This window comes from Euphorbia lathyris, chromosome 9 (assembly GCF_963576675.1).
Source record: "Euphorbia lathyris chromosome 9, ddEupLath1.1, whole genome shotgun sequence".
Lineage (NCBI taxonomy): Eukaryota > Viridiplantae > Streptophyta > Magnoliopsida > Malpighiales > Euphorbiaceae > Euphorbia > Euphorbia lathyris.
The window spans coordinates 29309563-29381651 of record NC_088918.1 but is presented as its reverse complement, the minus strand read 5'-3'; the positions used below and the strand labels follow the sequence as shown (position 1 = coordinate 29381651).

Below are 72089 nucleotides of genomic sequence, written 5' to 3'. Positions count from 1 at the left end.
ATGGAGTAGGTGGCCAGCCATACTCCGTTGTGCGAACCTTTGTGAAGGTTTGAAGCTGTTCTATTCCTTCTAGAGGAAGTAAAGCTGCCTAGGGGATCAACTTGCTACCTATCTTTGAGGTGAAGCGATCCGCTCGTAGGACTTGTGAATCCTTCTTTGGGAAGGGAGTGAGAGAGTGTAAAGTCCTTGCATCCAAGGAATGTTTTAACTCTTTCTCGAATGGTGATCATCTAAAGATGGATCCGCCCATGAGAGTGTTCTCCTATCTTTGAGGAGAAAGTTGAGGGTGTAATGATCTCATATTTGAGACGATTTTAACCCGCTTTTGATGGTGGTCAATCCTTTTCCTGTCTTTGAGGAGAGAGTTGAGCTCATTTGAAAGCCCTTGAGGGTATGTGTTTCTTATCTTTGTGGAAAGGGGATCCGCCCGTGATGGGGATCAATTGTCCTATCTTTGAGGTAATTGATCCGCCTGTGGAACTTTTCATTCGCCAGCCACTGGGCGTATATCACCTCTTTGGTTACATCTGCCTTCTTCAGCTTTGCTATTTCTTCTTTGATTTTTAGACCCATGGTTCCGTCTTTGCTGAGCAACTGCATTTGCATCTTCCATGATGTTTAACTTATGAGTAATCACATCTGGGCTTACTCTTGTGAGGATCTCATTCTTCCATGCAAACACGCTTTCAGACTCAATGAGAACTTTCGTAACATCCTCCTTGATCTCAGGTTTTAATCCTTTGGCGATCCGCACCCGCTTTCCATCAGCAATAAGGAACATTTCCGTGTCGCCCAAAGTTGTAGTGACAAGTTCATCTTCCTCACCTTGGTCATCTTTGGATTGTGGCCGGATTGATAGTGACGCCGAGTATAAGTCTCTTTAGCCACCTTTTGGTTCCCGCTAATCATTACTCCTCCTTTGCTGGTGGGAATGTACATTGTCAGACGACGGATGGAAATTAGGGCTGCAACCTCTGGCCCTTGGTCTGGATAGTGTGACTCGTCACTCCAATGATGTCAACAATGGTTGTTTCTATTTGGATCGGATCAACCTTTAGTTTGGCGAATGCATCTTTGGTGATGACATTGTGAGAACTGCCCGTGTCTTTACTCGCTTTATTTTATCTCCCATCCTTGAATCGCCATTGTTACTACCAATGCATCTGCATGTGGAGAGATTACTGGACCTGTTTCTGCAAAAGGAGCAATGGAGGGATGTTTTATCCAGAGCGGATATTTTTGCTTTTTCCACGGGTGGCTGATACACTGGTCCATCTGCTATGACATTAATGACACTTTTGAATTTATTGTTGGGATCTGTCTTCTGCTTGTCATCTTGTTAGTTGTTATTCTGGACAAAGCTATCTAGTTTGCCAGCTCCCAGCAAGCTTCAGTGTGGTGGCCAACCTGTAGTACGCTTTGGCGTTTCTTCCAACGGTTACATGCTCCCCTCCTTTTGGTTCGGGATATGTAATGTCCCGCTTATATTGAATCTTTTCTTTTATATTGTGGCAAGTTGGAAGCTTTAAACATTCTGTCCGCTTCATACCCTAGGATCCGTGCTGTGAATGGCGAATTCATGTTAACTTGATGGCGTACCTTTCTACATTGTTCTCTTGTCTATATAGAGTGGTATGCCCTCGTCTTTCAATCTCATCATCCGTGTGTTCAATGTTGAATCATGATGGTGAAGCCGGCTCTTGATCTTGATCTCGATCATGTTAAGGTTATGCTTGGAGCTATGGTTTAACGCGGATGGATGTTGTCACAACCGTGGGAGCCATTTTATCTAGCTTCGAATATATTGTCTCCGCATCCTTCAACATTTTGCTAACATAATAGATGGAGAACTGCTGACCTTCTTTTTCTTGAATAACCACGGTGCATATAGCTTTATCCATGACAGATTGATACAAATGCAGGTCTCCCCTTCAGATTGGTCTGCTCATCAAGGGTGGTTCTGCTAGGAATTGTTTTATACCTTGATATGCTTGTTGACAATCTTTCTAGTATGATGATCCGCCCGTTCAACCTCTGGATCTTTCTCACCCATTGTGGGGTTTTTATTTAGGCGCTCTTTTCACCTTTTTCCTCGCAAGGCTTTTATTTTATCTGGATTTGCTCTAACTCCTTTTTGGCTGATGACATAGTCAAGGAATTTTTCCGAAGTGACTCTGCATATACACTTCTTTGGATTGAGCTTTATTTTTCATATCAGTGTTTGCACTGGTTGTAGTATTAGCAACTCCCTTGTACCTGTGGGTTAGCACTGAAAGAACTCGAGAAGTGGGGCATACTCTGTCCATTATTAAAAGATTGTGGTAAGGCATAAAAGCTATATTCACTTACCTTGGGGATCAATGGCTTGATCCATGGAACATACTTCATAGCAAAAGAATGTTTGCATTGGCCTTGTTGGCAAATATCATGTATGATGCAATTCTCTTTATGGAATTTTTAGTTCATCTTGGAATCAACTTAATAATTCCTTCACGTTGGTCACTGCCTCTAGAATGAACTTAGTCAAAGGATAAAACCGAGTAAATATTATATGTCAAACAAATTCATAATAGAATTTTAATCGTGCTTGTTTTAGTAATAATATCACGTATAACGGTCATAACCATAAAGATTGCTACTGCACATGAATATCATAATGAATTTCTTAATAAATAACCATAATGAGAATGGTTTAAGAATAATGTCCTTTTGTATTTCAATGCGCATTAATATCCAAGATAGCATATTTATTTTAAACGTCATAAAAGTTATGACATTCTATATTGGGTAAGATATCTTACATAGTTGCTATTTACTTGCAATTAATATTGTGCATCCGTACATTAATGGCATTCAGAGATCATTAATGCCTCGTTTGGATGAAATATAATTAAAGTAAGGTAAGTGATGGTTTAATAATGTAGTTATATATGAAATTACTCTTATATCATTTCATTTGTATAAATAAAATAAATACAAAGGGTAATTTTGGAAGAAAAAATACATGTACCATGATTCTCCTCCAATTCGAGGTGTATGGAAAATTACCCAAAATTCATCCTCACATACCTTCATATACCATCATCCAAACAATCTCTAAGGAATTACCATGCATATCCTAAGAATTTTACATAAATTAATGTTCTGATCCAAAACTGACACTTGCACTATTTAGTAGTTAGCTCAGGGTATGAAAGTTTTGTTTATCCAATTTGGTAATTCATCAGCTCATAATGGCCTTAATAGTTAGGGACAATTACAGGATAATTACAAATAGACTCAATATTTTCAAGTCTCTTGTGTTGGTAACAGAAATTCTAACAATGTCAAATAAACAGTTTTTATATGAATAGACACATCCTTGTAAAAAAGGGAATGAAATAACTGTTTGACAAAACAATATTCAAAAATATGAATTTCTGATATTAAAAGTACTATATAGGAGAAAAGCCATATATAGATGGTGAATTGTACAAAGAAAAACCAAATATAATTTTTTTTGTAATTTCTTCTAATAGTTATATGCATGTTCATCCAAAAGACCAACCAGATCTAAATCATTTGTAATTACATGAGCCATTTTATGATATTTTAATGTCAAATGACAAAATCATATTGAATGGATGAATTTTTTGTAAATCTCAAGACTATGGGTCTTATACATGCATCTTGTACTAATTCAATGATAATGGCATATTACACTTGTCATTCAAAAAAATATGAGGGCGTAGTAAGCATGCAGGATTTAATGAAAGATTTGTGTCTACTACTTTATCTTTCACAATTTATTAGATTTATCATAATAACATGTAATGATATTCATAGCACTTTATAAGAGTGAGGGATCTCAATTTTCTTTAATTAAAAATGGAATAAGAAAGGGGAGGAAACTTATCTTTTTCATCATAAAATTCCAGATTTAATGTAGAAAACTCTTTCCCACCAATATATGGAGAACTGTATCTTTGGATAGATTTGTTGCACTGATTGAACCAAAGTTTGAGATTGTGATTTCTATTCTGTTGACACCATTGTTTTGTTCTTTGTGAAACTCTATACAATCAAGATTTTGTGATCTTCTGTTTGTTAGAGATCCACGTTCACCACACCAATTGATAACTTGTGGAAAAATCCTTGATCGGAGCACTTCCTTGTGAGGCGCCGTTGGGATCGGCCGGGGACACTCTGATGCCAAAGTTAGTAAGGAAGAACAAGAGAGCAAACTGAATTGACAAAGGGTAAGTAAAAGTGTACCTTGATAGCCTAGGGATGTAGGCTATATATAGCTAGGAAGTCGTAACCTTCAGCAACTAGAAGGTCTCCATTAATGCTCCATTAATGGCGGTTACTGGTTACCTTTAAGCTGGCGGTTACTGGTTGATAGCTCATTAATGGTCTTTATGGCCGAGTCGGCGGTTAGCCGTTACTGTGATGAATCAGGTGAAAGAGGAGATTCGCCTCATAGGTTCGTCAGCGGATCTCACTGAGCTGAACTGTGGAGATCCGCCATCCGGTTCTTCTTGCGGCGTTCTCAAGGTGAATATCCATTTTGGTCCTTGGGATAATATTCTGTCAGTAAGATGAATATCCCTTTTCGTATTCTTTGATCCATCAAGGCGTATGTACGCTCTCCTTGAGAGCTATGGCGGGTCTCCGCTACTCGCTCTCATCGGGCGTATCTCGTTATGGCGTATCTCGCCATGCTCCACGTGGTATGGCATAATGCTAGAAACTCCTTCCTTTTCTCCATTATTTGTATATTCACCCCTGCATTAATTATCATTAATTCCACATTAATCATGCATAAATATCTCTTTTAGAAAGAATAATGGTTTGCCATTATTTCTATTAATTTTCCCTTATTCCTTATTCAAGAATAATTTGGGTTGTTATCAAGTATAAATACACGTTTGTACAAACGAATATAAACAGGCGTAAGTATAAACACGTATGACTATTATAAACAAGTATATATGAACAAGTATATGAAAACAAGTATAAACGATATAGATACGTATAAACAAGTATCATGATTATAAACAAGTATATAGACAGACAATGATATGAACAAGTATAAGTATGAATAAGTATAGTTATTATTGACAAGTATATGTTATAGGCAAGTATGAATGATATAAACAAAGATATTCACAATGAATGCCTAAACTAACAAATCGACCTTTGGTTCGATATTGCAGAAGAAATAAATCCCCGGCAACGGCGCCAAAAACTTGATGCGCCTTCACCTAAGTTGGGATGAAGACTCACTAAGGGATAAGTGTACCCCGTCGTTATCAAGTAATAAATTTCTGGTTAAGTCCAGGTTATTGTCCACAGGATTTATTTCTGCAAGTATCGAGCTACTTGGTTTCAGGAGTTATCTAGGCTTAGGGGGTTTTGAGTTTGTTTGATTAAGTTAATCTACTCCTAGGTTGAATTATACTAATCCTAACTAAGTTATCTGATTCTAACTAAGTTATTCTATGCCTAATTAAGCTACTCTACCCCTAATTAAGTTAAACTACTCCTAATTGATCTTTCACTAGATGCAATTACCCGAAGGAACATAGTATGAACGATAATAATGAAGATAGATTGTTAGGTCTATTGAGAAAAAACCTAATCTGAATCACTTGTATTCAAGGTGATTAACCCTACTTACCCTCCTGAGGTTCCTAGCGCGTGATTCCCTAAGGCCGAAACTAGGTCTAAGGCTCAGTAAATTGGCGCTTAATCAACTAAGAGGTTGTCAATCTCCTAGGCTCTGACTAGGTCAGATTCAGCTCGCAATATGTGCCTACTAGATTTTGGGGCTTTTGAATGAGTTAAACCAATTGAATAAAGCGTAAGACAGAGATTAGACAAATAATCATAGAACAAAATAAGAGCTAAATTATTATTAAAGGCGAAGAACAATGTCACAATATACAATAAGCTAGGTTTGGCAACTGTATCAAAGAGTACAAATAAGGAAAGATAAAAGGAGATACAAAAATCCCTTTCAGGGAACCTGTTTACTCTGCAGCCGACGACCTACTCTTAAGGACGAACCTTGATAATTCCTCGAGAAAAGCTTTGAAGGAGCTTCAATGGAGGTTTGAAGGATATGGAGGAGATGGAGAGGAATTACAAGGGGAAAGCTAAAGTAATTTACAAATAAATGAAAGATACTAATTTACATTGGAAAAACTCTATTTATAGGGCTCGGCCCTCTTTTTGACCTATTTTCGTGTCCTTATGCAGGTAGGAAGTCGTGGGGTCCGTCGTGGCATCGTGGGGGCGGAATTGGTCTTTTTTACCAATTCCCGCAGGTCTGCTCGCCGAGCAGGGCGAGCTGCTCGGCGAGCAGGCGCTACTGGTGGCCTGCTCGGCGAGCAGGCATGGCCTACAGAGGCCCGCTCGGCGAGCATTCTTGCCCGGTATGCCCCCGCGTGCTTGCCGACTGCCGTCGATGCCTTTTTCATCCGAACTTATACCTGCGCATGTACAGAAACTCCAGATAACATTAGTCCAAGGGCTAAATTGACCCGCCAATCGCCTATTTTGAGCAAACGCTTCGTTTGGTGCGATTTTTGGCGGACCAATTAGCTTCAAAAGATAACGGAATTATCCTATGCATGTTATTTTGGCCGTAATTGCCTAAATTGGTCATAAAACGAGCCTAAACAACGAAAAATAAATAAAACGTTTCCAATTCCTAACTAACTCACACAAAAGCATTTAAATGCGAGAAATGCTCGCTTATTAACTAAATAATGCTAAAACCCGTCCTAAAACCGTACCCAAAGATAGGGGTTTTTGATCCCTATCAATGAGCAGACCAATTTGAAGGGGAGACCTGCATTTGTATCTATCTGTCATGGATAAAGCTATGTGCACCGTGATTATTCAAGAAGAAGAAGGTCAACAGTTCCCCATCTATTATGTTAGCAAAATGTTGAAGGATGCGGAGACAAGATATTCGAAGCTAGATAAAATGGCTCCAGCGGTTGTGACAACATCCATCCGCGTCAAATCGTAGTTCCAAGCATAACCTCAACATGATCGAGATCAAAATCAAGAGCTGACTTCGCCACCACGATTCAACATTGAACACATGGATGATGAGATTGAAAGGCGAGTGCATGCCACTCTAGATAGATGAGAGAACAATGCAGAAAGGTACGCCCATCTAGTTAACAGGAATTCGCCATTCACAGCACGAATCATGTGGTATAAGGCGGACAGAAGGTTTAAAGCTTCCAACTTGCCACAATATAAAGGAGAAGAGGGAAATATAAATGGGAAATTACATATCCCGAACCCAAAGGAGGGGCGCATGTAACCGTTGGAAGAAACGCCAAAGCGTACTACAGGTTCCATAGAAGAAATGGCCACCACACTGAAGCTTGCTGGGAGCTAGCAAACTAGATAGATTTGTCCAGAATAACAAATAACAAGACGACAAGCAGAAGATAGATCCCAGAAAGAAATTCAAAAGTGCCATTAATGTCATAACAGATGGACCGGTGTATCAGCCACCCGTGAAAAAAGCAAAAATATCCACTTTGGATAAACATCCCTCAATTGCCCCTTTTGCAGAAACAGGTCCAGTAATCTCTCCACATACAGATGCGTTGGTAGTAACAATGACGATTGAAGGATGTGAGATGAAATGAAGCAAGTAATGGTAGACACGGGTAGTTCTTGCAATGTCATCACCAGAGGTGCATTCGCCAAACTAAAGGTTGATCCGATCCAAATAGAAACAACCATTATTGACATCATGGGAGTGACAGGTCACACTATCCGGACTAAGGGCCAGGTAACTTTGGAATGCAAGCTGGCGGATGATGATCAAGCATGGATTGCTGATCTGGAGTTCTCTATTATGGATGGACAATTACCTTATAACATCATTATTGGGCGACCGTTCATCTTAGAGGTTGCAGGCCTAATTTCCATCCGTCGTCTGGCAATGTACATTCCCACCAGTAAAGGAGGAGTAATGATTAGCGAGAACCAAAAGGTGGTTCAAGAGACCTACTCGGCGTCACTATCGATCCGCCCACAATCCAAAGATGACGAAGGTGAGGAAAATGAACTTGTCACTATAGCTTTGGGCGACACATAAATGTTCCTTATTGCTGATGGAAAGCGGGTGCGGATCGCCAAAGGATTAAAACCTAAGATCAACGAGGATGTTATGAAAGTTCTCATTGAGTCTGAAAGCGTGTTTGCATGGAAGAATGAGATCCCCACAGGAGTAAGCCAGATGTGATTACTCATAAGTTAAACATCATTGAGGATGCGGTTCTAGTTGCTCAGAAAAGACGGAACCATGGGCCTAAAAATCAGTATTTTTACATATTCTTATATGTGCATTAAACTGTTATAGTATCCTATATTTTATAATTTATTCTTTCTTGTCATACTTCTTATATATTCATTTGCCTAGTTTTGTTCTATATCTTTCCAAATTCTATAGAAGAAGAAATAGCAAAGCTGAAGAAGGCGAATGTAATCAATGAGGTGATATATGCCCAGTGGCTGGCGAATGAAAAGTTACACAGGCGGATCAATTACCTCAAAGATAGGATAATTGATCCCCATCATGGGCGGATCCCCTTTCCACAAAGATAAGAAACACAGACCCTCAAAAGCTTTCAAATGAGCTCAACTCTCTCCTCAAAGACAGGAAAAATATTGGTCACCATCAAAAGCGGGTTAAAATTATCTCAAACATGAGAAAATTACACCCTAAACTTTCTCCTCAAAGATAGGAGAACAATAATCTCAGCGGCGGATCGATCTACCTCAAAGATAGAAAACGATTGATTGCCGTCAGGGACGGGTTAAAAATTTCTCAGACGTGAGATCTTTACACCCTCAAGTATTCTTCTCAAAAGGAGAGTATTAAAACCCGCTGGCGGATCGATTTACCTCAAAGATAGGAAACAATCGATCACCTGGGGCAGCTTAACTTCCTCACCAGGAATAAAAGCTTCTAGCCTTAAAAAAGGTTCACACATTGGGGTACGGCTGGCCACCTGCCCTACACAATCAAACAAATCCTAAACCAGATTCTAGAAAATTACTTGCTAAAAGATATAATGCATAAGTAAAAATAGTTCTGGAAAGAAAAGGGTTCATCCAAACAATGAAGCCTCGTTTTCATCAAAATAATGAAACCTCGTCTTCATCCAAATAATGAAGCCTCGTCTTCATCCAAATAATGAAGCCTCGTCTTCATCTCCAAATAATGAAGCCTCGTCTTCATCTCCAAATAATGAAGCCTCGTCTTCATCCAAATAATGAAGCCTCGTCTTCATCTCCAAATAATGAAGCCTCGTCTTCATCCAAATAATGAAGCCTCGTCTTCATCCAAACAATGAAGCCTCGTCTTCATCAAAGTAATGAATCCTCGTCTTCATCATAGAAATAACGAAGTCTCGCCTTCACAAATGCAAAGTAAACACACTTTGGAAAATGGATAAAGGCTAAAAAGGCAAGTTCCTAGAGTGCCAAAACCCTCCACAAAATGCGCAAAAGTCCGTAAATGGCTGATCATTCTTATTGATCCCTAAGGGCGGGTCATTCTCCTCAATATGGCAGAACTGAAGAAAAGAAGTCCCTAAGGCGAATCATAATCCTATACGGTAGGAACAAATGGTCCCATAAAGGGCGGGTTATTCCATTTCTAAAAGAAATATAACTCTCGAGAAGCCTCTAGAGGCTAACAATGGATACAGCTGACCACCTATCCACGAAGAAGAAAAACCCCCTAAAAGTGCATCATATCCATATATGATCCCATCTAGGGCGGGTCCACTTTCCTCTAAGATAGAAAAATAAAACATCATTTAGACAGCCCTAAAGAGCTTTTTATACCTTTAGGGGGGCTTGTTAAGCCCAAAATATACCTAATATATCATCAATAATTACATCAATATTGCTACGAATTTATGCTATTTATAACTGTTTAGAAAGCTTTTACTCTCGAATATGTTTCTTTCTTGTAAGGTACACAAATATTTGGTAAAATCCAAATAGGAACGAAAAGAGCTCAAAAACAGAAGAAAAACCCTACAAAAGGAATTGAAGACGACAGAAATTAATAACGCCAAATCGAGGACGCGAACGAAAGCAGAAGAACTGAAAAACGTTCCGTGTCGCGACCGCAACCCCCACATTCACGGTCGCGACATGCGTTCCTCAGTTTCCCCTTCCTTCCGTTTGAAGACCAATTGATGCTCCCCCATTATCGGTAGAGAATTTAATATTCTCGGTACGAGCAGGAGTTTGTAGAGGCCTAGTTGCACACTTTCGTTTTCGACGAAACGCGATCGTTCGGGTGGATAAAGACGTTCTTTCGCAACAGATACGATCCTTCACAACGGACACGACACTTCAATCAAGGCTCTTCAACATCTATAAATAAAGAGTTGATGGAGAGTTAAAGATATGTAGAAAAAAAGAGATTAGTATAGAATTTATGCAGAAATTCCGAGTCAAGTGATTCAGAGTTTAGATTTCGATTCTGTAAAAAGCAATATGCTGTACACACATTGTTTATTCAATAATAACAAGTTTAGTAGCGTTTAGACATTGTTCCAGTTTAGTTTTCATTTTGGTAGTCGACCGACCCAGTCTCTATTACGAAGATTCAACGAGAAGATTGAGTAGAGGATCCGCCCCGGAGCCTGACAAACTCTAACGAAACCCAAGGAAAGGATTGACAACCCGTTCACTTGCAAGCCGTTGAATGTTTCCATGCTCCATGTTCTCTGTAAACTTGTATCAATTTATATTTCATCTAATAAAGTCCGTTCTATTCGATAGATTTTTATGCAGCACTTATGGTAACCAATCCACTAGAGTGACTGCTGGTGTTTTCATTAAAACGTATTTAATTCAAAATCTTTACAAGGAAACTTTGTTGAACACTTAGGCAAATTATTATCTCGAAAGAGTTTTAATTTGATTAAGGGCAATTATCCCGGATAGGGTTTTGTCATGTTCAAAGCCAATTAATTAGAGGTTCCGTCATTTATTTCATCTTTATAATTCGTACAAAGTTTAAAGTTGTTTTCTTTGCTTAATGCAAACAAATACATCTGTTTACTTTTCTAAAAGTACTAAACGTTCCTATCTTGCAAATTCATTCTTAAATCAGAGTATTTTCTAACGTCTTCATACTCTAGTCTAATTCTCATTCTAGCAATTTCAAAACCAAAACCGATTAAACGATTTTCCATATTATAAACCTAAAAGTAAATTTAACCGATTATAAATAAGTTTTGTTCGAAAACGTTCCCTGTGGGATCAATATCTTTTATTACTACAAGCGTATACCGTGCACTTGCGGAAATCGCTCAACAAGTTTTTGGCGCCGTTGCCGGGGAACGCCAAAATTTTTGACAAAATTTTAAATTTTTCGTGTTTTATTACGAATCTAGGTTTATTCATACTTATTCAAACTTTTATATTTTATTTATTTTCAATTACTAACATATTTATTTTTCAAATTCTGTTTTGTAGGTAGTTTCGGTTCGTGCGAAATTTTAAGTTCATGCGCAGTTCTCGAAGTTCAGGCACGTCACCAGATCCTATTGACCCAGAAATTGAAAGAACTCTTAAAAAGAACAAGAAAGAAAAGAAAAAGAAAAACAAAACCCCAATAAAAACTAGAATTACTGAGCCTGAAGTTATGGCCACACTTATGGATTACGCTAGGCCAGGAGTGGCCGGTGTAACAAACAGTATAGTTAGGCCCCACATTAATGCAAACCAATTTGAAATTAAGCCAGCGTTGCTTAATATGTTGCAAAATAACGTAACATTTTACGGGTTACCTAACGAAAATCCTAATACCCATTTGACAAATTTCTTAGAAATTTGTGACACTTTTAAAATTACTGATGTAACTGCAGAAGCAATCAAACTTCGCCTTTTTCCTTTTACTTTGAAGGATCGAGCCAAAGAATGGTTAACTTCTATGCCAGCCGCATCATTTGCCACTTGGGAACAATTAGCCCAAGCGTTTTTATCAAAAAAATTTCCTTTACCAAAACCGCAAGAGTCATTAAAGAGTTAACATCTTTTTCTCAAAATGATAATGAAACTCTTTATGAGGCTTGGGAACGTTTTAAAGAACTTCAACGTTTATGCCCACACCACCAATTGCCCGCTGAACTTTTAATGCAAACATTTTATAATGGACTAAATCCTACAACTAGAGGTTCATTGGACGCTATGTCTGGAGGGTTATTTATGAAGAAAACATCTGCCCAAGCAAGGGAACTTTTGGAGGAAATGGCAATCAACAGCAGTATGTGGCCTGCGGAACGTGGACACGTACCATTAACGAAACCATCATCCTCAACAACATCATCAGTTAAAGGTATAGTGAATCTTGATCCAGTAGCGATGTTACAAGCCCAATTTTCTGCCTTATCGCACAAAATTGATAGATTTATGGCACCGCGTGATCCTAATGGTAACTCAATCCAAACGGATGTGGATTACGAAGGTATGAGTGAAATTGAACAGGTAAATTTTGTCCAAGGGCAAAACCAAAATAATAACCCTTACTCCAATACATATAATCCTGGGTGGAGAAATCATCCTAACTTTAACTGGAGAGATAATAATAATGCTAATGCTAATCAAAATCGTACTGCTAATTATCAAAATCAATCAAGAGATACGATTAGCACTTTATCTTCTAAAATCGACAAATTTATTGATGCTATGAGCGGAAAAATAAGTAATCACGACGATGGTTTTAAACGGATCGAGAATAAATTCAATCAGCTTATTAAAAACCAATCATCTAGCATCCATAATTTGGAGATTCAAATTGGACAACTCGTTAAATCAATTCCATCCCGTAAAGAGGGAAGTCTTCCAAGCCATACGGAAGAAAATCTGAAAGAGCATGTTAAGGCTATCACTCTTCGTTCAGGGAAAAATTACTTAGGCCCGGAAATGCCCGGAAATTCGACCTTACCTGGAACTGATTTACCGACGCCCAAAGAAGATACATTAAAACAAAAAGATGCACCAATTGACTCTAGTACAAAAACTTTTGTACCCAAACCACCTTTTCCACACAAAGTCCGCAATAAGGACTATGACAAACAACTTTTAACATTTTTAGATAAACTTAAGAATTTGCATATTAATTTAACATTTATGGATGCGATTACGCAAATTCCCAATTATGGTAAATTCCTCAAAGATTTAATTTCAAAGAAAATCAGTTGGGAAGGAATTTCATCCATTTCACTAACTGAAGATTGTAGTTCAATTGTGTCAAGTAATTTGCCCACAAAACTCAAGGATCCCGGATGTTTTACCATTCCGTGTAAATTGGGAGATATTGAATTTCCTAGTTGTCTCTGTGATTTAGGAGCAAGCATTAACTTGATGCCATTATCTATTTTTAATAAGTTAGGCTTAGAAGAAGACATCAAACGTACCAATATGGTTTTGCAATTAGCGGATCAAACCACTAAAAGACCATACGGTATAATTGAGGATGTTTTAGTTAAAGTTGACAAATTTATTTTTCCTACCGATTTTGTTATTTTAGATTTTGCTTATGACGTTAATTGTCCGCTAATCTTTGGTAGACCGTTCATGAACACGGGACGTGCTCTAGTTGATGTGTCGGAAGGGAAAGTAGTTTTAAGAATAGGCGATGATAAGATTGAGTTTGATATGAATCAAGCGATGAAATATCCTATGGAGGATTTCGCTTGTATGAAACTTGATTTAATTGAAGAATGTGTAAATGACATTGTTCAAAAAGAAGAAATAATAGAACCTATAATGAGTGAGGAACTAGAAGATAAGGACCCAGAACCTTTGATTCGAGAAGATGGACCAGTTCCGCCTTCAATTATAGTTCCACCTAAATTAGAAATTAAAGAATTACCAAGTCATTTGAGGTACGCTTTCTTAGGGGAAGGCGATTCTCTACCTATAATTATCTCTAACAAATTAACACAAGTTCAAGAAGAAAAATTGAAAGAAGTTGTTAGAAATAGGATAGGAAGTATGGGTTGGCAAATTTCAGACTTAAAAGGTATCAATTCGAGCATCGTAATGCACAGAATTCACTTAGAAGAAGATAAGCCACCTAAAGCGGATAGGCAAAGACGCCTAAATCCGAATATGAAGGAAGTAGTAAAAAATGAGATTACTAAACTTCTGGATAATGGAATCATCTACCCTATCTCGGATAGTGAATGGGTTAGTCCGATCCATTGTGTACCTAAAAAGGGAGGCATAACAGTTGTAAGGAATGAAGAAGGTGAATTAATACCTACACGAACCACCACTGGTTGGAGGGTTTGTATAGATTATAGAAATCTAAATAAAGAAACTAGGAAAGATCATTTTCCTCTACCTTTCATTGATCAAGTGATCGAAAGGAATCTACTGATTCTGGATGTGCCATAAACACATGTGTAATCACGCCAGAATAAGGATCAGCTTGCGTATAATGAGCATACTTGTTCTCGAGAGCAATATGATAGAACTGACTACCTTCGAACCCATCCTTCCTCATCTTATCCCTATAGTTGTAGGCGTGTTTAATTATTGGGTTGTCTTCAGAATGCTTTTCTTTAACGGCTGCTAAAATAGCACAAGGCTTTGCTTGAGCCGAACTTATATCACGAATAATTAATTTAGATGCGGTACTGAGTCCGCTCATCTACCGACTTCCCTCTAGATACACACGTAACGAATGATTATGCTGACTGGTTAATCCAGCCTTAGCCTTTATCCCCCAACCAGTAAGGTCTGACCGTTGATAGGCTTTAATCTCAAATTTACACCTGCACGCTTTAGTTTTAGTTTTTCGTATTAACCCTGCATCATCTGTTCTCCCTCTGTAGCATTCACCCCGTGAACATCTCAATTGCTTTTGCTTTCCACCATGTTTATGCGAAGATATTATAATCTCAAACCCAATTCGAATAGCTACCTGCTTTGCCCAATTAACAGCATCTTCACACGAAGGGAAAACAGTGTCCGTTTTAAAACGGGAACTGTAATCAATGACTTCGAGTTGCCAATCTTCTAACGGTACCTGAATATATAAAAAAAATGCATAATAAGTATTACCAATACGCGCAAAATTTTTAAAAAATGGCATTCGGGTGCATAATAGGTATTAACAATACGCGTAAAAATTAAAAAATATAAATTTGAGGCTTATTCGGGCAGCCTGCCCGTTAAAAATTAAAATTTCGAGCTTGTTCGGGCCTTGTATAGGCTAAACGGGCAGGCTGCCCGTTAAAAAGCAAAAAACGGGCCAAAATTAGCCTAAACGGACAGCCTGCCCGTTCCACCGTCGGTTGGAACGGGTAGATCACTCTGCCCGTCCCACAGTGAAACGAGTGCATCGTGCGGCCCGTTCCGCAGGTGGAACGGGCGGCGCGCGCTGCTCGTTCCGCAGGTGGCACGAGCGGTGCATGCCGCTCGTCCGTAGGCCGAACGGTTAGTTCATCCATTCGGCCTACGGACGAGCGGCATGCGCCGCCCGTTTAGGTTATTCCCTAAAAAAAATCAAAAATTAAAAAACAAATTTTTAATTTAAATTTAGATCGTAAGATTACCTCGTGTTTGAAATCATGGTCTTCGGGAAGGCTCGGGTCCATTTTCGTCAAATTCGGGTTTTTAGGCTTGGGAGAGAAAAAAATTTGAGTTTTAGAAAAAAATAAATGAGGAGGGCATAAATGTCAAAAGGGTGCGGTGGAACGAAAAAAGTTGCGGTATATAGCAATATCCAAAATTAATTACACTCTAAATATTAATTACAAACAAGGCAATGATTACTTTGAGTTGGTTATCTCGAATGATGCTAGTAAAGGAGATATATCAAATCAAATATATGGATCCAATTGATATAGTTTAAACTATTTAAATGGATACACACAGCTCTTTTATATAGCTCATTCCACTTGGCAATTTGGCCAGCCATTCATTGCCAAATTTCATGTTTTTCTTTTCTCAACTTTTCAATTTACTTTATTTTCCTTAAAAAAATTACAACTTAATTGATTGAGGTTTATCATTAGAAATTAGGAGCCAAAATGGTCTAATAGATCTTCCATATATTGAGTCAGATTGGGTTCGAGTCAGACTTAATCGGATTTTACATTACACTATCTTTTTCAAGTCCAAATTGTTCTCTTTGTCTAATATAAGGAAGAACAACATCAAGACGAGCCTCTCCAAATCTAGCCTCTGTAAGTTATGTAAATATTTCCAATAGGGGCTTTCAGCTGCTACTAGAAGTCTAGTCTCTTTCAGATCCAGCTTTAATCTCAAACTAATTTACTTTACGGCCGGAAGAGAGATTCTTTAGAAAAACCTGACTCAAAAGTGAAAAGAGAGATCACTTTCTACGATTAGATACCGCACTTCCAGATTGGAACTGCATTTCAACGGTTTTGGATAACTTGATATTGACTAACTTGTGCTGGAGTCGATGTAAAAGAGGGAGATGTTAGAATGTCGAAGGTGAAGCTCAGTTGGAGAGAGAGAGAGTCGATGAAAGAGATACAAAGGAGTCCCGTCGAAAATGGGAGAGATAAGTCCCAACCAGGAAGAGAAGGTAACCGGTTAAACTAATTGAATCAAAGTTTTAAATAATTGAATGGTTTAGATTAACTTTAACTATAATGGATGGTAAATTATGCAAAGTAACTTTCACTTTGTTTTTCAACAAAGTGACAATAGCATGCACCTTAACTTTAAATATTAATCTAAAAATGAAATATTAATATCCAAATAGAAATCTTGATCAAGTTAAATACTTAAATTAAAATTAAAATTAAAATTTAATAAAATCCTAATAAAAACTAATTGCCAAACAATGCATCAACATCAAAAGAATCATCATCATCATCATCATCTTCGTTCATAACCGAGCTTTCCAATTCATTTTCTCCTCCATCTTCTTCATTATTATCCACCGTTAAAACTTCAATCTCCTCATCCGGAAGAGTATGCTCCTTCTCCTTGTCCTTTCTACCATACCTCAAATTTCTCGGTCCTACTCAATATGAACAATAATTAATACGCTTTTGATTGGTAGTATTTTAAAAAAAAAATCTAAAATCTAAAATATATCTCGCTTTCTTTTGTTACTCGTTCCAACTGAATCATTATCCTCAAAACATTCATGCATATCCATCCATGAATTGTCTAAGGGAAGACAAGGTTGTTCAATTTCCATGATCCATTCATCATCCGACTCCATATCACTTAAACAAATAGGATCATATGTCTCACCATTTGCTTGCCTCTTAGATTGTCTTAAGTCAAGTTGAATATTATATTTTACAAATACTAAAGCACTCAATCGTTGTTGCTCCAAACGATTCCTCTTTTTGGAATGGATATGTTCAAATGTACTCCATTTTTTCTCACATTCCGTCGCACTACATGTTAGACTTAAAACTCTTATTGCAAGGTTTTCTAGCTCCTTACATTCTTCTCCAAAACTTTCCCACTATAAAGCTAAGATACATAAAAAAAAACAATATAGAATAAAAATTAAACTACTCCCTCCATTTTCAAATAAGTGTCATTTTAGAATTTTCACACAAATTAAGAAACACAATTAATATGCACTTAAATTAATAAATTTACATAGATTAGCTAAATAAAAGTTCTCTCTCCTATAATGATTGGAGAAGAAACTTTGAAAGCTTAAAAAACACATAAATCAAGACAAAATTTAAATGCTTAGACCAAAAAACTATACTAAATTTTATTGAAAAACGAAAACGACACTTAAAAAAGAATAAAAACAATTATCTAAAACGACACTTATTTGAGAATGGATATTTAGTAGACTACTAACATAAATTATTAAAATTAACAAAAGATAAGAATACCTGGTTGTTGTTTTTATCTCTTGTCAAAGTGACCATACTCATGCCAAACATTCCTTCCGATTTCTTGAACTTTTCTATTTGTTGATCAATTTCATTCTTGTTTCAACTTCAAGGCACATTCTTTCTATTGTCTTATAGAGTCCAATTTTTACTTCCACATCCGCCGAAATAGAATCAGAATATTGAAACCTATAAATAAACATAAATGAATTACAAAACATTTATAACATTTTATTTGAAGAATCAAAAGATTTAAATTTAACATACTTACTAAGGATTTAGAAAATATCTTGTAGCATGTAATGGTCTATGAAGTTGCAAATCCCACCTCTTGTCAATAACATCCTAAATTCGTTGATATTTCAACTTATCACCCTTAAAGTTAGTTGCAATTTGCTCCTTTGCTCTATCCATGGCTTCATATATATAACCCACTGTCGGTAGCATCTCCATCCACAAGTCTTAAAACTCTAACAAGTGGACTCACACACTTCATAAAATACATGATTGCTTTCCAAAAATCATCATCAGAAACTATTGTACTAGCCACTTTTTTTGCTTCTAACTTGGATGCATACTGACTCTTTGCCAATTCTTCTGATGCAAACATAGCTCTAAGAGAAATCTTGTTTTCTGAAAAGCTACTCAATGTAAGAAATGACGTAGCAAATCTTTTTACCCCAGCTCTCTTCAACTCTCTTTTATTTGAAAACTGTCTAAATAAACTTAGAACTTAAGCATGTCGCGATAGATGTAAACACATGCTTCTTTGGCCTTTTTAATTGTATTCTTGAAGATAGGAAATTCACCTATATCTTCTAAGATATTGTCTATGCAATGTGCCGCATAAGACCAAAACAACTTTTTTCTTTTTTGCATCAACAACTCACTGGATGCTACATAAGCTGAAGCACTATCTGTCACCACTTGAAATACATTTTCTTCTCCTATTTCATCCACCATTGAGTCAAGTAACTCAAATAACTTCTATGCATCCTTAATAACATCTGAGGTGTCAATTGATTTGATAAAAATAGTGCCACTTGGACTATTCACCAAGAAATTTGTAAGAGATCGATTTTTCGTATCTGTCCAACCATCGGACATCAAAGCGCATCCATTTTTTCCATTCTTTTTTGTATTTCTCAAGCATCAAGTTGACATTATCAACTTCTTTTTTCAAAAAAGTAACCCTTGCTTCATGATAAGAAGGAGGTTTCAACCCTCTTCCAAATTCACCAACTTTTTGAAGCATAGTAACAAACAATGGACTTTTCACCAAATTAAAAGGTAATGCATTACCATACAAAAATCTACAAATACTTTCAACAATAGGTTCTCTATCTTTTACCATTGCATTCATAGATAATTGTTTTTTCCCTTTCCCCTTTGTCACAAATGCATCCATACCAGTTTTCCTTTGATCTTTAATTACTGGAGAATCAACACCTATTTTTAAAGACTTTTGTTGTGTATCAAATTTTTCCAAAAGTTCAATGCAAATGTTTCTTACATCTTCAGGACATTTAGTACAAGGAGAAACATTATCATGGTCACCTGCTAAATGATGTTTCATTCTATTAATCCCTCCCCAATATTCAACTCCACAATATTTACACTTCAAATGCAATTGATTATCTTCCTTAACTCGAGTACAATGATCCCAAGTAGGATCATTCTTTGGAACTGATTTTTTAAGAGGCATATCTGTTCAAGGAAGTTGAAAAAAAAAATTCTAAATATCTATTGTAATTTGTAAATAACAATAGTTTTAATTTCAACTAAACAAATGCAAAAAAAATTGATAAATTAACCTCAATTGAGTGTCTTCTGTCAAATGGATATCTCTGCCTTTGATATATGTTGATAGTATACACTTGATATTGTGTAATGTAAGAGAGTAGGAGGATTTTTGGTAATGGAAAATCAAAAGAAAATAGAGAGACAGAAAGTAGAAAATTGAAAGAATAGAGAGAAGAAGAAATTAAGTTAATAACAAATAAATAGAAGAGAGGTTTTGAAATATATAACATTTCTCATAAAAGTTGAAGAGTCATCTTTCAATTTAATAACTTCAATTGAAGAGTCCTAATTATTTGAATTTGAAGCATCTCTTACGTTAAACATAAAAAATCAAATAAAAGGAATAAGTGAAGGAAATTGTAGACCTGTACGTTTTCCAGATTGTAGACATGTACGTTTTCCAAATTGTAGACCTAACAATAACAAATGAATTTCATAGACCTGTACGTTTTCCACTAAATGGATTACAATCGTTAATATCATTTATTTCCAGCACAACATTCAATAGACTTACAACACAATAATTATTCCACTAAATGCATATTACAATCCAGTACCTGTCTTTACGTTTTCCACTTTCCATTTAATTTTTTTTAAGCCAATGCCATGACTCGACCGTCTCGGGTGGCTCGGCCGATACGTCTGAGTCACCGACGATTCGGTCGAGTCATGGCCAATTCAGGTGGATTTCGAGTCAGACCATAGAGTCGACTCAAAATCCACCTGAATCGTAGAAACTCGTACGAGTCGACTCGCGACTCATATGAGTCTAATAACTATGCATCCCTATTTATATAGCCGTATGGAATAAAAAAGACAAATATACATCAATCTTGGTGAACTTCCGACCTAATTCATCATCACAAGCCAACCAGACGCAATAAAAGGTTCTATCTCATAATTCTCTATTTATTTATGGATCTTTATAAGTCTAGGTTATCTTTCAAGATGAAATAAATTACCAGGTTTAATGGCCGCATATTTGTTAGGATTAGGCTTTCTAACAGGGTTTATTTATAACACCTCCATTAGGAGGCATGCGCTTGTTTATCAAAATCAAATCAAAGCTTTGAATTTCAGTTTTTGGTAATTATTTATCTGTAATTGTAATGTTTTTCAATGACTTAATTATGGGTTTTGACCAATGAAAGTTGTAAATTAAGAGTAATGAGCATGTTTGACTCTTTCGTCAAAAGTAGATCTTACATTTTTTTGACAATCATAGTGTCATAAATTTTAATTATTAAATTATATAATTTTTTAATATTTATATGACAAGATGAATCTGTGTATCGCACGGGCCAAAAACAAGTTGATATTTAATAATATTATTGCGACTCAAGCGCCGAACCCTATATTTGGCTTCTCCGTCTTCCTTGGCCAACAACGTCGTTGCTGCAGCCTCAAGCCAACCAGCGACGTTGCTCATTAGTCCTTCAAGAGCGGTTTGGGGAACATTGAACGACCGTTGCGACCTTATCGTTTCATTCTTTGTGCATGCCTCCTCTCATCCGCCAGTATATCTTGTGCTCTTGTGGATGTGCAACCGATAGAACCTCCTAACACCGACATCGGCCCACCTCCCTAACCAGATGACTCCGCCATAGGTGATGTCTCACCACCACCAGATTCTGTGTCTGTGGCGATTCTATCAACGCCACCTGAACCTTTGAAACCTGCGTACCCTAACATCTCCTTCAAGGAGAAGCTCCTGAACCATAACAATTTGGGGAATAAGTGCTGCACTGATAAGGCTGAGTGGGAAATTCTTGGGGCAGATGTTAGAATTGATAAAAGCTCCTCAATCCCTAAGATCCATTTCTCTGATAGAGTCCAGAACTTGATTGCACATGATATGAAGCAAGTAGCATTCATAAGAGTTCTTGGACGAACTATGGGGTATAAGAGTTTATACCTTCAAATAATTAAACTATAGTGTCCAACAAGAACTTTTCAAATGCTGGATTTTGGAAGTGGAACCTTTATGTTTAAATTCTTAGAAGTCGGGGACTAGCTTAAGGCTCTAACTGAAGGACCATGGATGATTTTTGGGCATTATCTCATTATTCAACCTTGGAGCCCTATGTTCTCTCTAGAGATTAACAAAATTGCCTCGGTTGTTGCTTGGAGTCGTCTCCCTAACCTTCCTATTCACCTGTATCATAAGGGGATCCTCAAGTCTCTAAGGAATGTTATTGGACGGGTCCACAAATTGGACTACAAAATAGCTTCACGAGAAAGAGGCAAATATGCACGAATTGCAGTTACAGTCAACCTAATGTCCCATTTGGTTTCATAAATTGAAGTTGATGGGTGTATCTAGAAGATTGAATATGAGGGTCTTCCCACCATATGCTCCAAGTATGGGAGATATGGACATGCTTAATTAAGAGTATTGAAAAATCTAAGCAAAAATCAAAATAGCATTTTACAATTTTTTTCCATTTTGATGATTAGGAAACACACACACAGACACACACACACACACACACACATATATATATATATATATAATTTTTTGAAGGTCCATAATTATTAAGCTTTTAGGGGTTTATCTCGTATCTACTGTATTCTTTAGTTCATGGATAAACATATTCTCTACGTTCATTTACATGGTTAATATACATATAAGAACAGGTTCCCAATTCTTCCACCTCAAAGAACTGGAAATCTACGTTATAAAAGGTAATAACTTTTTTATTATATTTTAGATTTACATATAGATTTAATACATGTTGTAAAAGATGTATTTTTTTTAACAACCATAAGGAAGTGTTTGGTTGGACAAAACCAAGTTAGGAAATAGAAATGAGAATGGTTTATTCCATTTCTTAATGTTTGATTGAATAATATTAGTTTGGTAATGGGAATCTCATTCCCTTAATTATAGGAATCATCATTCCCCCATCTATTCACATCAATCAATTTTTTTTATTCCTTTTACTGCATAGTATCTCATCTCACGTTTTCTATACATGATCGAAACAATCAAATATTTAGAATACTACCTACTTGTTCTAGTGAATAACATGCATAATAAAATATTGAGTTTTTGGTAGAATAATAAAATATTGATGAAGGAAACATACACACAACCTCTTTGTACATAATTTCAAAGTTTTCTAATGAAATAATTCTTCTTATGTCTCTAATTTCTAGAAATGACCATCCTGAAATAAAATATATGTATATACCTTATAATTGAGAATTATTGTAACTTATTTTATATTATATGATTTTTGAATTATTATATACGAAAATTAAAACATAAAAATAATTATATTTATATTAATGAATTTGTATCTTATGCAATTTGTTTAGTTAACATTCTTAAAAATAAATAAAGTAGTTGATTCAGATTTCGAATCAAACCAAACAGAATTATTAATGGTGATTCTGATATCGAGTATTCCATATCATTCCAATTCCGAACTTTAAACCAAACACTCCCTAAATTAAAGAAATAGCATGAAAAATCTAAACAAAATTATATTTATGATGATTAAGATATATATATATATATATATATATATATATATATTAAGGCCAACTTTTGAATTTTATAATATTTTATTTTAAATTGTTTTGGTTTGAAAATGAAAATCATTGGTAAACAAAACAAAGAATGAGGCATGGGTGGGGAGAGTTACCGCGGAAACAGCCAAGTTGGATACCAAAAGCCATTACTAGGTCGGATCGTGCGTACTTGCGTAATTTTGGAAACTCCCAAATAGAAATTCACAATTGCTAGAAAACCCACCTAATGCAATATATTTCACAACTAGTACAAAATTCAGATTCAATTTTCAATTATTTTCTCTCTCTCATAAATATACCAAACTGTAACGATTAGGGATTCCTGGTAGTAGTAATTAGGACAAAATTGAAATAAGGAAGAGAACAGATAGAAGAAAAGAGAAAAACAGGGATTAGAAGAAGGAATCACAGGGTTTAGAGAAGAGATGAATAAGGAAAGAGAAAGTAAGATTTCATTAATTTTCATCTTATATCCATACACTGCTAAGGAAGAGACTAAATAGGACAAACTGGTGCTGATGTGGCAGCAGTTACAAATCACACAGCTATGCTATTTACAGCTGTTGTAACAAACTTTTGGGAAGAGCTACAGAATTCTTACTAACCATCCCACTTGGATAGCGGTCTAGATGCCTTTATTACATTGCATCCATACCCATCGGGAACGGGGAAGCTAGGATCGGTTCCCATATAGACATTTTTACTTTTACTCACATTGCTTTAGGCAATATTCTTCTTACTAAAGAAGAAGACTTACTAAAAGAGGGAGAAAATCCGTCACTGGGCGAAGAAGATCCGTATAAGAAAGTAGATTAGAAAGCGTTAACAAGACTATCCCAGACCAAGAATAGAACTGTTGTAGGAACAACTACCTAAGGCTTAAAATGACATAGAATAAGTGGAATTAATGAAATCTTACTTTCTCTTTCCTTATTCATCTCTTCTCTAAACCCTGCGATTCCTTCTTTTAATCCATGTTCTTCCCTTTTCTTCTATCCTTCTCTTCCTTACTTCAATTTTTCCCTAATTACTACTACCAGGAATCCCTAATCATTACATTGGTATCAGAGATATTCTTTCCTCCGGCCATGGAAGATTTTAAACAGCAATAAAACAAGACAAGTAACTATCTAAATAATATCTCATTAACCCCCCTTTAATTCCTACTCTACATCATGACACAAACTACAAATAATTTTTCTCTTAATTTCTCCCTCCCCCTAAAGCGCAGATTCTAACTGCCCTAGGTTCAAAGGTAAGTCACCAACCTCACCTCCATTTCGATGGCTATTTATCGATTTACCCATGTCATTCTTACATTTCCGTATAATTTGATGGCTTGAAGCTAACTCGGACACACATGGGTGAATGACATCACACGGCCACACTCGAACAATCGATAGCCATCTAGCCAAACTCAACTGTCGTATAATATCACACCTCGACTCATCGAGCGAATGGCAAGTAGAAGAACACTAACGACTCACATCAAATGGTTCGTCCTATTCTTCGGGAAGGGACTATTTGATAAGGATTATGGGCTAGGATAGACGAGCCCACTAAGGCACTCAACTAACACCTCATGGACCAGGGCCCGTTGGCCCACGGTGGCACCATTGAGCTATATAAAAAGACCCCCAATACCTAATTACAAGGTCTGCCGCTTTTTTTCCTGTTTTAATACTCTATCTTTCTTTCTCACTCTCCGATTACTAACTTAACCATCCGATTGATCCTAGGGACCGCTCCCAGCACAGGGACACGAGAAGCTTCAGATATCATCTGCTACCCCACATCTCCATTAACACGTATTTCATACTACGTACGCATGTCGACTGTGAGATGAGTTGGATACGATGTCGACTTTCCCTAGTGTGACACTCACATTATAAAATCAGAGTCTTCAATTTTTTTGCTCTTAAGACCTTAACATATTCTTGAAGTGTGATATAGTGTGGTTATACACTGCAAGAAAATAACAGTTTACCAATGACATTTTACCTACGACGTATATGTCGTTGTTATTAGACACAACATACAGACGACTTACTTACAAAATAGTTCAATCAAAACTATATACAAAGATACCCATAAAATAACATCGACTTACCAAGGACAAACATTACTGAAGACATATGTCGTTTGCAATTGTAAGAACAACATATGTTTTAAGGAATGGCATCCTAGTTACCAACAACACAAAAACGACTTACCTATAAAATTGTAAAATTAAAATTATGCACAAAAATATCCATAAAATAGAGTCGACTTGCCGACGACCAAAAGTACAACGTCATATGTATGTTGTAAGTATGAAAACACCAATGACATATGTGGTTTGTAATTTTGAAGACAATTAATTTCATATGTTAATTTTAGCAAAAACAAGATCTTATCATTTTCTCTCCCACTTACATTTCGACTAATTACCCGCTCCTTTTTCAACTTTCCCAAATTTCCCTCTCCCTTTTCAACATTCCCTAATTTCCCTCTCATATTTTCGCTGTTTCCATCTCCAATTTCTCACTCCCCTGTTCTAATGCTTCATGTTTCTCACTCTCCCACTGTTGTGATGCTTTTAATTAATCACTTTCCCTTATTTCCCTCTTTTACTTTCTCAGATTCAAATGATTGCATGCTAACTCTGAAATGCAGTAGACTTCCAATTTTATAGATCTGCCTGTAAGACATGCTCGTAAGAATCTCCCTTTGGTGCAATCGTAGAAGATTTTGGGTGCTTGCACAGTTTAGGTTTGTATGTTTGACGGTTTAGGTTTATAGGTCTCTTCCATTCTTTTATATATTTTTAGGTTTAACCTTTGTGAATGAAATCTATTTGCTTAGGCTTAAGCTTCGCTAAATATTCAGAATTGAAAATGCTAAGCATATTAGTTAGTTGCGTGAATAGCATTTACCAAGTTGCAGGACATTAATTTTCTATTTTAATGTGACTCAAGTTCAACTTTTCTTTACTTCACTCGGGTTAGTTTTTTGCTTTACTTTTGTTTCCCTCTCTAATTATATCTTCCCCTTTTGATTGCAAGTATTTATGCCAAAGGAAAATGTTAGGGAAGTCTAGAGTTGGATGTGTTTACCTGTGGAAATTTACCATTCAGAGTATTGCAATATTTAAAGCAATGTTACTTTTAAAACTTTGAGAAGGTTATAAAAGTTTCTGATTAATTGTTGATTTAAATTTATGTAGTTGCCTGGTAGAGCTAAGGTGTTTTCTAGTAAAATGACATTAGCCTTGACATGGATTCACTAGTTGTTGATCTCTTTGATGGAAGATACTGATTTCCTTTTATCATGATTCTCTTTTCCTTCTTATTGTAACATTTTGTTCCATGCTTATTTGATCTAGTAAAGTTTATTAAGATGGAGTGGAAAATGAAATAGAGACTAGACATTCATTCTCATTCTGCCTGCTGTTTTACCCTATTGGATTTGTTACTCATGTAATCACCTAAGCACTAACGAAAGTGCTTGAAGTACTAGATATGACATTTAATCAACACACGTGTTACTTTTATCTTCATCCAGTTTATGAAACCATGTTCCAAGAAATGATTCATTTTTTCCCTCAATCTCTTTATCTTCTTATTTACTTGAATTGATTTGTTATACTATTGATGAGTTAAAGCTTCACCGATCTCTTATCTTTTGAAAGTTTATTATGTTTATAGTCAATACTAAATATGCTACGTTATTATACACTTTTGTGGTTAAAGGTTGATATCTATGTTTGATTAAGTTTAAAAAAAAATAAAATCATTTAAATTTTGATTCTATGATTAAAACCTGTGTTTTTCTACTAAATTGAAATGTTTTCTATGTTTACGAACCATTTTGTGCTTATAACAATACTTTGATTGCTAATAATTTGCCTTTCAAGTGGAATATGAATGAGCCCTCACTATTCTCTCTCATGTGATAATTTATGTTCTCCTACTATCTAGTCTAGTGCATGTTCTATTAGTAGCTAATTACATACACTTGATACATTGATGTTGCTAGTGATTAGTTATGTCAAAACTTATTGGAGAAGTCGTAAGAATAGATGTGCATCCTGAAAAGGAAGTTACAATGAAGAAGAACATTGTTACGAAGCAAATATGAGTTGTTGTGACATGGATGGGTGTTTTGACACCCAATGGTTATGATCCTGGTGTCTTTTATAACAATCTGCTCGAGGAGTTAGTGGTATAAGTCAGATAGAGGCTTTTGACTGTGTCGAATTTCCAATGGTAAATTATAATCAAGTTACCTTTTCTTCTATTGGTTCATGACAAATTAATCCTTATTATTATTTTTCTGATCCTTGTGGGTTGTTCCTCTATATTTGTTAGAGAATTGCTGGAAAGATAAAGTATATTTCAAGTGATGGATGGATTGCACCAAAACTTTCTAAGAGAATGGACAAATTCATGCTGTACATGCTTATAGCTGAGAAAAAAGCACTGGCTCCTCGTGGTATAGCCAAAGAGATGATGTATGAATTGAATAAAACTAAATGTGGAGTCCTAATTGGCTATGCAATGGGTGGCATGAAGGTAAACTCTATTCTTCTTTCAGATTCAGACACGTTAATCTACATAGAAGAATGATGCAAGATAAGCAATACTTAAAAAGAGCTCCTCAACAGTTCTATATGTAATATTTTTTGCTAGAACATGGAAAAATCTATTTAGTGTTTTCTTACTTGTTGCCAATATTTGAGATAAATCTGACTTATCTTTTTTTGTCCCTTAGAGAAGTGAGAACTAATGCAATTCTAAGTGTTTTCTTATCCCTATAGTAGACTGGCCGTGCCTTTATATATATATATATATAAGAAGGTGAATCTATTTGAGCTAGGTTCAGAATATGATTTTTAAGTCCAATCTCAACTCGATCCGATTTGAATGTTGTATTTTTAAGTAGTTGGTTGATGTATTGAGTTAAACATGCTGAATATTTTAATTTTTTACAATTTTATAAATTTGAACCGAATCTTACAATTCGATTCATGATTCACAAAATTTAGACCTAACAGTCATGAAGCTTATGACTTCCGATGATTGATGTACAAATTTCTTTATAGAGTTTCAGCTATTACTTTCAATTTATACTTCTATTAAGCATGCTTTCTTCTCATCATTGGTTTGAAATGTTTCTGAGACGTACTAAGATATTAACTTGTTCCTCTTTTCAATAAACTGCTCTTTCTTTTTCCCCCACTCTGACAGTTCTGCTCATTTTTCTCGAGTAAAATACATCCATAGCCCCTGAACTATAACATTACTCGAATCATAGCCCCGAAACTTTATTTTGTGGCATGAAAGTCCTTGAAATTTACATTATACTAATATTAAAGTCCAAAGCAAAGAAAATTCATTTAAAAATCTAACTAAATGATGTCCTGGGCATCATTTGGTTGATTTTTAATAGGTTTTGATTTGGACTTTAATGTTACTATAATATAAAGTTCAAGGACTTATATGTTAGGAGATAACATTTAGAGGCAATAATGTTAGTAAACTATAGTTTAAGGGCCATAGATCTATTTTCCTCTGAAAAACTATTGGTATAATGAATGCCCAAAATTTCTTGGAGGAGGCTTTATTGTGATGCTCATCACATGACTGAACCACGTCCAGATGGTAATTTTCTATTTTTTTCAACTTAGCATGCCAGTGCTTGGTTTAAATTCTATGACATGTCAACGGTTTGTTTCACTATCTTTTCATGTATTTTGCTAGATATTTCTCTGTGACTTTTAATTAAGATTTATATAGAGCATTTAGATTTAGCTATCTCAAGTTATCGCAATTGGATTAATGACTATGCTTGCATTCTCATGGTTTCTATGCATCATCTAACCGGGAGGATTGAGCACTTAATTCTTATATGTCTTCTCGTTTTTTATCGAGTGGTATATGATTGATTTATAATAATTCGTATGATTTATCCATTTCTTGCAAAATTTTATAGACTTAGTTGGAAGTTAAAGAGCTTCACAGACACATGCAGATGGTGCCAAGCTCAGGGAAGTCTGCAACTTTTTTTTTTGCTTATACATACTTAGCTTGTTATTTGTCTTATCTTTTGGAGCCTTATGAATGTGTTTCTGGCATAGCTTAGTTCACTTTCAAACTATATAATTGTGAAAACTCCAAACTCACTAGTTGATTTTGTGATTCTTTTTTATGTTTAGATAGTTTTTTTGGAGATATTGTATGGTTTGCTTAGTTGTAGAACTTATTTGTAAGAATCCTCTGTATCAAGATTATTTTGATGAATGAAATTAATATGTTCAACATTTTTTTTTGTATGTCACTTTTGACGTTGATATGATATATAATGTATGTATTAATTTTAAACTTATTTGAAAATAAATACAATATACAAGTTTTTTGATTTATCAGGTATAAAATATATAAACAAAGCTATACTTGTTTTTTAATACCTAAGTTAATGATGAAATGCTGACAAAACAATTACAAATGACATACCGACAACATAATTCCAATGACATACCAACAATATTCATGTTAGTGACGACATATCTGATATAATTACCAACGACTTACAAACGATATGCATGTTAGCGAGGACATACTAACAACATTCCTAATGTTATTTTCGTGCCTATAAATTTGGCACCATATTAAATGTACAAAATGCTAACAATACACCAACGACGTAGTATTTACCGACAACTTACCAACGACAACAGTCGTGGCTATTAACGAGGACAAATAATTCTATTAGATGATTACCCATAATTTGCCGATGACATTGTCGTCCCTAATACAATCGACACAGATTCTGTCGTTGGTATTAATTTTACCAACAGGCAATATAGCTTCGACGTACATTTCGAGGGTAAGTCGTTGCTAACAACAATTACCAATGAAAATGCAATAATTACTAACGACACTGTGTCGTTGGTGAACTGTTATTTTCTTGTAGTGATATAGGAAAAGTTTTAAATGTCACGAGCGATTCAACTAAGTAGAGCCGACTAAAAAAGTGAACTAGATCATGATGAAGAGAATAATGTAAGAGGGAAGAATTCTGTAAGTTTGTATCTAATATTTTTATTATTTACAATTCACACAATTATGCATGAGTGCGTAATTGTGAACATAAACAAATTATTAGATGTTAACACGAGAATAGTAAATATATGATTTTTTTAGGATAAGACACACATGATATGGAGATTATAAGATTTTGTGAAGCTATATATAATGTGTGTATAACATGTGCACTCGAAATTATAGGTTGCACGAACTGTTAGCTAGTATGAAAGAAATGCGATAAAGAATGTGTTACATACGTTAAGGTGAAAAATGTTGGAATTTGGATCTCGTACGACAAAATGTTAGTCCAAATCCAATCCATGGGTGGAGGCACATCCTACAACCTATATATGCGCGAGTTCATGTGACTATGATAAAGATAAGATCACATCTCTATGTTGATTCAGATAAGATGATATTAAATTCCTATCCTATTTTGAGTAGGACATATTTTATTCTATCCACCACTTAAGTCTTTAAAATCTGAAAATATGAAAAAGTTTTTTTTTACATAGGTTTCAAAGTTTCTAAATTATTGAGATTTTAGGGTTTTATAACCTCCTCCAAGATCGTCTCAACTTTGTTATTTGGTTCATTGATCTACACCATATCATCTTCCTTCAGTAACGTGGTTAATAAGTGATCGGTAAGAATGAATTTATAATTTTTTCGCTTCAAAAAACTAGAAATCTACGTTATAAGAGGCATTAAGTTGCTATTAATGTATATTTTAGATTTATGCGTAGATTCAACACATGTTTGATGATGTATTTTTTTTATCAACAATCACTAAATTGAAAAAAGAGTATTGAAAAATCTAAGCATAAATCAAAGTAGCATTTTACAATTTTTGTCTCCTTTTGGTGATTAAGGAATATGCATATATATATATATATATATATATATAATTTTTTTTGAAGGTCTCGAATTATTGAATTTTTAAGTTTTTATCTCATTTGAAATTTATTATTTAGTTCGTAGATAAACAATATATCCTCTCCTTTCATTAACGTGGTTAATAAATATACAATCAGTAAGAACGAGTTTTTTTTACCATAAAAAAAAGTAAGACGAGTTTCCAATTTTTCTGCCTTAAAAAACTAGAAATCTACGTTATAAAAGGTAATAATTTTTTGTTATGGTATTAAGTAGAAATCTATGTTATAAAAAAGGTAATAACTTTTTTTTATTGTATTTTAGATTTAATTCAATACATGGTAAGAAATGTATTTTTTTAACAACATTGACTAAATTCAATACATTATAAAACCAGAGTCTTCAATTTTTTTTGCTCTTAAGACCTTAACATATTCTTGAAGTGTAATATATTGTGGTTATATAGGAAAAGTTTTAAATGTCACGAGCGATTCGACTAAGTAGAGCCGACTAAAAAAGTGAACTAGATCATGATGAAGAGAATAATGTAAGAGGGAAGAATTACGTAAGTTTGTATCTAATATTTTTTTATTATTCACAATTCACACAATTATGCATGAGTGCATAATTGTGAACATAAAAAAAGTTATTAGATGTTAACATGAGAACAGTAAATATATGATTTTTTTAGGATAAGACACATGTGATATGGAGATTATAAGATTTTGTGAAGCTATATATAATGTGTGTATAACATGTACACTCGAAATTATAGGTTGCACGAACTGTTAGCTAGTACGAAAGAAATGCGATAAAGAATGTGTTACATACGTTGAGGTAAAAAATGTTGGAATTTGGATCTCGTATGACAAAATGTTAGTCCAAATCCAATCCATGGGTGGAGGCACATCCTACAACTTATGCGCGAGTTCACGTGACTAGGATAAAGATAAGATCACATCTCTATGTTGATTCAGATAAGATGATATTAAATTCCTATCCTATTTTGAGTAGGACATATTTTATTCTATCCACCACTTAAGTATTTAAAATCTGAAAATATGAAAAAGTTTTTTTACATAAGTTTCAAAGTTTCTAAATTATTGAGATTTTAGGGTTTTATAACCTCCTCCAACATCATCTCAACTTTGTTATTTAGTTCATTGATCTAAAACATATCATCCTCTTTCAGTAACATGGTTAATAAATATACAATCAATAAGAACGAGTTTTTTTTTACCGTAAAAAAAAGATTAAGAACGAATTTCCAATTCTTCTGCCTTAAAAAACTAGAAATCTACGTTATAAAAGGTAATAATTTTTTTATGGTATTAAGTAGAAATCTATGTTATAAAAAAGGTAATAACTTTTTTTATTGTATTTTAGATTTAATTCAATACACGGTAAGAAATGTATTTTTTTAACAACATTGACTAAATTGAAGAAATAGTATGGAAAATTTTAAAAAAATTATATTTATGATAGATTAGAAAATATATATATATTTTTTAAAGTTCAACTTTTGAATTTTATAATATTTTATTTTGGAAACTAAAATCATGGGTAAACAAAACAGGGAATGAGGCAGGAGAGGGAGAGAGTTACCGCGATTACTAGGTCGGATCGTGCATACTTGCATAATTTCGAAAAACTCCCGAATAGAAATTCACAATTGCCAGAAAACCCACCTAACGCAATATATTTCACAACCAGTACAAATTTCAGATTCAATTTTCAATTATTTTCTCTCTCTCATAAATATACCAAACTACAAATAAATTTTCTCTTAATTTCTCCCTCCCCCCAAAACCCAGATTCTAACTGCCCTAGGTTCAAAGGTAAGTCACCAACTTCACCTCCATTTCGATTGCTATTTATCGATTTACCTATCTCATTCTTACATTTCTGTATAATTTGATGACTTGAAGCTATCTTTAGTTGTTGCGAGTTATAAGTTAGAAGCTTTACAGGCTAAAAATCGCTCGACTGTTTTGCTGGTTCAGTTATGGGGTCTGATTGGTGCTGTTGAATTAATGTTGATGATTTTGTTTTGTCTTTTTTAATGAGGAGTGAGAAATTTTGGGAAGGGGATCAGTTTTATTTTATTTTATGGAAATGCTTTACTGTGCTTGTCAGTGTGGAAACTGATTTTTTTTGTCTTTATGAGCTTGGAGTTGGAAGTATGTCAAGTACTGTTGAATTTAGATTTGTGCGCATCTAAAAGGGTGATGTACAGTATGTTATGCGGATTTATGCTCATCATGATAATATCTTATTCTTGATCAATTTTTTTTTCCCCCTTAAACGTGTATATAAAACCAAGGAAGAGAGAGAGATGAGTTTGGGTTTTTCCCTCTCCTTTTCTGCCAGTGCTGAAGTTAAGTTTTATGTGAAATTAGAATTTTTGCTTTGCGTTTAATTCTGTTTGCTTCACAATTCATTTTGTAACTGTCTTCTTATGTTGGTTTTTGGGGTTGATGTTTTTCGACTCTTGTTTCGACATTGTTAATATTTAATGCTTTGTTGGGTTTATGGAACAGGAATTGAATTTGGCCAATTTTTCGATAAACTAGGATTTGTATATATTAAAATGGGTTGTATGATTATACATTTGTTGCACTTCTTGATGAGCAATTCCTAGTGTTCTATTCCTTGTAACAGAAAAGGCTTTGCTTCCTTGTCTAATTCTCCAACTACTTTTTTATGGGGTCAAATTGTGCTCATAAAAATTACAATCTAAGAGAAAGTTATGGAATTTCGGAAATTATAGGAATCTATATCACATGGTTCCAAGGGTCTGTGGCAATGTCAATGTAGTGGAAAGTTAGGCAATTGCTGTGTAAGATGTGTAACATTGTCTTTTTACCTAGGGATTCCTGTCATTTTTTAAATTCTGGAGCGAACATCAATTTAGAATAATAAAGAAAGACACAGAAAACAAAAAACATCAATTAGAATAAGAAAGAATAAACAGAAAAAAAGGAAAGAACATCAATTAGATTAAGAAAGAACGAACTAGAAAAAAGAACCAAGATCAATTAGAATAAGAAAGAAATAAATAGCAAATGCAAAGGGAAGAAGATTAAGATTTAAATAGATACAGATCAGACACTACTGAATATTCCACATTTCCACCTTTTTTTGTGTGTTTGTGAACTGTGAGGAAGCTTTGCTGCAAAACAGAGTTCTTTCATTTAAAATTTTATTATGTATATATGATTAAGATTGTTTGTATTTTATTATGAAAGAGTTAATAGTTAATTTGAAATTTATTTCATGCATTTGTGATTAAGATTGTTGTTATTTGACTATCTGTTGTATTTTAGAAATGCTAATTTGTCATTTATGATATTATATATATATAAATATATATTTTAGTGCACCTTGTGTCGCTTGGGCACGCGCCTTCGCCTAGGCTCCAGGACCTCCTTGCGCCTTAAATGACTATGCTTCCCATATTCTTGTAGCTTTAAACATTGAGAAGGATCTTACTTGACACCAAATTATTGTCTTTGGTAAATTTAATCTTACAGGTATTGTTTCAGAGGGTACTTTCTAGCTGATGTAAGTTGGGAAGATGGAAAAAAATCATGAGCAAGTTGAAGATGTCGAGGGCGCCTCTAGTGATTCTTTTATTGTTGATTCTGAAGATGATGATGAGCCATCTACATCCGGACAAGATGAGGGAATACAATTTGAGGCAAGCCATTCAAGATTCTCTCTGTCTATATTTCCTTTCCCCTTTGTTTTTTGCTTCCTTATGTAGATCAAGTAATCAACACATATATGTGAATATTGCTATTTTGGTTCTGATTGCTATATCTCTGAATGTATATTCAAGAATGATCCTAAAAGTCTTGTGTATAAATTGTATTTAATGTGGAAAATAGCTTTTAGCCCAACAACTTTGCATAGTAATCGTACCCTCTATCAGGTAAACCATAAACATAAGGTAGTAATAGTACGATCTAGAAGCTCATAATGTAGATAACTTATAATCAATATCTACTTCCTAGCATTTACAAGAAACTCAAAATACATAAACCTCATTGAATTGTTTTTTGTTTTCTTGTCCATTTTGCAGGAACCTTTAACTGAGAAAGAAATAGAAGAGCTGATTGCTGAGCTTTTGGAAGTTGAGAGCAAAGTATTGACAATTATTTTGCTGGGGTTCGTAAATTCCATTTTATTGATTTGTTTTAGAAGGTTATCTGATGCTGATTTTAGGCTGCAGAAGCTCAAGAAGCACTTGAAAAGGAGTCTCTTTCCAAAGTGGAGCATGACGTGAGAGAGGAATTGGCTCAAACTCTTCATGGTGATGATGTGAGTTGGTTCTGCTTTTCTACCTTTCCTTGCATTTGGTCTATTACTAATCCTGTTTTTATTATCTATAATATTATTAGCTGGAGGATGCTGTTGAAGATGAGATGATTACTTTCAAGGAGGAGTGGGAAACTGTGCTTGATGAGCTAGAGACTGAAAGTGCTCACTTGTTGGTCTGCTTCTTCTTTCAATTTGCATAAATGATTTGATTCTGATTACAAATTCAAATGCCTGCATGTTCTTGGAGCTATAGTTTTTCTTTTGTATATTACCGATCTAAATCATATATATCTTTTCTAAATTATCCATGAACAAATAATTTAAATTATATACATATATATGTATTGCAGACCTAAATAATTTATATATTTTTATATTAATGAGCATATTCAATCTTATCCTCAACTTTGAATTTCCAAGTAACTTGTGTATTTTACTTTTCTTTATCCAATTTGGCTTTTAGAATTCTATTTTTGGCCAAATGTAAGTTACGCTCGATTATGATATTAGATAATTTCTTCTGAGCCAGTAGGTTGGATCAGAAGTTCAATCATTGGCTTGATTTGTGTGTCAGATGTGGTTTACTCCTTTTTAATATTTTCTTGTTGGATGGAATTTCATGTACTTTTTTCCTTCTCTTACTTTACATTCACGTTCTTCTCTAAACAGGAGCAACTTGATGGAGCTGGTATTGAGCTCCCAAGCCTGTATAAGTTGATTGAAAAGGAGGCTCCAAATGTTTGTCAGACTGAAGCATGGAAGCAAAGGGCACACTGGGTAGGATCTGAACTGACCACTGAAATTAAGGAGGCAGTCACGGATGCTGAGAAGTATCTTCAAAGCCACTGGCCAGTAAGAAGGTATCTTTTATTACATTTTACATGGTGAATTTTACAGGTTTTGAAGTTCAATGAAATGAATATATTTTATGCATTCAGAAAGCATGGGAAACTGTTGGAAGAAGGTGCCAGTGGATTTTTGGAGAAAAAGCTAAGTACAGATGAAACCAAGGGGGATGTGATAGTAAATGGAAATGATGGAAACGTAGATTGGGATTCTCTCAAAAAACTAATTTCAGGTAGTAATTGTAAGGATGCTGCTTCGTTTGGCAGTAAACATTGGGCTGCTGTCTACCTGGCCAGCACTCCCCAGGAAGCTGCAGAAATGGGACTCAAATTTCCTGGTGTCAATGAGGTCAGATATTGAATATTTAATACGCTTAATTTACTACCTTTCGACATTTTTGCTTTCAGCTCGTTAATCACAGCCTTCTAAATCATTGAATTGTGTATTTACTATTTGTGTCATCATTTCCCTGAATACGTGTACATGATGTCAATATCTTATTTATGTTGAAACAAATCTTTACCTTTTTTGTTTCTGTCACTAGGAAAACAGAATAAATTTCAGGAATAAAAACAAACTTTGAGGAATTTTTTTGTGTTTTTTGAATTTTTACATAGGTCTCTTCATTAAATATTTACAGGAGGCGCAGGAGCCTCCAACCAGTTAGGGGTTAGGACAGTCCTTAAACAAATAGAAAATGAAGAACTGGGGTACAACAACAACAACAACAAAGCCTTAGTCCCGAAATGATTCGGGGTCGGCTAACATGAACCATCATATAAAACCGTGAAATCAAGCCGTGTCAGCGACACAAATTCTCTCCCTCCACTCTGTCCTATCCACTACCATATTTTCCTCAATCCCCAATAAACTCATATCACTCTCGATGGAATTTTCTTGATGGAATTTATGAAGAAAGTTTTGCTTGATGGAATTTATGAAAAATACATTTTTTCATTGATAAATGGAGTTAGAATTTCAGCTCTATGCTATTAGGCATCATCATAATATCTTTTATTTGAAACATGCTACTTTGCTGATTTGTAAGGCTTTAGATTCATTGATCCTGAAGCAAAAAAAAAGAAGAAGTTAGCATACAGAAAGAAATTACAGGTTAGAATCTAGATGTAAGAAAAGCTGAAGTAGTGAAATTCCAACAAACAACACTCTGATAATGTAAGTTCAACCCAAGTTTGCCTAAGTTTTTATAAAGTTATTAACTATTTTGCTGTTTTTTTATTTTTTATTTGCTCTATGTATATAAACTAGAATTTGGTCCTCCACCAGTATTCTTATACATGAACTACAAAGAGTGACAAATAGATGAGATAATTTTCATATGCATCTTTATTTTGTTGGGGTGGAGAGATGGCTTAGACTGTTTCTACAAGCCACAATATTGTTGTACATGCTACAAAGGTACACTGTTCCTCATTATCTTGATTACTGGTAGTTGAATTTGAGAACTGGTAGTGGTTGATTGAAGAACATTACTTAGGGTGAACATGAATTGATTGTGATCAATTTGAGCTGTATGATTAGTCAATAGGCAATTTGATTCCCTGGATTCAGATTCCTTTTGCTGTAAGCAACCGTCTTCCTATCCATAGTTATTAAAGGCGCGCCTGAGGCGCGCCTATGGCGCATGGCGCACCAGGCGCAGGCCTTAGCGCCATGGCAGCCCCATGGCGAGGCGCAATCGCCATGGCGCGCGCCTGGTGCGCCATTTTGCGCCAAATGCAATTGCCAAAGGCGCACCAAGGCGCGCCTTGGCAGTTAGAGGCAGTTATGGGCAGTTTTTTTATATATCTGGGATGAAGCACATGTTCTATTAACAAAAAGTATTAAAGAGGAGAGAGATTATACGTTTTAAACTAATTAGAAGACGAAGAGACAGAGTCATGAAGAGTTGAAGATGAAACTCTAACATGGGGTTTAGTTGGTAAGGCTGCTGGAGTTGAAGAGATTGCATATAACACTAGAAGAGTAGGAAAAAAGGCTAAAGTATCATCTTCCAAGGATCGAGGAAAAGCCCATGTAGTTGTTCGAGATGAGGAGGAAGAAGAAACTGAGTTTGTTGATGAGGATGAAGAGGATCAGTTTGATGATGACGCTTTAGATGAGGAGTGTGATAGTGATGATGAGGAGTGATGGATTTGGAGAGTTTTGATTAGGAGTAGAACTTAGGAATTAGTATTCAACTTTAAAGTTTGCTAATATGGGGTTTATTTTGCATTTTAAATTTATTTATGCTTAAGATATTTTCATGATTTAGTATTCATTGCATTTTTATGTTAGTTTAATAGTTTTATAATTTTTATTTTTGTCGGTGCGCCTTGTCTCGCTATGGCGCGCGCCATCGCCGTGCGCCATGCGCCAAGGCTCCAGGACCCTTTGCGCCTTAGTGCGCCATGCGCCTTTAATAACTATGTTCCTATCTAATAAGAAAAGATATGGGTCTTTCATGGATTGAATGACAAATAGACAATAGTCCCAATAGAAATAGCTTTTTCATATGTGGTTTTTCTATTTTCTCTCAAATCTGGTATTTGTATCCCTTCTACTGTAGGTTAGTCGTAAACTTGCCATGTTTATTAGCAAAGTATTTGAGTTTTTGCTCTTTGTCAGGTTGAGGAGATTGACGATATTGATGGTAATTCTGGTGATCCATTCATTGCGGATGCCATAGATAACGAAGAACAACTTCTTTCTGAGGAACAAAGAAAGAAATATCGAAAGGTTTGTCAATGCTGTTATGATCTATATGTTTTTGTGCATGTGTATATTTATATATATCCTTAATCAAGTTAATTAACTTGAATAGATTGCACGTTTTACCAAATAGAAAGGCTTTGGCTTCTTTGGGGTTCATGATGCATCTATTTAAGAAATTCAAAGTCACAATCTCATCAATTTTGCTGTAGTTCCAACTGTGTATTTCTCGCGAGGTGATGTGAAAGCTCCTAAAGTTACTTAGTTTTTCAGCAATTGTCATCTTGGGTGAAGAGTTTGTCTATGCTAATCTTATTCACTACAGCTTTGGTATCTCTGGACATGTGCATGAATATGACATGGATTGCATTTGATAAGTGTTCTAGACTAGTATACTCATGATTGTACATGATACAGTGAAATTAGTGTGCTGCAAGCAATTCTTCTGGATTTTTCAATATAAGATTTTTTTTTGGTATCAATTGTTAAGCTTGAAATGAATCTTTCGCTGGATCTTTAATATGCTGAAGTACAGTTTTCTATAAGCCATATGCTCTTTCAAAGAGGGTGCTTCTGCTCATGATCCTTTTATCTGTCTATCTGTCTCTGCATTGAGTAAATGTCTCCTATTTGATTTAGCTGTTGCCATGCACATAACCAAGAGGTTCTTTTTCCTATTTGCATCTGCTCAATGTAGTGTTTTAGGGGCCTTTTATCTGTCTGTCAAGCCTCTGTATTTGAATAACTGTCCACCTATTTGATTTACCCGTTGCCATGCATGTAATTGTTTTTCTCATTTTCTCTTGTATTTCTAAGAGTTAATTAAGGCACCTTTTTGGGATTTAGGCAACCTATTTTTTGTTTGTTTAATACAATGTTTTTCAAGCTTAATTATGATTGTTCGCACAAACAATATCTGATACTATACGTTTTTTCTCTATTTCAAAAGGTCAAAGAGGAAGATGATGCAAGAAGTGATCGGAAGCTTCAGCTTCATTTGAAACAAAGGAGGCATCATAAAAGATCTAAAAAGGTCTTGAGCTTTTTAATTGCATTGATTAGTTTTGTGTTGCCATTGAGTTTTCAAATAATGGGTTCACCAATGGAGCCTAATCAAGTGGTACTACCAGTCAATAGAGGAGATGGGGGTTATGGGTTCAATACCCAAGGCCTTTCAAAACCCAACTTATGAAAAAAAGGACTTGGCTATTCTTCTTGTCAAAGTTAATTAAGAAAACTTTTAAAACTTTCATAGATGACCATCAGTACAGTTGCTGGAATCTATAGTCATTATTTAGTTTTCTCCTTTCAGTGAATGAATCCAGCAATTTTGATGCTACACTATTTCAAATTTTGATTCGAAATGGTTGCTGAAATCTGAATCCAACTTTTGTTGTTTAAACGAGGTCTTGTTGGTCTAATTAATTCAGGTGCTTAATATTTCAGGTCTGTATTTTTTACTTTTAAAAGTTAAGTAAAAAGGGACATAAACTCTCCCCATCTCCCGTACTCCCTGTTTCCTGCCCTCAACTATTTAAAAGTATCAATGCTCTTAGCTTAGATCTAACATCTTTTAACACATATTTTCCCCCCTAATTTATACCAATAATCAAGCACACTTATTCAAATTGGGTGTTGTTCATAACTTTTTTTCATCAGGTGATGGAAGGTAAGGTAAATGATCTGCTGCCTGGATGTGAAATTTTTAATGAGAAAACTCATGAACTTAGGGAAGATGTGCCAAATTCGCAACAGCCAATGGATAATGGCAATCCAACAGCTTCTGAGTCTGTGTTGTTGGATTTCATTGAACCCAGAGGGTCCAAGCGTCCAAATGAGAGTGAGGAATCAGCAATTGATGCTAAAAGGATTCGAACTGTTATCACTGACCGTGATGGTGAAGCTGATGTTATAATGGGTAACTCAGTTGGTGATGCCAGTAAAGTGGATGATTCGTCCACTTTGCATAGTAACATTGTGGGTTCTGGTGCTGATGGCCCTCTTCCACAGGGTGTCAATGGGGATTTTCATTGTACTGTCTGTGAGAACATTGCTGTCGAAGTGCATTCCCATCCGCTTCTGAAGGTCATCATTTGCAAGGATTGCAAATGCTTTATTGAGGACAAGTTGCATGTGAAGGTATGGATTTTACTATTTCTGTCATTATTATCATTTTAATTTCAGAATGTAATTTTTAGAAATTTTGTTTCTCTGTTGCTTGATGTTAGGAAAATTTGTGAACTTAGATTTTCAGGATGCAAGTTACCTATTAAAGTCTGTAAAAAGGACTCTCAATCCTGTTCTTATATAAGTACTCTACCTGAAAAAACTTAATATGGGTTTAAGTGTATTTACTAGCTTTCTCCCAATTACACCACTTGATTGCTGATATTACTTTTCATTGCATCAATCTAACACTGAGAGCCATTATTAGTCAACAGCCATTATCACTGGCTTTTATTTTAAGTGCCAAACTAGATCAGTTGTGAGATTCTTTCTTATCAAGTTTTGTGTAGGTAAAACCTGAACAAGACATGCAAACAAGTTTCTTTCACTAAAAAGAAAACTCCACTTAGGAAAAACCTATGAAATAGATCTAGTATTCTATTTTATGAAACATGTTGGTAAATTCCCAAGTTTGCTCAGAGGGTAAAAGTTCTCCAGTAAAGAATGTTGGGTTGCAATTGTTGTCTTGCACAATGTAGTTTGACATCATTCTTACTCTCCGGCTACAAGCAATGAATGACATTTGCGGGATCTGAAAGCAGCGGTTTGTTTGCTTCATCAAATGATTGTTTAGGCAAAGTGCTTGAACTTTTTTCAGCACTTTGATTGTGGCAGTGGGAGATCAATAACACCTTATAGTCGTCTTTTAATTATGTGTTTCTCTATTTTGATATTGAAGTTAATGTGAGCTATTTAGTTGTTTCAGGATCCTGAGTGCTCTGAATGCTATTGTGGATGGTGTGGACGTCCCACTGACCTAGTAACCTGCAAGTCATGCAAAACATTATTCTGTGCCACGTGTATAAAGAGGAATATAGGTGAGGAATTCTTGTCCAAGGTACAAGCTTCTGGGTGGAACTGCTGTTGTTGTTCTCCTACTCAGCTACAAAAATTGACATCTGAATTGGAGAAGGCCTTGGGATCAGGATATATTAGTGATACAAGCTCAGACAGTGAGTCAGAGAACTCAGATGCAGATACAAGTGTTGCATTAAGGTATTAAATTTTGACTTGTGGAACTAATATTTGTATTCGACTCCCGATTCCATTTGAAATAAAATGTTACTTCCAAGATAAACATTTTGTAACCTATCAGAACATTATCTCTTATACATAAATTTCAAATTACTTTAATTTTTTGTATCCACAGCAAGAGAAGACAAAAAAAGAAGATACGAAGGATCCTTGATGATGCTGAATTAGGAGAAGAGACCCAAAGGAAAATTGCTATTGAAAAGGTATCTTAATTCGAAGTATGTATCCAGTCAAATCTGGTATAGAGGCACTAATTGTTGATCATGTCACCATTTTTTGTAGGAGCGTCAAGAACGTCTGAAGTCCCTGAAAGTACAATTTACTGACAGATCCAAGATGACGAGCTCTGTAAAGTGCAATGGGACCTTACATGAAGGTGCTAGTGTTGAAGTGCTTGGCGATGCTGCAAGTGGTTATATAGTGAATGTTGTCAGGGAAAAGGGTGAAGAGGCTGTGCGCATTCCTCCAAGCATATCAGCAAAACTGAAAGTGCATCAGGTTTTCTTTCTCTATTTGTGTCATACAATTAGAATTCTTAGCCGTTCTATATGATATCGCTTCTGAAACGTGATCTTTAACCTTACTAGATAAGTTAGTCTTATCATTATATTTAAATAAAGTAACAAACATATGGTTATCTATTAAATTACAATTTCTATGATTCTTGAAGTTAAGTCATTCATCAAATTTTGGTCTTTACATGTGCGACACTCAAGCATCCTGAGTTAAAGTGAGTCTTTCAATGGAGGACTCTTTCTATTAGTGTCATCATTGTTGTTTTTATCTTTTCTGGGATCAAATTTTAATACCAGACAGGTAATTTTAGCTGGTTTTCTTAAACTGACCTTTTAATTGCAGGTCGCAGGGATAAGATTTATGTGGGAGAATATCATTCAGACTATTGGGAAAGTGAAGTCCGGAGACAGGGGTCTTGGATGCATTTTAGCTCATACAATGGGCCTCGGTAAAACTTTTCAGGTATTATGATCAACTTCTGTCTTTGTCGTTTCTGTTTTGGTTCTGCAAAATCTAGACCATTAGGCTGCATATGTGGAAGGAAAATGGTATCAAAGATATCAGATAAAAATAAAATAAAGCAGAAAAGAAACATGGACCACGACCATTGCATCTGCAATTATAAAGACAAGGTTATCCTGGCACAATGAAGAGGTATCATAAGATGTTGGCATAGACTAATCTCAGACTAATTTGATTACCGCTGCAATGCCAAATTCTCCTTCAAACTTAACATGATATGGTTGGCTTAAATCATTTGTAGGAGAGAAGTAGAGAGGAAAAATAAACAAGGGACCATATAGGGATAAACAATAGAGTCGTCCAACGAAGAAAATAATCAAACATCATCTACTATCAAGTTTGGTCATCCTCTTGTGCAGTGGTGGTGGTAGTACTACTTCTTGGGGGTGAAGTAGTAAGAGAAAAACTTGTAAAAATAAAAATATCAAGAATGAAAAACGACACAAATTATAATCTCAGAACATTGCAATATGAAATAGTTAGTAAAAATCATGTAAGGAAAATAGAGTTTTTTTTTTTTTTCAACAAACAATGATTTCTAGGAGTAAAAATGGAAACCAAAAGGAAAAACAAAATGAAAAAATTAAATATCAAAATTGGATTGGTGGGGGGGGGGGGGGGTAAAATGTTGATAAAAGCTAAAAGAAAATTAAAACATGTACTTATACACCATAAAAAAAACTTACAAGAGGGGACTTGGGTGGGAGACAAGGCCTGTGGGCCTATCCCTGCTCTTATGTCTTCCTCTGTGTCTTTGGTGTTTTGAGTTATACCTGCATGTTTTGATAAAGATTAAGCAACAATTTCCCGAACAACAACAAATAAAGAAAAATGAAATGGCAGAAGCATGCGTTATGTTTTATTGGATATTGAAAGGAAACAACTAATGAAGTACTAGAGCCAAACAGAAATAGAAAAGGACTAACAGGGGAAACTCTGTTGTGCAAGCTTTTCAGCCTAGAGAAAACATTTGAATATTACTCATACCGCATAACCAACAAAATAGCATATTATATTACTGTCCCATTCTCTCACTCTACCCAAGACATAACTAACTGCTTCCAGGATCTGATTCCATGTGTCCCCTCCCTTTTCTTCCTAGAATATATCTTCCAGATCTTAGGTCCATAGATTAATTGATCCAAGACCTGGCCCTTTGAAGATTCTCTATCATGTTTGAATAATACAAACTATCAGTAGTTCCACTTTTTTCTAGAGGTAAATGGCAACTAATTACAGTGTGAAGTGAGATACGGCGCACATAATGCTATGAGTTGTTCCTATATTGTAAAATGCAGTGCTGTTAGTTATTTGAACATGTGAATTTTTTTTTTAATGTATCTTCCATTTTCCTTTTCTATAGTCCTCCATTCCCCTATTTTCGAGATTGAAAATTGAAAAAATGTGTTGTTTCTAGCATTCTGTTTATTGAACCATTTTTCATTAATTCCTTATAAATATAAAGATTCCTGGTGGGGTTTTTACTTTTTAGATAATCATATTACATTAGATACACTTATTCTTGTAACATGCATATATAAAATAGTTTGACTTTTGATTTTCAATTTAGACATACTTTAGAAGATATCACAAGATCATGTAATATATTGTATTTTAATACAATGCAACATCAAATTTCTCATAAGCTTGTACTTTCATGTTAAATAGAACTAAAAATTATTTTCTTTAATTCTTGTTCTTATATTTAAAATTGATTTTTTTGACTATGTATAGCAGGCTGTGTATATATATAACCTCCCGAAGAATAATGGTTATGAAAATTAAAACTCGTTGTTGCTGGGTTTGGGACCCAGGAATGAGATGCCACATGGGTCTATAACTGTTAGTCTGGTATTTACCGTGTTCTCCACCTTATTCATGAAATCAGAAATATGGAGAACATATAAAATTAGTTTCCCAATAATTAAGGTGAAATTAGAAAACTTGATTTCCAATTTTCTATTTAGAATGTTCAACTAAAACACAAAATCCACTTTTTACATTTTCTTAGAAATTATTCTGGAAATAACTGCTCTACTGTAGTCTCCCTGATTGTCACATTCTATCTGCAGGTCATAGCTTTCCTGTACACTGCTATGAGAAGTGTTGATTTGGGGTTAAAAACAGCACTTATTGTTACCCCAGTGAATGTGCTTCATAATTGGCGGAAGGAGTTCATGAAGTGGAGGCCTTCAGAATTAAAGCCTCTCCGTGTTTTTATGCTAGAAGACGTGCCGAGGTTTTATTCTATACTCTTTTTGCCTTTCTTCCTTTGTGGTTGTATTACAAAGAAAATAAGTTCTCACTGTATCGGATTTGCTGACACTAGGGATAGAAGAGCAGAATTGCTTGCAAAATGGAGAGCTAAGGGAGGTGTTTTTATTATTGGCTACTCTGCTTTTCGGAACTTATCCCTTGGAAAACATGTCAAGGATAAAAATATGGCTAGAGAGCTTTGTCATGCTTTGCAGGTAGTTTTTCTGAAATTCTTTGCAGCCACTTTACTTGAGTGTCATTTGTTAGTTGTTTTTATGTGGATCACTATGATTCAAACTTATTGAATTGAAGAACCTATTTTTACGTATCTTTTGTGCTTGTTTTCTTTTAAGTTCTCATGGGTATATTTATTTTGATTCTCTATGCATAGTCCTTAAAGGCGCATGACGCACTAAGGCGTGGAGCCTTGGCACAGGGCGCCGGCGTGCGCCTGAGCAACACAAGGGGCATTATCAAAATATAATTTATAAAACTATGACTGCTAATATTTAAATTCTAAGGAATGACCAAATTCTAAAAACAAAATGCAATAAATACTAGAACATGACAATATTCTTAATCATAATAAATTTTAACATGCAATAAATCCCATATTTTAAATCGAAAGTTCAATTGTTCAATTAAATAGTAAATCTAAGTTGATTGACTAAAACATGACAATATTCTTAATCATGATAAATTCTCTGTGCTTCACTTTCAAAAACACTTCTCTTCATTTGTTCTTTGATCACTCTATTATTTTCATGTATGCAGTATGCTATTGCTCTGTTTCTTCTCTGTTCTGTTTCCCTCTGCTTCTTTCTCTCCTCTTTTCTTATGCTGTACGATTGTGTCTTCAAATTCAAGTGTATCTTTTATTATTGTTATTTATTTTAGACCCTAGGTGTGTCTAATCCAACAGTGAAGAGGCGGATCTATTGAAATTCACAACTGAAAGACACCCGTTCCTGAGTCCATGTGATAAAATTACTTATTTTTTTACATCTTTGAAACTTGACTTAGAAAATACTTTGTCAGTTTCTAGTGCAGTTTCGTTAGAGTATCATTTTTGTCAATCTTAGATCTCAGCTATTTGATATGAGCTGCTAATGTGCACTTAATCATAAATCATGTCAAAATTTTAAATGCTTGAATTGTAGATGAGATTTTCTTTTCTATTGTCAGGATGGACCTGATATACTTGTTTGTGATGAAGCCCATATGATTAAGAACACCAAAGCCGATACAACCCAATCATTGAAACTAGTGAAATGTCAGAGAAGGATTGCATTGACGGGATCTCCTCTTCAGAACAATCTAATGGAGTACTATTGTGTAGGTTTTTACTTTGTAAACAAACTAATGAAATGACTACCTCACTTTCTGTGTGCTGTTCATGATGCTTTATTGGCTTTCTATGTGAAACAGATGGTTGATTTCGTAAGGGAGGGTTTTCTTGGCAGCAGCCATGAGTTTAGGAACCGGCAAGACTTCTTCCTCTGAAATATATTGGTTACTGTCTGGTTTCTACTTGTTTAAGAGTCTCTTAATTCTGTTTGGCTTTGGTTGCAGCTTCCAAAATCCTATAGAGAATGGACAGCATACCAATTCAACCGCTACTGATGTAAAAATTATGAACCAGAGATCTCATATCCTTTATGAGCAATTAAAAGGATTTGTCCAAAGAATGGACATGAGTGTGGTGAAGAAGGACCTGCCACCTAAAACTGTATTTGTAATATCTGTGAAACTATCTCCATTGCAAAGGAAATTATACAAAAGGTTCCTTGATGTGCATGGGTTCACAAAGGATATAGTTTCCAGTGAAGGGATCAGAAAGAACTTTTTTGCTGGATACCAGTCATTGGCTCAGGTATATTCTTAATTGGAGATTACAGTGTTTGGCAGCTTTTCTTAGTTCTTTTGTTACAGTAGATAAATATGCCAAGTTGCCCTCAAATTAGTACCACAGTTTTGATGCCTAGCAAATAATCCCTTACCCCCCAATTCACCATAAGTAAAGACAAAAGTTTGAAAAGCTAGTCTAGTATATAGACTCATAGATGAAGTTATGGATTGCAATGCCTATGGCATCTCGTGAAAACTGAAATTTATTTTTGTAAATCAAGTTGTGGATTCTAGTAGTTTCATGAAATGATGAGAGGGAGTGAGAAAAGGCCAGTTTATTGCCACATAGCACCTACCTGGGAGTTGAAACAAGGAAAGGGACGTCTGGAAATTTGTTTTCATGTAACCAGGGTGCTTACTGCTAAATTGTTGGAATCATAAGGTAAACTTGTTTAACGGCTGTAGCAGAAAATCATTAACTGATTGTTTCGCTCATGATTTCCAAATTACTATGATGTAACAGTAGGTGAAGAAACCAACACCGAGTACAGCTGTTACGCTTGGGCTTTAACCAAGTGGCAAAGGAATGGGAGCAGACTAGTGCATATTAGCATATCTAACAATATCTTGAAAAACTCAATGAACTATGCATAATTTTGAAAAGTAACTTTTTGAGCATTTGAGAATTGGATAATTGTGGAAATTACTAAATAATTACTGATGAATGAGAAGGGCTGGATCACTTCTCATTGCGAATAATTAGGCTTGTTATCATTTTAATTTTAATTGGTTTCCTTCTTTTCTCTGTTTCCTTTTTTTATCAAAAATTTCAATTGTGTTTGGCAGATATGGAACCATCCTGGAATTTTGCAATTGAGAAAAGATCGAGTCTGCGTTAGACGTGAGGAAAATGTTGATAATTTTATTGCAGATGAAAGTTCTAGCGATGAAAATGTAGACTATAATACAATTGTTGGAGGTACACTTTATTTTCGCCATTGTCTTATTTGGGCTTTTTTGATGCTTGATAATTGTGTATATTGGATATGTTATGGAGAGGTCAAAATTATCTTATTTTTGTGAATTATTGCTAGTCATTATTCTAGCTAATCCAGCATTGGGCTCTTTAGCTTTTATGTTGTGGATTGATGGAAATTGAAAATAAATTTCATCCATGTTAAATGTTTAACACAAAAAATGATTGAACTCAAGCTGAAATATCAGTTTTGGTTGGGGTATGATTGTTTTTCCACTTGAAATTAAAAAACATGTGATTATAATATGTTTTAGGGATTCTTAAGATTATAACTAAAAAGTAGACATGATGAACAAACCAAGGAACTAAAGATGGATGTACAATGAGAACTTAGTCATTTTATTTTTAATCTGACATAAGAGCATAAAACCATATTAAAGATTTCTATTTTGTCAAGAACCAAATCAAAGAAATCTATTTACAGTATGTCAAACAATCGAACTCGAATCCATATTCTTGAGTTTTTACATTCCTTAAAATGATGCTTAGCTAGTTAAGGGCTGATATAAAGTTGTTTTCATAAGGATCAGCCAAATGCAGAATCACTCGTGCAAAAAGAGAAGTCGGGCTATGGAAATAGTATTACTGTATTAACTGCATGTTGGAAAAAATAGCTTCTATCTATGACACATGCGGCAAAGCATGTGTTCATGAGTTTAAACTTAATCTGTCTCGCTGTCCTCCCTTTTTGCCTGTGCTTACAATGTTTGTTTGATGGTTGTATTCAATACAGAAAAGCCAAGAATTGAAAATGACTTGCAAGGGAAAAGTGAAGATGGATTTTTTCAGAAGGTAGGAGTATCAACTTATGCTAGTAACTTGTGAATATCTACTATACAAAATTTGTTTCTTTTGCTCATCACCTTATTTTGTGTTTTCACTCTTATCCAGCAGTATAATTTGTTCTATAGTCCATTAATATTCTTTGCTTTATAAAAATGCCTAGGTTTTCTTTTGGTTATTTGTTTCATGAGTATCTGTTCTGTTTTTTCAGGATTGGTGGAATGATCTTCTTCAAGAAAGTAATTATAAAGAGCTTGATTACAGTGGCAAAATGGTACTGCTGCTTGACATTTTAACCAAGTGTTCCTACGTGGGTGACAAGGCTTTGGTTTTTAGCCAGAGTATACCCACTTTAGATCTCATTGAATTTTATCTGTCAAAATTACCCCGACATGGAAAAAGTGGAAAGTTCTGGAGAAAAGGGAAGGACTGGTACAGGTGGGTATATATCACTCACTATTTTGCCAAATCCATCATGATCTCTTTGTATTGGGAATAACAGGAATATTATAAGTTTACTTCCTCTGATTTATCCAACAGGATAGATGGAAGAACAGAGAGTTCTGAAAGGCAAAGATTGGTAGAGAAGTTCAACGACCCTGAGAATAAAAGAACTAAGTGCACTTTAATTTCAACCAAAGCTGGATCTCTGGGGATAAATCTTCATGCTGCTAACCGTGTAGTTATTGTTGATGGTTCCTGGAATCCGACGTATGATCTTCAGGCCATTTATCGGGCTTGGAGGTGGTTTATCTAATACTTTTCTCCTAATTGAAACGTTAAGCAGTTTACATGCTACAATTGAGCTAATGCAATTACTTTTGGCTTACAGATATGGCCAGAAAAAGCCAGTGTTCGCTTACAGATTGTTGGCACATGGAACTATGGAAGAAAAAATTTACAAGCGTCAGGTAATGGAATCACAGGTTGCATTTTTCAAGTTTTTCTGTTTTCTAAAGGAATCTTGATGATGATCCTGGATCTAAACAGGTGACTAAGGAGGGGCTGGCTGCAAGGGTGGTCGATCGACAACAAGTACATAGAACGATTTCTAGAGAAGAAATGTTGCATCTCTTTGAATTTGGCGATGAGATTTCTGACTCACTAACTGAACTTCAAGAGGATGACCAGAAACAGAAGGTGCCCAGCTGCTCTTCTGACAAGTTCATGGAGACCTTACTTGCCAAACACCATCCAAGGTTTTTTTCAGTTATAATTATTACTTGACATTTGCATGCATCAATTAAAATTTGAATTAGTATTATTGTTTGATTAAGTATGGCTTCTTTTGATCTATAATAGGACTATGTTTTGCTACAATGCTACTTGCTTTGTGATAATTGAGAGGGCATTTTGTAGTATGCGTTAAGTATTTCACATTTACTAGATAGAACATCAATGTGCCATTTAAATATAGGGCAACCCTTTCCCCTTCAATGGGGTGGAGTTAGACCCAAGTTTTTCAACATGGTTTTAGAGCCACCGGATATCGGATCAACTATAGATGTCTAATCCTGCAAATTTCACATTCCAGATGTCCAACCCCGCTACAAACTCCATCATTCATATAACCTTTGTTGAGAGAGGATGCACTAGGCATCCAATATTGATTAGATAGAAAGACAATGTCATTAGTTAGATTTAGATAGAAAGAGAATGTCATTTATGAGTACGATGCAACCCTTCCTTCAAGATTACCGTTTGGGCAGGAGTTGGGTTCAAGTCTCTTAACAGTATGCAACCTTTCCCCTATGAGTATTTTTTGGAGGCTGCTTCTAGCTTTGAAAAGGGTGAAGGTTGCATGTATAAACAATACATTTTGCTTGTGATTTTTTTATTGCATATGGAGTTCTCTCTAGATTCACATTGGCATTTGTTAAATATAGGAACTGAATCTGACAAGTATAATACCTTGAATTACCTTGTAGTTGGATCGTCAATTACCATGAACATGAGACCCTCTTGCAAGAGAACGAAGAGGAGAAGCTGACGAAGGAGGAGCAAGACATGGCTTGGGAAGTATACAAGAGATCAATAGAATGGGAAGAAGTACAAAGGGTCTCCCTTGATGATCCCATGTCAGAGCGAAAGCCACCCGTATCAAATGTTTTTCCTTCTGCACCAGGTACAAGTTGGATACCCACCTCGAGCACAACCCCTGTTGTACCCGAGGCTTCCAGCTCAGAGATGCCACCATCGAAGGCCATTTTAAGGAGTCGTATGACACAGAGGAAATGCACAAATCTTTCCCACCTGCTAACCCTTAGAAGCCAGGGCACAAAAGTTGGTTGCAAAACTGTATGCGGAGAATGTGCCCAGGAGATAAGCTGGGAGGACTTGAACAAGGATGGCAAAATGGCACGCTGAAGAATGCGGAAGTCTGTTTTGCTGACACATGCTATTACTATTGCTAATGTAGTTCATTGTGATTTGTAAAGGGGCAGCTGTTGTATCCATTTCATTCGTTACATGGCAACTATGATCATTCCTGGCAGATGTTTTTTAGTATTGAGAGGGTGTAATATCCATGACACATTAGGAGAAATTTTTGAATGGGTGGGTGATTGTAAATTCATAACATAGGGAATTAGGTCTGTATATTTGAGGTCATGATTCTAATGTGTAATTAATTTGAAAGCCATATATTTAATTACGGGTACAAACATTTTACCCATCTCCCAACCTAGTTTTTCCATTTTAGGAAAGGATCTATCTTTATAATAGTACTAATAGCATTTTATAATACCCAATAGAGAGCGTTCTATCAATGGAGATATGATGGAAGACATTACTATTCTTTTCTGTACTCAGTCCAAATTTGTTACCCTCTTTGGTGTGTTTAATTTTGTTTCTGAAACACTTTGATGTTACTTGAGTTGATTTATTGACTTCGTTGATTGAAGGGCTTAAGTTGTTTAACTTTAATGGGGAATTAGTCATTGAAAGGGTGATTTTAAATTCGGAAATCTCTACATGAAAAGAAGTAATTTGTATAATGGTCGAATGAAATTAAACTGAGTTGACTCGTTACATATTTTTACACGTGTAATACGGATCCATATTTATTATAAGAGATCATACTATTTTAATTATTACGTTGGGTTACACTTCATGTGTCCAAATGTGAATTGAGGGTCATCCGAGTGATATGGAAGACCGAATGCTTAATATAAGAACTCTATAGTTGCTGTAATAGCTGCTATATACTCGGATAAAAAAAAAACCTGCTATATAGGCTGTTGTAAAATCTGTCTTTCTGGAGACCTTATGACAGAGATGGCTGGCTCCATATTTTGATAGTGGGTCTAAGATTATTCTAGGAGGACATAGGAACATAGAGTGTGCTGTTTGATAAAACTGAAAATTAAGTACTGAATTTTAAGTGTTGAATATTATAAAAGCTGAAAGTGTTAAACTGTTTGGTTTATATTGAAAATTAAGTGCTGAAACTAATACGAGAAAATATTAAACACTAAATTGGATAACTATAATCCTTCTATTTTGAAAAACACATTATAAGGTCCATATTCTTTGTCACTGTTAACTTTTTGGTCATTTTGTCTATTTTTTTAGACTTTTAACCGTTATATTTGTTATAAATAGACAAACAGAAAATAACAGATTAATATGGTCATTTTGTATTGCACATAACTGTCTTGAAAGTTAAGGTATGTTCGGTTAAAAATATATATAAAAAAGGGTTAATTACAAAAAAGTACTATGTGATTTGACCGATTTGCGATGTGGTACCTCTGTTTAATTACGGTGACAACCTCAAGGTTGTGTTTGCAAAAAAAAAAAAAAATACCACAGGTACCATATCGCAAATCGGCCAAACCACAATATAGTTATGTGTAATTAACCCTAAAAAAAATAGATAAAATGACAAATGGTTAATATTGATAAAAGATATAAATTTTATAATGTGTATTTTTAAATAGAAGTAAATAATAAATTGGATACAATATTATAAATTTAAAAATATTATAAAACTCAATGGAAATCAAATTATAAAGATTGTAAAGAAAAAAAAATTAGCAGGAAGGCGGGCGGGTTCGTATCAAGGGGCGGAGGCAGGGAGGGTCGGCTATCCGAAAACCCCCTAACAGGGGCTGGCAACTGAACTCCGTCCCTATATTGGCCATGGTTGGAAGCGCTTCTAGCCATGACCAACAGTGAAGAAGAAGCATCTTTTATTTTGTTTTTAAAAAGTAGATTTAATTAGCTAATTTCAATTTTAATTACAAGCCTTCAATAATATTTGATTACTGAGTTATGTTTGATCCAAAATTTCGTGATGATTATCAATACTTTTTTCATTCATTTGTTTTTAGCTTTTTTTTCTTTTAGTTTTTTTATTTTTAGTTTTCTTATTATTTTTATTTATTTCCAGTTCACTTCTAATTATTTTTTTTTATTTGTTTTCAATAGAATTTCAATTAAATTTTAAAAAAAATTACGCATAATGCGTCTACATTAAAGAAAAAAGAAAAATCTCCACCAAACCCGAATGTAATTTGAACCTATACCTCCCAAGACACTAGGCTAAGAGCTATACCACAGAATTTCAATTAAATTAGTTATTAGGTTTTAGTTAAATTTGTTAACTTGGTGTTTAATTTTAGTTTATAGTTACTAATTATATTTTCAGTTTACGCATTTTAAATTATCAACAAATGAAAACAATAAAAAAAAAACTAAAAACTAAGAAAACTAAAGAAAGCTAAAAACAAATGAACGAAAAAGCATTGATAGTCTCGAGAGTCCATGAACTTCAAAGTTGAGAAAGTTGAAATCAAATAAAAATAATAAAAAAACTAAAAACTAAAAGGAAATGAATGAAAAAAGCATTGATAGTCTGGAGAGTCCATGAACTTTTGAAGTAAAAAAAAAGTTGAAAACAAATAAAAATAATAATTAAATCATTTCTGTTTTTTTCCATCTTTTTCGTCCCTCTCTGTACAGTTAACACATTGAAATCTAAGATTTTGGATCAAATGTAACTCACTAATAAAATATTGTTGAACACTTGAGAACTGTGATTAGCTGATTAAAGCTACTTTTAAAAAACAAAATAGAAGAATATTTTTTTCTCTGTTCGCCATAGCTGGAGAGGCTCCCAGCCAGCCCCTCCCTGGGTCTGGGTAGGAGGGGCGCCCCAAAAAATAGCTCGACTTTAACACTTTACCGTTTCTAAGTTTAGATGAAACTAATATAAAATAATACTTTTTTTTATAGAAATATAAAGTAAAATCTATGCATAAATAACTGGACCAATTTATTATACTTCAACCCTCGTTTCATTGGGATGTCAGTTTTTTTTTTTTATAGCCTTTTGATATACTGTTAATTAATTAAGGATAGAATTTACATATTTTACAATCATTAGTATATTCCTAAATACAGTAGATGGAATTTTAATAACTAAAATATGTCCGTAGAACATTAAAAATTATAATAACTCGGAAATTAATAAAAAAAAAAACACTTAAAACACCATTTTGTCTTCAATTCCCAATTACTTATCATCTTTCTGAATTAATCCTCTAAATCCCAATAATTTCTAATTTATGACTTTATTAAATGAGTTGATGTACATTCTTAAATTTGTGAAAATATAGATTGTTATCTAAATATTTCAATTGATTTCGAATCGTCTTAACTATGATAATGACCGTTGTATCCGCTAAAATAAGTTTTTCAAAGTTAAAATTATTGAAAAACTATATGAGATCGTGAATGTCATAAAAAAAAAGTCAAGTGGTCTAATCATTTTATGTATTGAGAGATATATGTTACATCATATTGATATAGCCACTATTATTACTGATTTTGCATTTAGAAATGCTCGTAGATATCATTTTATATAACAAACGAAGTAAATTTTTTTGCTTTATTTTTTATATGCACTTAGGGCCCTTTTTGGTTCTTCGCACTTAGGTCTGCAAAATCTCAGGATCGACCCAGCTATGGCCAATACAGGGGGTGGATATCAGTGGCCAGCCCCTGCTAAGAGTTTTCCGAACGGTCGGCCGAACCCTCAATGACCCTCCCTGCCTCCACCCTACTCTTGGTCGACAACGAATCCGTAGTTGGAGACGATGTGATTCTATGATTGGAGGAAGAGGACACATAATTCTGGACGGCTCACGACTTATGACAGACGGTGAGTGCCAAATTCTCGAATTCAATGGATTGCTTACAGGCAGTCAACAGCAGTTGAAAACTCAGAAGTTGGAGGAGGAGTGTAATCAGTATTGCATGAGGTTTAGCTCCATTCGTATCTTCTATCGCTATAGGGGTGAGGGACATATCAAAAAGAAGTGTTGGAAATTGTATGGTAAACCTAAAAAAAAGTAATATAGAACAAAATATTCCTAGAAAATTTATTAATGTAGGAACTCATGATGGCATTTTCTCGCTTCCCGAATCATCCTCATCATCTGTAACTATTTCAGCATATGCGTATGCTTAATTTTAAGATCTCTTTATTGCTTATGCTTCACAACCATCCTCTCCCTCAACATCTGCCTTGGCTTATACATGTAATCATGTTGATTGTCTTTGTTGATTGTCTTTACAACTCCTCTCCTATTAGGTTATTGAGACTGTGGCTACAAACCATGTTATCAAATATATGCTTCTGCTTGACAACTACCCTCTCCCTCAACATCTTCCTTAGCCGGTATGTTATATCAAAACTAGTCATTAAAATGTAGAAGGTTTCACATATCCATATTATTTAGGAGATCTTGGAGATAGGTATTTTGTCATTGGTTATTGTGTGTTTGTTGGAGGTAATCTTGTATCTTGAAAAAGTAAGAAGCGAAGTTTGAGTATCTAGGTCAAGTACGAAATCTAAATACATGGCTATGGCACAAAATATGTGTAAAGAGTGAACTTGTATGACTATGTTATCTACATGGTGAAATTGGATTTGCTCAAACCAAACCAGGTAAGATGTGGTGTGACAATGGAACAACTATTTATATTGCTAACAATCTCGTATTCAAGGAAAGAACTGAACGCATAAAAGTTGACCACATTTCAATGGAAGAAAGCTAAAAAGATAGTACAATCACAATTCCATGTGGTAGAATCGAGTCAACTATGTATGTAACAAGAAGTGTAATTGATGTATAGGTCTATATAGCTATTGTAGCTGCTATATTGGTCTATAGGCTGCTGTAAAATCTCTTAGTTATAGGAAGGAATCCTTTGACTATAACCTTAATTATCATGTGATAAATATGTGAATTCGAATGTTAAAAATTGACTCCCATAGCAAGGAGTTTCATCCTTAGGCCGAGATTAGGAGGACCAGAAACTGACATCTAAGAAGTTAAGTTATTTTAGCAACTGAGTCTTGTAGAACTTCATCATCAATTCAAATTAAATGGACAATAATTATGTCCACTTTGTATCTATTTGACAAATGCAAACAGCAAAGTTCATTACATACTTCAGATGCTGAACTCCATAACTCTGTTTCTGCACTCTTCTATTTTACAATTTCACAAACATCACACTCTTCTAATCAATCAATCAATCAATCTATTTCCAAGGCAAGCCAAAGCACACTTCCTTGAATCTTGCTGCCTCTAAAACTAGACAAGAAGAGCAGCTGAACCGAAATGCATGCTGTAAAACTAGCATATTTCGTCTTCCACCCAGTTATCTTTCTCCTTCGGTCCAGTTGGCCCCTCCTCCCCGTAAAGCTCTGTTGGGAACAGGTCAAATATGTTCTCTACTGAAAACCGAAAGAAAAACGGCAGTAGGTTAATTATCTTTTCCACTTCAGATCGCGAGTCATACAAGATGGTCGGACCCCATTCTCTCATGTAATGCAACCAATATGGCTCTTTCACAGCTCCTCCTAGATACTCAGCAGCGATCAGCTGATACTTGGCGTTCGACTCCACATAATACTTGCTTTTACCAGTGTCGTTTCTCAGTCCAATTCCAAGTTTTGATGACCCTTGAAGGTATGTACCAGCATTAGGGTAACTAGCATGACCGTGTTTCGATGAATAAACAATACACCTATTCCCTTGGATGAACTCCAATTCCGAAACATCCACCCATCGTCCCCCACTGTGCTCCGAGAAGAAGATTTGCCATAGTTCGCCAGTGAAGTTGCTTATACGAAGGGTGTAGTGCTCCCAGTCACCGACATGTTCCCCAATCTTGGCCATAGGTATAGTCATCATCCCGACTTTGAGGGTAGATGGTCCGTTGAAAGGACAAAATATCCACATTACAATATCAGTAAAGGTTCCACCAAGTGCCGGCTTCACATGAACATAAAGCTCAGCACTCTCCATATCTCCCCTTTTGATGTCATTACTTGCATCATCATCCTCCGGCAAAGCTATCCAAAATTCTCCATCATTTTCTCCTCCAGGAGGTAAAATTGCGCCTTCACAATCGATGGAAAGTCCTTTCTGCTTGCCATTTTGGTATAGAAGTGCTCCGTTTTTGAAGAACCATTGTACTGAAGATGGCAAGTACTCTTCATCGGGATGGAAGTATACCGTAGGACCATAGTGCTTAATAAGCGCGTGAATCTGTTCAAGGTTCGGCATTCCATATAGGTTGCAATCAAGATTCTTCAAGCATGAAATGTCTATTAGATCATCTTGGGCACTCAAGAAGGTGCCACAGTAAAATGTCCCAACAGAAACACCTGTAGCAAACATTCCCCTTGTGCGAGGTCTCGTTGTCCAAACCTGAAATTCGTCCTTGAAAGTTTTCGAATCTGTGGAAAATATGTGATCATAAGTTTCACATTTTTCTGTAAGATCTTCTCTAACACATCTTACTTCTTCAACATCAGGCTCATTTGGGTTGTCCGTAACCACAATGCCCATAGCCCTATAACCAGCAGGCGCATTTGGCAGCCAAAAGTAACCAACACCATCCTGACTTGAATTGCTACTCCAAACCAAAGAGTAGTTAAGCGGCTTTTTCAGTGGTGGGGAGTCTGATTTCGAGTCACAGACAAGGCAAAACTCAGGATTCTGAGCATTGGCATCACGAGCCACAAGAACATATCCCCTCAATGGCCGGTCATTGGACTGACAGTAATAACCGAGGCAGTAGAAACCATCAGGGATCCCGAGAGGTCTATAACATGTAAATGTTTTCTTTTTTCCACGCAAAGGACTGCAGCTCCAAACACTCTCAAACTGGGTAATCTTTGCAACCTCTATTTCTCCAAGGTTTATCCTTTCGGTTGCAAATCCTCCACCTGAAAGACACCAGTTTATCATCTGTTAGATTCATAATCATTGCCAGCAAAATCACAATAGAAAAAGAATGATTAATCCAAGACATGACCAATTCAAGAAGTTGCAGTCAAGAGGGGAAAAAATGAAGATGCTTTGCTCCATTGCTTAAACCACAAACATAGGGATGAAAATTAGAACAATAATAGAAAACAATAAGCAAAACATAAAACATGGATTCCATCCATTAAAAAGAGAGATAAAAGCATCATAAACTTTGGGGACTTTAATACTTTGGACCAGTTTACAAGGCATGCCCAAATATAAAAAAATCTCAGCTTTGACCAATTTGGTAAATTTCTGAGAACAAACTTCTCAGTTTTGACCAATTTGGTACATTCAAAGACTAGGAGCCTCAATATATTGATTCCCAGCAAGTTCCATCATTATCCTCTATATTTGTCAAGGTTGCCTAAAAAAGTTCATTTGATCTTGAAAATCAAAATAGTTGCCAAAAGAAGCCATGAGATATGGAGCTAGAGAAATGGCAAACAAACAATAAAGTAACTACCTTTCTTGGCTTACAAACAGAGTTTGGGTATAGAATCTATATATATAGAAACCATATTATGATTAGCAATTAAATTAGAACAAAAAGTCAAATAATCACCTGAAGATCATTCAATGTCAGAAAATCCAAAAAATAGAAAAAGAAAAGGGGAAAGTTCAAAACATACCCTGAGGCCAGTGAGGAATTGGAGCAGGCAAAGAGAAAGGAATAGAGTCAGGGAAGTGGAAGTCGGAAACTTGATTCCAATAAAAACAATCACAGCCAAACATCTTTGAATTGAAGCAAAAACCCAATAATTATTCCTTTTAAAAGCAGAGATGAAGTCAAAATTAGTCTTCCCTCTCTCAATTGAAACAAAATTACAGAAAGAGAACAAAAGAAAGGTCTTTCCTTTCCTTTACCCTTTAATGTCCTCTCTCTCTAGTCTCTCAGAGATTGAGAGAAAAAGCGAGGTTGGCGTAGAAGGAGAGGGAAGTAGCAGGCAAGGAGGATAAGTAAGAGAAAGAGGTTGATGACGTTTTACTCTTCTTTATTCAAGTTGCTCTTGCTTGCTTCTAAAATGTATTTATTGATTTAATCATCACGTCCTTTTCTAGGGCGTGATTACACGCTCTCATCATTGCTATTTCTTTTCTTTTTTTAATGTGTACTTCATTTTTATTTTTTAAGAATGTGGACTTCATTTTAATTAGTTTGAATACGTAACTAACTTTTTTATTTTTTTTTTAATAAAAAAAATTATTATTTTTTTTCATTTTTTCTTTTGAAATGATACATACATATAAGTAACTACTTTTTCCAATTTTGGGGAATTCTGACTGGAATCGAGATGGTGAAAGAGTTGGGTATTAGGAGGCTCGAGGTGGAGTCAGATAACCAAGAACTGATTCGCTCTATTAACGTTCATTCATCCCTGTTGGATAGTAGACTACTGCTTTCTTTGATGCTGTGACTTTCAAGCATGTGTATAGGGAGCAAAACCGAGTGGCCGACAAACTCGCGTCGGATGCGCAGTGCGTCTCGATTGGTACTTCAAAGCTTCGCTCTCTCCCACCTGGTGTTGTTAAACTGTTGCAAGAAGACTTGCGTGGGGTCTGTTTCGAAAGAGTTGTTTTAAGCTAGGTTTTCTGGTTTGTTCTGATGGATTTGTTGGTCTGTTTCTTTTCTTGCTGGTTCCTGGTCTGTTTTTTTATTTGTAATGTTTTTCTGAGTTATGTATATAAAAAAAACTACTTTTCCCAATAAAATCAACTTTTAATTCTTTAACTATTAACATCATAAAAAAAATTTATTTAACTATTAACCTAAGTTGTAGGCTCATTTTAACATTTTGAGTTCAAATCAATCCAAAATAGAACTCATAGCTAATAATAAAATTACACCTACAAAAACAAAGTGACAAATTATAGAATCATCTAATTACCTTTTTTTGTTTGTGAAAATCTAAATTTGCTTTTAATAATAAAAATATTGTATTATAGACTAGAGTAGTAATACTAAAATTTATTTTAAATTAAATTAATGTTCCTAATACTCAAACTAAGTGAGGAGTCAAATTGATCTTTTATCTCTCTTTTTTCATTATTTAAAGGGATTGCTTAAAAAAATCATTTTCTATTATTAGGAATGATATCAAGAATCAATTATAGTTGATTTGAGTGGTTACAGGTCTCAAGTCGTTTAGGGTCTGTTTGGTGCAGTTGTTAGCTATCTGCGGTTCCAGTAAAATATTTGTTGTTGCTGTTAATTGTTTAATATTAGTTGTTTAATTATTAGTATTTGATAAAATTATATTCAATTGTTGTTGGTAGTATTTAAAATGTATAATATAGACATATTTTAAATTAATCAATAAATAAATTATAAAATAAAAATTATATTACATAAATTAATAAAAATAAAATTTTATTAAATGCAAGAAGACTTTGTTCTTTCGATAATGATGTTATAGAAATAGAAATGATGTTACAAAAGAACATATTTTGTGAAATAAGAAAGATAATTTTATCAATAACAAATAACTACAAACAGTTGTTTATGAAAAGTTGAAAAAAGAGCTTTTCGTGAAATGCTTCAAAACGTTTCGGTTTTCATAGAAAATGCTAAACGCTGCTGAAAATGCTAAATGTTGTTGTTAAATAAACCTAACCAAACGCTACATTTCTTGCGATTTGGAGTGAAACGCTAAATACTCATACGAAAAGCTAAAACAAACACCCCCTTAAACTATATCTCGCGTTCGAGTCTTAGCACACATATAAAATTTTAATTGGAAGAGGATTCACCTAAAGGTTGCTTGATGAGCTTCAAACCAAGAAATCAGACAAACTATATAAATAAGGAAGTGAATTACTATACCTAGCCTCAATTTTCCACCTTCAGTCCCTGGAAAAGACTAAAATACCCTTCTATCAAATTTCAAAATTCTCAAATCCTCTCAAACATCCTAAACTCTCTTGGATCAAATTCGAATTAATTTATCAATGAAAACATGGATTGGGGGAGGGCGGCAAAGGAAAAGGACTAATGATACGTAATTTCGTTTGATTTTGTTGATTTTTGTGCGTTTTTTGAATCGATTTTGGATTGTTTGGGATTTCGGAATCGCGAGGTGGGGCGTGAGGCCATCACGCCGCACCACAGGTGACTGCGTGATAGCCTCACGCCTCACCACATGCGATGGCGTGATGTTCATACGCCGTCATCTGTGGCGAGGTGTGATAGCCTCACGCTCGTGTAGCGAAAATTCTTAATTTAGTTTTTTTTAAGTTAATTTAATTTTTGTTATTTTTATTTTATTAATTTGATTATTATTTTTTATTTTTGTTAATTTTTATGTTGTAAATTTTTATTTTGTTAATTTTAGTTAAATTTTTATTTTATTTAATTTAGTTTAATTAAAATTTTATTTTGTTAATTTTAGTTAGGATTGAGCATGCTCCACCAGTTAGGACTGATCTGGAGCAGATTATGGAGGAATGGAACCGGACGAATTGACTTGTTGTAATTTTTTAATATTTAAAATTCTTTAGAACTTATTGTTTTTAACACATTTTAATAGATATTTGATACTTCATGTATATTATTTAATTATAATGTTAATAATTAAAATATTGATAATTGTTTAGAATAATAATAATTAAAATGTGAAATTGGAAAAAAAAATTCACACGTGGGCATGTGAACATCACGTTTACAAGTATTTACGGGTTTAATTGAATAACATACCTATTTTTTTTGCCTTCCTGACACGCGGGCATGTGGCTATCACCCCCCACCGTGCGATCGGGCATGTAGCTATCACGCCTCACCGTGTGGTCGGACGTGATAGCCACACGTCTCACCGTATGGTCGAGCGTGTGGCTATTACGCCTGGCCACACAGTGAGGCGTGTGGCTATCACGTCCGATCGCACGGTGGGATCTGATAGCCACACGCCCGTGTGTCGGAAAGATAAAAATAAGGTTTTTAACACCCAACACTTTTAAAAGGGCATTTTCGTCCTTTCACGAAGCTAGATGTGGGAATTTGAAGCTAGGTACCGTATAACAACACCCAGATAAGTATCTAGGAATATGAGATAAGGGTCCAATTTGCATAAGACAAGATTCAAAACCCACTAGCCAATCCGGACCCAACTATAACTACGACATTAGAACAATACTTCTAATTTAATTACTTCATACACAGCTAGCCGAAGCTACAGCTACATACCATTATGTTACATATGAACACTACTACTTGGATCACACTGTTATAACATAGTAAATTTTAGACAAGAAATAAGTTTAGAGGCTACTCTGAGCTTTATGAAAAAAAAAGACTATGCTGAAAAGAACTGGAATTTAGGGGCCAAAAGTATATTTGACCAATTTATAGTTGATAAGTCCAAAACATAACGAGATTAAATTAGTTTTGAAAAATAAAATACAAAGAAATATTAGTTTATTTAACTCGATTTATGAAAGTTTAAATTATTTAAATTAGAGAGAATAAAGGAAAGAAAATATTTACTCAATTATTTGTTACTACATCATTTCTAACGGTAATTATATGAAATTTAACAGAGAGATTATAAAATGACGAAAATAAGTATAAAATAAAAACACTAAATTTAAATAGATAAAGGAGTCTGATATAATTTTAGTAACATCAAATTGACAATAATTGCATATATCTATATATTTCAACTAACAATTTATATATTTTTACCCCTAAAAGTGGAATAATAATTGTACTTATTTGTTTGTTTGTTTTATCCTCTTCCACAAATAAATAATTGAAAATAAATTAGAATGATATATAATAAAAGGCAAATCTAATTTATAAAAAGGTTTTAAAATAATAAATGTAGCGAATGGATCTCGTAAGCTTATCTTATCTACAATTATTTATAAATTATAATGCCTAATCATATTACATATAATTGAATAGTTAATTTCTAAGAAATTCCATTATCCAAATGTAATAATAATTAATTCCAACATATCAATCCCATTGAAAATGTGAAAAAACTGCTAAAACAGATGGCAAATTATTAAAAGCATTCGTTCTTTATGTCAAATAAATGACATTTCACATATATTTTGACACGTGTAATATGGATCCACATATATTATAAGAAGCTCCACTATTTTAATTATTACGTGGGGTCACACTACATGTGTCCAAATGTCTACTAAAAAAATAAATAATGTCTATTATATGATTTATGATTTCGATTTAAGGAGTTGCATTTTAGAGAGACTGTATTTTATCGATATGAAAATATTTTTTCTAAAAGATAAAAATATCAATGGTGGTTCAATAAATTCCACTGTAAACCCCCATCGAGGTCTGTGGTTTGCCCTGACCTTGAGAGTGGATAGACCTACCCTTACCTAAACTTTTCCCTACCAAAAAAAATTGTATACATTAATATAATTTAATGGTGTAATTTAAAATACTCTATTTACAAATTTTTAAATTATAAATCTATATTTGCAAATAAAGCAAACCACGTACAACTTTTTTTCTTTTCCTTAATAATAAGTTAAAATGATAACTTCGTATGTAAATTAATATTATATTATGTAAATATAAATTTATAAAAATTGAATTTTACGATCTTCTAAATTGACATGTCATCATTTTGATGATATATCTATTAAGAGATTATGACTTTTATATGAATTAGTCGAATAAATGAAAAAAAACACACACAAGAAATGTAAGTCGTTGTTTTTCTATCACGAGCTGATGTGCTGATGATGACTGTGAGTAATCAAGTCAGCATGTGTGAGTCATCAAGTCAGCATGATGCTGAGTCATCAAGTCAGCATGACTATGAGTCAACAAGTCAGCATGCTGCTGAGTCATCAAGTCAGGGGTCAAGCTGATACAACCTTATTCATTAAGAGAAAGAGTAAAGATACCCTGCTGGCACAAATATATGTGGATGATATTATATTTGGTGCTACTAATGAATCTATGTGCAAGGAATTTAGCAAACAAATGCAGACTGAATTCGAAATGTCAATGATGGGAGAACTCAACTTCTTCCTCGGACTTCAAATTAAGCAAGGAAAGAATGGCATATTCATCAGTCAAGCCAAATATGCCAAGGAGATCTTAAAGAAATATGACTTGGAAAATTGCAAGCCAATATCCACTCCTATGGGCACTGACACTGTCCTTTGTGCTGATGAGAATGGTAAGCCAGTAGACAGCAAGTTATACCTGTTGAAACACCTTTCCACAGGATTTTGATTTGACAAAATTAATTAAGTGAAAGTAAATATTCTATAACACACTAAGTTTAAATGCTTTGATTTAGTGTTACTAATGTGTTTGTTCAATGTTGAGTTTATAATTTATCATAAGACATAAAGATCATAAGGCTCAAGCCCTATATGGAAATCAAGGCCCAAGTCAAACAAGCCAAAGATCACTCAGCCCGCATATCTCCAAAACGTCACCGTTAAAGTGATGAAACGCATGCTGAGTAAAGAAGGATCGAGAAGATCCACGTAGACAACTTCGGTATGAAGCTGCTGAGCTGTCTCGACAAAACGTGCAGGACAGCTACTGACCATAAGACAGCTTCTAGACAAAGTATTTCCTCATTAGGTAAAGGTCAGAAGACACAACAAGCTGTCTGGTTGACATTACCCAAAATGGTGAAACATACTGACTCACTGACCGAAGAACAGAAGACGCTGGAATCTGATTGGCTAACGAGAACTGTTGGCAGACTCAGTGAAAGCGACCTGTAGCCGTTTGTCTCCAATGGTTATTTCGAACGAAATAACCAGAAGCTCTCACAGCTCTCTATAAATAGTCCATTCAGAATCCACATTCTGCAGAGAACTTTGAGCAAGAGCCGCTACGCTGACCAAACGTATACAAAAGTTCTCCATCAAAAGCAAAGCAAAGTTCTTACACTACAAAGTCTATTCATTTGTGTAAAAGTCTAGAGTGATTGTTTTTCAATCATCTAAGGTGTTCTAGCAATTGTTGTTTAGGACAAAATCCTTATCATTTCTAGAAGTAGAAAGGAGAGGCTGGGTACTCGGTTTTAAGTACTCAGCGGAGAGATTATGATTGAGTAGAAGTATAGAGGAAGGTACTCTTGTCATACTCAATTGCTGATATTGTAAAAGGTTTGAGGCTCTACCTTTAAAGAGCTCAGTAGAGGATTTGAAATCTCGGAGGTGTTCCGGGGACAGGACGTAGGCTTAGAAGAAGCCGAACCTGGATAAATCTGCTGAGTGAAGTATTTCTAAACCTTAACTCTTTATTCATATTGCTTGCTTAAAACAAACTAAAACTGACCAAGTAAAAGAGGTCAAGCTGAGTTGTGCGCTACAAACGAGCAGGTTCAGGAATAGACTCTAAGTGCTATTTCCTGACCTAAGCAACGAAGCTGTCCTAGTCACTAGTTGACTAAGCCAGTGTCTTGCTGAGTGTTAAGTGCCGCTGTTTTATAAACTTTTCTTAAAGAAAAGAAATCTGCCCAAATTATTTTAAAAAGGTAAAATAGTTCCTAACCCCCCCTTGGAACTATATTTGCAACCTTACAAGGGACCAACAATACCGAGGTATGATTGGCTCTTTACTTTACTTAACAGCAAGTAGACCGGACATTCAGTTCTCAATATGTTATTGCGCTAGATATCAAGCTAACCCTAAGGAATCCCATTACATAGCCGTAAAAAGGATCCTTAGATATTTGCAAAGCTCAGTAAATGCAAGTTTGTGGTATCCAAATACTCATGACTTTACACTCATCGGATACACTGACGCTGACTATGGACGAGACAAGCTGGAAAGAAAAAGCACCTCTGGAGGATGCCAATTCCTAGGAAGTTGTCTTGTATCTTGGTTCAGCAAGAAGCAGGCGTCAGTAGCCCTGTCCACAACTGAAGCTGAGTACATTGCTGCTGGAAGCTGTGTTGCTGAAGTCCTTTGGATTAAGCAACAGCTTGAAGATTATGGTGTTCAAACAAAGACAATTGAAGTCAAATGCGACAACAAAAGTGCAATTGACCTCTTAAAGAACCCAGTTCAACACAGCAGGATGAAACATGTCAGCATAAGACATCACTTCATCAGAGATCATGTACTTAAGAAAGAAATTAAGCTGACTTATGTGCCAACAGACGAGAAGCTTGCTGATATCTTTACAAAGCCTCTAGCACGAGAGCAATTTAGCATACTGAGAGAAGCAATTGGTATGTTTAATCCTCTTCAGTAAATTTATGTGCATAAATGATTATTGAATGCTGAATGAATTACATGCTGAATGATTCATTGTTTGCTGAGTATGTCATTGAAACTGACTGAATATACAATACTGAGTAATCTTGCACACTGAGTAAATTAGTTTTCGAACTTGAACAAAAAACCATCCTTAAAGAATGCACTGACTACTTAGAATATGAAACTTTTATATCAACAAACGCTAAGTAAAAGCACTTATTAGCATTTAATGTCACTACACGCGAAGTGACACCTGTACTGCGCGTGCGCCGAATAACGTCTTAATAGTGTCAGGGTTTCTGCCGATTGGACAACCCAGAGCAAAACTGGATAAAATTCAAACGGAACCCTAAACCATAAAATCTATAAATAGTAAATACTAACCCACTACCCTCGTCACATATACATTGAACCCTAAGAAAGCTTCTAAATTTTCCAAAGAGCTTCAAAACTTCAAAAATGTCTTATAACGAAAGTTATTTCTCTCCAACTCTCAAATCCTCTGACCAGGCTGGTCCTTCAACTAGCCTAATGAGAAAAATGATCAAAGTACACCCTTGGGCCAAGAATCAAGAGGTACTAAGGAGTCGATTCTTCCATCCTGATTTCATCTCTTCAGAGACTCCATTCTGTGAATGGATCAAAAACAACAAATGGACAGGTCTCTTCTCTCTTTCCGGTCAAACTTATCCCACAATGGTGAGAGAGTTCTACTCCAACCTACATGTTGATGCAGATGACTCTGACTACCTAGAGACCACAGTCAAGGGTCAAAAGATAGTGATAACCCCTGAATATCTAGCCACATTGCTAGAGATACCAAATACAGGGATCCAGTTCAGAACAACAAAGGAGCCGATACCGAAAGCCACCGCAGAGAAGATGAAGGGGTTCTGTAAACCCAGAAACTACAAGGGAGAAGTACCCAGCACCTGCATGGGCAAAAATCAGAAGATGGCCCACTTCTTGCTGACCAACTTTATCTTCCCTAAACTCAGCTCTCCCTCATCTGCCTCTAACTTTGAACAGTGTTTCATCTGGCATATGCTGACCAGCACTCCATTCAACCTACCTGTATTTCTGGTAGGAGCCTTTCAACGAAGTGGAAGGAAGCTCCGTTTAGGTTCTCTCATCACCAGGATAATACAAGACCAGAACATAGAAACTGTTGATGAAATAAGTTCAACAGGAACTGCTATCACAGCACGTCTGCTGAATGGACTATCACACAGCCAACCCCTGAAAGGGTATGATGAGAATGAAACCTCTGAGGAGGAGGATCCTATGGCTGCGGGTGAGCAACCCATTGGAGACATGGAAAATCTGACAAACCTGGATGCCATTATAGATGATATTATGGCTGAAGCTGCACACACTGCTGACGGTACAGAACCAATCAATGAACCTCCAACTGAGAATCCTTCTACTATGCCATCTGAGGTTGCTGAAGCTGAGAAGAAGAAGAAAAAGGGAGCATGCTCGAAGGATATTCATACTGTCCCGAGAAAGATAAGGCTGATGGAAAGAAACAAGAGGAAAGCTGATCAGGACCTAGCTGAGTCAGCTGAGAAGAAACTGAGAACAGATGAAGAACCTGTTCTTGAAGGCCATGCTTCTCCAGAAGGGTCTCCACAAAATCAAGCCTCTGTTCCTCCAAGAGAGAAACAAGCCAAGACCCCTGCAAGTCCAAAAGAAGCTCCACTTCCACCTCAAGCTCAAAGCGACTCAGCACCTGCGGTCAACACGCCTTGTAGTCCTGTAACTACACAAGGCACTCAGTGTGAGCCCACTCCTGCCAAATATGCACATCTAGGTGCCACTGAGTCAGGACGGCGTGTCATCGCCTCAGCTAACACTCTGCTTCAAGAACAAGCCCATCCTCCACCAACTCATGCTCAGTCCTCTCATCCACCTGTCACTCACCATATTCTGCATGAAATCCATGATTTGATCAATCACTTCTCCTCTGTCCAGCCGTAGCCACCAACACATGCTCAACTGACCAAAATGACCGAACTCATGCTGACTATGGTCAGTCACATGAATTCCTTGGAGGGTCAAATACGTGTGCTGCAGGATCAGGCCAATTCTCCTGCCCCTACCGTTGATTTGCCTACTGCTGATGCTGGCAAAACGGGGGAGAAAAGTAGCAACTAAGGAGAAGGAACTCTAAGTGAAAGAAACTAGAGACTCTAAGTGAAAGAAACTAGAGTGTTAGAAGTTAGGAAGAAGAAGTTTATTTTGTTATTTCGTTATCTTGTTTGTTGTTTTGTTTTAAACAATATGCCTAACTTCTGAAATACTTGCATTCGTATTTAAATTATTGATTATTCATCCATCAAATGCCAAGTATTATATAAATGCATGCTGCATATAAATGTTTGAACTTGTCAAATATAAACCATTGAACAAATGATTTACTCAGTGCTCCGTCACTATACATCACTTCCGCTGAATACTGAGTAAAATAGAATATGACCCATAAGCTGACCTATAACTGAAAACTGATCTTAGGCTTATTCAGCTAAACCTTAGAATGTTTAGAATAAAACTAAGTCAGTAGTTCTGTCCTCACGGGGGAGTTCACTTAATTGAAAAGGTCAACGATCATGGGGGAGCTCATACTGAGTTCCTTGCTGATTAGTTTTTCCAACATCAAAATGGGGGAGTTTGTTGAAACACCTTTCCACAAGATTTTGATTTGACAAAATTAATTAAGTGAAAGTAAATATTCTACAACACACTAAGTTTAAATGCTTTGATTTAGTGTTACTAATGTGTTTGTTCAATGTTGAGTTTATAATTTATCATAAGACATAAAGATCATAAGGCTCAAGCCCTATATGGAAATCAAGGCCCAAGTCAAACAAGCCAAAGACCACTCAGCCCGCGTATCTCCAAAACGTCGCCGTTGAAGTGATGAAACGCATGCTGAGTAAAGAAGGATCGAGAAGATCCACGTAGACAACTTCGGTATGAAGCTGCTGAGCTGTCTCGATAAAACGTGCAAGACAGCTGCTGACTATAAGACAGCTTCCAGACAAAGTATTTCCCCATTTAGTAAAGATCAGAAGACACAACAAGCTGTCTGGTTGACGTTACCCAAAATGGTGGAACATACTGTCACACTGACCGAAGAACAGAAGACGCTGGAATCTGATTGGCTAAAGAGAACTGCTGGCAGACTCAGTGAAAGCGACTTGTAGCCGTTTCCCTCCAACGGTTATTTCGAAATTCGAAATAACCAGAAGCTCTCACAGCTCTCTATAAATAGTCCATTCAGAATCCACATTCGACAGAGAACTTTGAGCAAAAAGCCGTTACGCTGACCAAACATATACAAAAGTTCTCCATCAGAAGCAAAGCAAAATTCTTACACTACAAAGTCTATTCATTTGTGTAAAAGTCTAGAGTGATTGTTTTTCAATCATCTAAGGTGTTCTAGCAATTGTTGTTTAGGACAAAATCTTTATCATTTCTAGAAGTAGAAAGGAGAAGCTGAGTACTCGGTTTTAAGTACTCAGCGGAGAGATTAGGATTGAGTAGAAGTATAGAGGAAGGTACTCTTGTCATACTCAATTGCTGATATTGTAAAAGGTTTGAGGCTCTACCTTTAAAGAGCTCAGTAGAGGATTTGAAATCTCGGAGGTGTTCCGGGGACAGGACGTAGGCTTAGAAGAAGCCGAACCTGGATAAATCTGCTGAGTGAAGTATTTCTAAACCTTAACTCCTTATTCATATTGCTTGCTTAAAACAAACTAAAACTGACCAAGTAAAAGAGGTCAAGCTGAGTTGTGCGCTACCAACGAGAAGGTTCAGGAATAGACTCTAAGTGCTATTTCCTGACCTAAGCAACGAAGCTGTCCTAGTCACTAGTTGACTAAGCCAGTGTCTTGCTGAGTGCTAAGCGCCGCTGTTAGATAAACTTTTCCTAAAGAAAAGAAATCTGCCCAAATTATTTCAAAAAGGTAAAATAGTTCCTAACCCCCCCCCCTTGGAACTATATTTGCAACCTTACAAGGGACCAACAGAGTTTTGTTCAACAATTGGTATCAGAGCTAATCAAGAACAGATCAATGGGTTTCACAAAGATCGAGATCGAGCGTTTCAACGGCAAGGGTGATTTCGCGCTATGGAGACAGAGGATGAAAGCAATCTTGGTCCAGATGAAGGTTGCGAAGGCTCTAAAGGGGGAGAAAGAACTTCCGACGACAATGACGAAGGAGGAGAAAGAAGATCTTCTTGAATTGGCTTACAGTACGACCGTCCTGTATCTTGGCGACAAGGTGCTTAGAGAAGTCTCTAAGGAAACCTCAGCTGCTGGGGTTGGCTCAAGCTTGAACAGTTGTACATGACGAAGACGCTCACCAATCGAGTTTATTTGAAGGGAAGACTTTTTGGTTTCAAGATGAATGAGGACAAGCCAGTCGAAGACTATCTTGATGATTTCTCAAAGATCATAATTGACCTAGAGAATATAGAGGTAAAGATTGAAGACGAAGATCAGGCCATAATGATCTTGAATTCCTTACCCCATTCTTTCGGTCACTTCGTTGAAACAATGAACTATTCTAGAGAAACACTAATCCTGGAAGAAGTTCTTATGGCTCTAAAGTCAAAACAGATTGAGGCCAGCACCAACACTGAAGCTGCGGAAGGATTGCTTGTTCGCGGAAGGTCTGAGAAAAAGGACTCTCATAAGCCAAAGAACAAGAACGGAAAAAGGTCCAAGACTCCATCCTCAGGCACTAAAGAAGGCAAGGTCTACAAGTGTTTCCACTGCCATAAAGAAGGACATTTCAGAAAAAATTATCCTGAAAGAAAGAAGAGCCAAGGCCAACCTAAAGATCAAGGCGAAGCCGCCGTGGTAGAAGAAGGTTATGAGAGCGCTGAAGTTCTCGCTGTCACTGGTAAAGATCCAAACACCGACTGGATCCTGGACAACGGGTGTGTTGAAACACCTTTCCACAAGATTTTGATTTGACAAAATTAATTAAGTGAAAGTAAATATTCTACAACACACTAAGTTTAAATGCTTTGGCTTATTGTTACTAATGTGTTTGTTCAATGTTGAGTTTATAATTTATCATAAGACATAAAGATCATAAGGCTCAAGCCCTATATGGAAGTCAAGGCCCAAGTCAAACAAACCCAAGATCACTCAGCCCGCGTGTCTTCAAAACGTTGCCGTTGAAGTAATGAGACGCATGCTGAGTAAAGAAGGATCGAGAAGATCCACGTAGACAACTTCGGTATGAAGCTGCT

General features: G+C 35.4%; 2 protein-coding genes and 1 non-coding gene across 4 annotated transcripts; 1 reads left to right on the top strand and 2 right to left on the bottom strand.

Annotated features, from left to right (window-relative positions):
* Positions 1 to 12057: 12057 nt before the first annotated feature.
* On the bottom strand, positions 12058 to 12164 carry LOC136207616 (small nucleolar RNA R71). The gene has a single exon (XR_010676748.1). It is a non-coding gene; the product is annotated as a small nucleolar RNA R71 (small nucleolar RNA).
* A 20654-nt stretch (positions 12165 to 32818) lies between these two features.
* LOC136205674 (protein CHROMATIN REMODELING 20) lies at positions 32819 to 52088 on the top strand. Of its 2 annotated transcripts, none has more exons than XM_065996372.1 (26): positions 32819 to 33021; positions 34717 to 34883; positions 35268 to 35330; positions 35411 to 35506; positions 35587 to 35679; positions 36176 to 36366; positions 36445 to 36700; positions 38981 to 39091; positions 40014 to 40097; positions 40724 to 41203; positions 41988 to 42286; positions 42441 to 42528; positions 42608 to 42823; positions 43184 to 43303; positions 45436 to 45602; positions 45693 to 45834; positions 46805 to 46954; positions 47048 to 47103; positions 47192 to 47492; positions 48314 to 48446; positions 49237 to 49295; positions 49498 to 49724; positions 49827 to 50030; positions 50119 to 50197; positions 50277 to 50485; positions 51215 to 52088. In XM_065996372.1, exons 2-26 carry the CDS (start codon positions 34761 to 34763, stop codon positions 51651 to 51653), a joined length of 4386 nt encoding a protein of 1461 aa, XP_065852444.1. In that variant the 5' UTR covers positions 32819 to 33021; positions 34717 to 34760; the 3' UTR covers positions 51654 to 52088. The 2 variants fall into 2 exon arrangements, with proteins under 2 accessions (XP_065852444.1, XP_065852445.1); XM_065996373.1 differs by having other exon boundaries at positions 32820 to 33021; positions 41997 to 42286.
* A 4584-nt stretch (positions 52089 to 56672) lies between these two features.
* Positions 56673 to 59625, bottom strand: LOC136205679 (hypothetical protein At1g04090-like). The gene is made up of 2 exons (XM_065996382.1): positions 59251 to 59625; positions 56673 to 58536 (listed from the first exon to the last, which is right to left on the bottom strand). The coding sequence occupies exons 1-2, from the start codon at positions 59351 to 59353 to the stop codon at positions 56936 to 56938; spliced, it is 1704 nt and encodes a 567-aa protein (XP_065852454.1). The 5' UTR covers positions 59354 to 59625; the 3' UTR covers positions 56673 to 56935.
* Between the last annotated feature and the right edge of the window lie 12464 nt (positions 59626 to 72089).

Excerpts from the sequence above, each read along its gene's own strand:
- LOC136205674 (XM_065996372.1), top strand. The coding sequence starts at position 34,761 with ATGGAAAAAAATCATGAGCAAGTTGAAGATGTCGAGGGCGCCTCTAGT. Across the intron at positions 40,098-40,723 it reads ATCATAAAAGATCTAAAAAG|GTGATGGAAGGTAAGGTAAA; the intron begins GTCTTGAGCTTT and ends TTTTTTCATCAG. Across the intron at positions 45,835-46,804 it reads AGCTTTGTCATGCTTTGCAG|GATGGACCTGATATACTTGT; the intron begins GTAGTTTTTCTG and ends TTCTATTGTCAG.
- LOC136205679 (XM_065996382.1), bottom strand. The coding sequence starts at position 59,353 with ATGTTTGGCTGTGATTGTTTTTATTGGAATCAAGTTTCCGACTTCCAC. Across the intron at positions 58,537-59,250 it reads AATTCCTCACTGGCCTCAGG|GTGGAGGATTTGCAACCGAA; the intron begins GTATGTTTTGAA and ends GGTGTCTTTCAG.